Source organism: Rhinoraja longicauda, chromosome 28, assembly GCF_053455715.1.
Source record: "Rhinoraja longicauda isolate Sanriku21f chromosome 28, sRhiLon1.1, whole genome shotgun sequence".
In the NCBI taxonomy this organism is placed as follows: Eukaryota; Metazoa; Chordata; class Chondrichthyes; order Rajiformes; family Arhynchobatidae; genus Rhinoraja; species Rhinoraja longicauda.
In genome coordinates, this window is record NC_135980.1 from 18,823,145 (window position 1) to 18,895,233 (window position 72,089).

The 72,089-nt window shown below is 41.2% G+C and overlaps 1 protein-coding gene across 1 annotated transcript; it reads left to right on the forward strand.

The window, feature by feature from the left end:
* The first annotated feature begins 6,310 nt into the window (after positions 1–6,310).
* On the forward strand, positions 6,311–52,984 carry LOC144607204 (mucin-16-like). The gene is made up of 56 exons (XM_078423884.1): positions 6,311–6,395; positions 7,525–7,679; positions 7,765–7,832; positions 7,961–8,130; positions 9,062–9,216; positions 9,302–9,369; positions 9,498–9,667; positions 10,597–10,751; positions 10,837–10,904; positions 11,033–11,202; positions 12,132–12,286; positions 12,372–12,439; positions 12,568–12,737; positions 13,667–13,821; positions 13,907–13,974; positions 14,103–14,272; positions 16,776–16,933; positions 17,020–17,087; positions 18,863–19,032; positions 19,150–19,176; positions 22,009–22,145; positions 22,232–22,299; positions 23,136–23,305; positions 23,445–23,477; positions 24,415–24,551; positions 24,638–24,705; positions 25,542–25,711; positions 25,851–25,883; positions 26,821–26,957; positions 27,044–27,111; positions 27,948–28,117; positions 28,257–28,289; positions 29,227–29,363; positions 29,450–29,517; positions 30,354–30,523; positions 30,663–30,695; positions 31,992–32,128; positions 32,210–32,277; positions 33,658–33,827; positions 33,973–33,999; positions 35,942–36,078; positions 36,164–36,231; positions 37,134–37,303; positions 37,422–37,448; positions 38,707–38,843; positions 38,926–38,993; positions 41,819–41,988; positions 42,133–42,159; positions 42,559–42,701; positions 42,787–42,854; positions 43,443–43,603; positions 44,146–44,306; positions 44,520–44,587; positions 45,746–45,906; positions 48,341–48,453; positions 51,726–52,984. Exons 1-56 carry the CDS (start codon positions 6,311–6,313, stop codon positions 51,816–51,818), a joined length of 6,279 nt encoding a protein of 2,092 aa, XP_078280010.1. The 3' UTR covers positions 51,819–52,984.
* Positions 52,985–72,089: the final 19,105 nt, after the last annotated feature.

Consider the following 72,089-nt stretch of genomic DNA (forward strand, 5'->3'; position numbering starts at 1 on the left):
AACATTCACTAAATATTGTCAGATATGGACTCCGTATTAGTGATGTTGAGACAGCACGTGTGTGACAATGGAAAGTGGATGAGATGTGACCATCCTATCATCCTCAATGTTTTCATCTCCACTGCTGGACATACATTCCAACAGGCTGCACCCAAAATGCCAATGTACCAATTCTTTGCTTCACTGCAAATGATAATCTTAGACCGTTAGTGTCATGATGGCTACAGCACAGAAATCGGTTCTATGGATCGTGGTGTTTGTGCCAATGGTCATCTACCCCTTTATACTAATCTTATATTATTCACATTTTTTATTCTCCTCGCATCAAAAGTAATTCACGTTATTCACTTCATCATGTACTTGTACACAGTGGATGGCATGATTGTAATCCTGTATAGTCTTTCTGCTAACTGGTTAGCACGCAATAAAAGCTTTTCACTTTACCTCGCTACAAGTGACAATAAACCAAACTCAAACTCATCCTCTTCTACTGCACCAAGGTCCTACCATTGACCTGCTTACTTGGGTCATTTTGCAGCGACCATAGAGCTCTGAACTATACATTATTCATCTTTGTGTAACACTCTTTCCCTTCTTTACACTGAGTGATAACAATAATTCAATAAGAGGCAATTTTTTTATTTGATTGTTTAATAATTTTGCCTAATTTCTTAACAGCAATATCACCAATACAGACTACAACTCCAAATTTGCAAACAAATCCCTTTGATTTTAACGTGACCTTCGTTGCAACTAACTTGACCTCAGCAGCAGATTTACAAGATCCCAATTCAGCATTATTCAATTCTGCAGCAAATATCATTGTTTTGCAGGTCAGTTGACAAATTACTGATTGATATAATTCATTCATTACTCATGGTTTCGTTAGTCTGATACTCTAACCACTGCTTTTTACAGCTGAACCAACTGTTTAGTCGCAGTAATGTCAACGGAACCTTCTCCAGCTGCAGAGTTCTCTCATTCAGGTAAGGAAAACTAAGAAGCATCCTGGTCTGTGTTTGCTTCAACACCACGTGTGACCTCAGTAAAAGTATACATCTTTAAATCTTAAATCATGCAGATTTACTTAATTGCCTCTGCATTTACTCCACAGCTCCTCCGCTGTACAAGGCACCAGAGTGCATGCAAACTGCACCTTCAGAAATGACTCTGATCCTCAGGATGTTAACAGGGTTAGATTGTACCGTGTGTTCAGAGACCTGTCCAATGGCATCACCACTCTAGGACCAATTTTACTGGACAGTAACAGCCTCTACGTGAACGGTATGTATCAATGAAATGAGGATTTACTTCTGATCAAATTTATTGCATTAGAGCGAACAAGTTCAGAAAATGTCATAATCTCTTATCTTCCTGTATTTTATGTACACATTTCACCAGATACATCATTATTCTTTTAATCTTTCAGGTTACAATGAACCATCACCTATAACCAGTGAGTACTGTTTTGAATTTCATATTTCACTAAATTTGCCTTTTGTTGCAGTGGATAACATCAGTGAATATATTTACCAAACATTCACTAAATATTGTCAGATGTGGCCTCCATATTAGTGATGTTAAGACAGCACATGTGTGACAATGGAAAGTGGATGTGATGTCACCATCCCATTACCATCTATGTTTTCATCTCTTTGCTTCATTGGAAATGATAATCATAGACCGTTAGTGTCATGATGATTAAAGCACAGAAATTGGCTCTTTAGATCGTGGAGTCTGTGCTGTTGTCATCTACCCCTTTATACTAATCTTATATTAATCACATTTTTATTCTCCCCTCATCAAAAGTAATTCACGTTATTCCCTTCATCGTGCATTTCTACACTGTGGATGGCATGATTGTAATCATGTGTTGTCTTTCCGCTAACTTGTTAGCACGCAACAAAAGCTTTTCATTTTACTGTGCATTCAGAAAGTATTCAGACCCCATCACTTTTTCCACATTTTGTTACATTACAGCCTTATTTTAAAATGGATTAAATTCATTTTTGTATCATCAATCTACACACAATACCACAGAATGAAGAAACGAAAACAGCTTTTTAGAAATTTTGACAAAATAATTCAAAAGGGATAACTGAAATATCACATTTACATAAACATTTAGATCCTTTGCTATTGCACTCAAAATTGAGCTTAGGTTCATCCTGTTTCCATTGATTATCCTTGGGATGTTTCTAAACCTTGATTGGAGTCCACCAGTGGTAAAATAAATTGATTGGGCATGATTTGGAAAGGCACACACCTGTCTATATAAGGTCCCACAATTGACAGTGCATGTCAGAGCAAAATCCAAGCCATCAAGACAAAGGAATTGTCCGTAGACCTCCGAGACAGGATTGTGTCGAGACACAGATCTGGGGAAGGGTACAAAACAATTTCTGCAGCATTGCAGGTCCCCAAGAGCACAGTGGCCTCCGTCATTCTTAACTGGAAGAAATTTGGAACTACCAGGACTCTTCATAGAGCTGGCCGCTCAGCCAAACTGAGATATCGGGGAGAAGGGCCTTGGTCAGGGAGGTGACCAAGAGCTTGATGGTCACTCTGACAGAGCTTCAGTGTTCATCTGTGAAGATGGGAGAACCTTCCAGAAGGACTATATTGGCAGCATTTCACCAATCAGGCCTTTATGGTAGAGTGGCCAGACAGAAGCCACTCCTCAGTAAAAGGCACATGACACCCCGCTTGGAGTTAGCCAAAAGGCACCTAAAGGACTCTCAGACCGTGAGAAATAAGATATAAGAAAATAACTGCAGATGTTGGTACAAATCGATTTATTCACACAATGCTGGAGTAACTCAGCAGGTCAGGCAGCATCTCGGGAGATGCTGCCTGACCTGCTGAGTTACTCCAGCATTTTGTGAGAAATAAGATTCTCTGGTCTGATGAAACCAAGATTGAACTCTGGCCTGATTGCCAATCGTCACGTCTGGAGAAACCAGGCACCGCTCATCACCTGGCCAATACCATACCAACGGTGAAGCATGGTGGTGGCAGCATCATGCTGTGGAGATGTTTTTCAGCAGCAGGAACTGGGAGACTAGTCAGGATCGAGGCAAAGATGAACGGAGCAAAGTACAGAGAGATCCTTGATGAAAACCTGCTCCAGAGCGTTCTGGACCTCAGACTGGGGCGGAGGTTCACCATTGCGTGTCTCCCTCCACCCCCCCTCCCTCCATCCCCCAGACCCTCCGGTCCTCTATCTCCCCGTACCCCCCCCCCCCCCCCCCCCGTACCCCCATCCCCTTCCCCACCACACTGCCAAGTTGGAGGAATGCACCATACAATTGACCATGAATCCCTGATTTATTTAAAAAGCTGCCCCTTATTTTACAGAGACTACGGGCTGCCATAGAAACCATTTTGAATGGAACGAAAAGCGGGTGTTCTGTATGTTTCCCCAGTAAAATCAATGCATTGCTGGGATTGTAGGAGACTCAGACAAATTGGAACTCATGACAGTTTAGGAAAGTTAATCTTCACTGGGCAAGGTTCGAACTTGTCCAACTTTTGAAATGCATGTTGTACACCGAGAAAGATCCCCTTAATTTGGCTTTGTCTTGATGATTTGTCACCACCTTGAACAAGGTTAAATCTTTTAAGTAAAACAGACACAAAGTGCTGAAGAAACTCAGTGGGTCAAGCAGCATCTCTGGAGAAAATGGATAGGTGACGTTTCGGGTGGGGACTTTTTTTCAGACTGATTGTATTAAGGACAGTGTGAAAACTTTTAACCTCATTTTGCTTTGTATCTCTTTCTGTTGTAGTGGAACCCCCGATAGTACCTGAAACGGTAAAACCAGATGAAGTTCAGAGGAGACCATTCAACGTCACCTTCAATGTGCTCAACCTGCCATTCACACCAAGTCTCCAAAATCTCAGTTCCCCATTATACATGATCGGATCAGCAAACATTATTAACGAGGTAAACATAATATTTATGATTAGGATAGAGAATATTACATTTAATTACACTTTACATACTAAAATGAAAATTTTAATTTCCAACAGTTGAATAATCTGTTTGCCAATAGCGGAGTAAATTCAACATTTTCAAGGTGTCAGTCTGCATCTTTCCGGTAAGGAAATAATTATTTATTTGAAAATTCCAAGATAACATGAATGCAAACCTATATCAATGTTCAAAGAGCATGCATATATTAAATAATACTAAATAGCAAGTCATAGTAAGAAAATTCTCCTCTCCCTTTCATAATATGGTGTTTGCACAAGTCATGGACTAGTTTATCTACAATAACTGATAAATTATTGTAAATATTATTTTGCATCTAATATACCTGTTACATATAAGAGTTTCATTGTTTTGCTTCAATTGTGGTGGGTATGACAAATAAACACTCTTTCATTGTCTCGCTTTTTCACTATCATGGTTTAGTTTACTTAGAATGATAGATGATTTATTGTACATTTTTTTGTATCTAATGTACTTGTAGCAAATAAGTTTCATTGTTCTACTTTGTTTCTCATTTATATGCCAAGTAAACTCTGAGGAGTGGATTTCCTCACATATTGTCACAATCAAGAGCCGATTTGGATCTTGTCAGTTAGTACTGACATTTCTGATTCAAATACATCTTTTAGATTTAAATAACATTAATTTGGGGCTTCCAGACAAACTCACCATGCAGGATGTACTCAGCTTTAGAAAGTCCCAATATGTCAGTTGACTTCATCTCCGACCCTCGCCTGGAGTTTATTTAGACTCCACTCCTAATAAGAGCTCCAAGTATTTTGTTTGAATTTAACCTCCTCAATGTGGTGTCAGGTGTGAAATAGGATTAGAGAAGCAATTCTGTCAATGGGGATTCTATCACGAGCGATCCCCCTGTCAATTGAGATGATAGAGCAACAAATTCGGACGCAAAGGAAAAGATAGGTTTCTTGTTAGCTTACATTCTTAATGTTAATTTAGCTAACGATATTCCATTTTTTAAATATCTCATCAACTTTATTTTGGTTATAAATCATTTTCTGCAATTTCCATTATTTTTAAACATCTTGGGATATCTCAGAAATGTACAGACTACTCATGGAGTTCACAGCCAACATAACCAGAGACAAGACGTTGACAGATGTTAAAACTTGAGGAGTGTTTGCTGGGTGGGGCTTGTTCACTGTGCCTCTTGAGGCCCCACCATTTTGGTTAGGCTGATCGAGTTTTATGTTTTAGAGATACAATGTGGAAACAGGCTCATCAGCTCAACAAGTCCATGACGACCACTTATCACCCATTAAAAACTAGTTCTATTTTATCTCAATATTCTCGTCCACTCCCTATACATTAAGTGCAATTTACAGCAGTCATACTGTATAACCTACAAATATGCACATCTTTAGGAACGTGAGTAGAAATCAGAACGACCAGAAGACGCCCATGCAGTCACTGGGAGAATGTACAAACTCCACACAGAGAGCACCGTGGTTTAAACCTGGATCTCTGGTGCTATGAGGCAGCAGCTCGACCAGCTGCACCACTGTGCCATTCTTTCCCCGGGATTCCTTGGGTCATGAGAACTGGCAAGTAGGTCATTTTTAAGGTAACAGGCAATGATACCAGGCAAGTGGAATGGCCCAGCAGGCTCTGGTGCAACTTGTAACATAATTTTATTGAAGATTAATAATTACATGGAAAACAGAAAGTGTTGAAAATATTTAGCTGAACAGACAACATCTATGATGACAGAAACAAATCCACGACCTGTTCATTTTAGAAATCAACCATTAATTATTTATACGGGAATATATCTTTCTAGCATTAACAGACATTCAATTATTTAGTATTATTAGTTGAAAAGTTTTAAGCTAATTAACACCTGCTTTTTGTCCATTACAGTCCTGCAAGTGATGGCAATACTACAGTGGAGGCAATCTGTGTCTTCATCATCCTTACTTCCGGCCAACGAGTTGATGAAGTTCAGATTTACCATGAATTTCAGAACAACACAGAAGGCATCACCACTTTGGGGTCATATTCATTGGATAGCAACAGCCTGTTTGTGGATGGTACATCTTAATATTAATTAAACATCTATTTAATTGTATTAGAACTGTTATCTGATAATATTTTACTTTGCATGTGTTTTCTCACCCAGAGACATAACTATTCTCTTGATTTTGCAGGTTACCATGAATCATCACCTACAACCAGTGAGTACCATTTCTAATTCTATATTTCACAAAATTTTCTTTTATAGCAGTGGATATCAACAGTAAATATTCTTCACCAAAAATTGAATAAATATTGTCATATGTGCACTCCATATTAGTGATGCAGTCACGGCAATTGTGTGACAATGGAAAGTGGATGAGATGTGGCTATCCCATCAACACTAATAGTTTCACCAACACTGATAGTAACATTACAGTGGCCATTTCTTCAAACCTACTGATTCCCATAGCTATCTTGACTACACTTCTTCCCTCCCTGTTCCCTGTAAAAACTCTATCCCCTACTCCCAATTCATCTGTCTACGCCGCATCTGCACCCAGGATGAGGTGTTCCATACTAGGGTATCAAAGATGTCCTCATTCTTTAGGAAACGGGGTTCCCCTTTTCAACTATAGATGAGGATCTCATTAGGGTCTCCTCCAAATCCCGCAGCTCCGTTTTTGCTCCCCCTCTCCCCATTCGTAACAAGGATAGAGTCCCCCTTGTCTTCACCATCCACCCCATCAGCCGTCGTTTACAACAAATTATCCTCCAACATTTCCGTCACCTCCAACGGGATCCCACTACTGGCCACATCTTCCAAACTGCACCACTTTCTGCTTTCCGCAGAGACCGTTTCCTCTGTAATTCCCTGGTCCACTCATCCCTTCCCACCAAAACCACCCATTCCCCAGGTACTGTCCCCAGCAACTGCAGGAGCTGCAACACCTGTCCCTTTACATTCCCCCTTGACACCAGCCAAGCACACAAACAGTCTTTCCAGGTGAGGCAGAGGTTCACATGCACCAACTATAACCTCATCTATTGTGTCTGCTGTTCCAAATGTCAACTTCTCTACATCGGCGAGACCTTAAACAACCTGATCTCCCTGTGGCTCAGCACTTCAGCTCCCCCTCCCACTCCCAGTCTGACCTTTCTGTCATGGGCCTCCTCCATTGTAATAGTGAGGCCAAGCGCAAATGGGAGGAACAGCATCTCATATTTCGCTCGGTATGAACATTAACTTCTCTAACTTCTGATAGTTCCTCTGTCCCTCTCTTTCCCCTCCCCCTTCCCAGTTCCCCCAATATCTTCCTGTCTTCTACTACATCCTATCTATATCCCGCCCCTCCCCTGACAACACTCTGAGGAAGGGTCTCGACCGGAAACGTCACCCATTCCTTCTCTCCTGAGATGTTGCCTGACCCGTTGAGTTACTCCAGCATTTCGCGTCTACCTTCGATTTGAACCAGCATCTGCAGTTATTTTCCTAATTCAATAAGAGGCAATTTTTTTATTTGATTGTTTAATAATTTTGCCTAATTTCTTAACAGCAATATCACCAATACAGACTACAACTCCAAATTTGCAAACAAATCCCTTTGATTTTAACGTGACCTTCGTTGCAACTAACTTGACCTCAGCAGCAGATTTACAAGATCCCAATTCAGCATTATTCAATTCTGCAGCAAATGTCATTGTTTTGCAGGTCAGTTGACAAATTACTGATTGATATAATTCATTCATTACTCATGGTTTCGTTAGTCTGATACTCTAACCACTGCTTTTTACAGCTGAACCAACTGTTTAGTCGCAGTAATGTCAACGGAACCTTCTCCAGTTGCAGAGTTCTCTCATTCAGGTAAGGAAAACTAAGAAGCATCCTGGTCTGTGTTTGCTTCAACACCACGTGTGACCTCAGTAAAAGTATACATCTTTAAATCTTAAATCATGCAGATTTACTTAATTGCCTCTGCATTTACTCCACAGCTCCTCCGCTGTACAAGGCACCAGAGTGCATGCAAACTGCACCTTCAGAAATGACTCTGATCCTCAGGATGTTAACAGGGTTAGATTGTACCGTGTGTTCAGAGACCTGTCCAATGGCATCACCACTCTAGGACCAATTTTACTGGACAGTAACAGCCTCTACGTGAACGGTATGTATCACTGAAATGAGGATTTACTTCTGATCAAATTTATTGCATTAGAGCGAACAAGTTCAGAAAATGTCATAATCTCTTATCTTCCTGTATTTTATGTACACATTTCACCAGATACATAATTATTCTTTTAATCTTTCAGGATACAATGAACCATCACCTGCAACCAGTGAGTACTTTTTAGAATTTCATTTTTTAATTCAATTGCCTTTTGTTGCAGTGGATAACAACAATGAATATATTTACCAAACATTCACTAAATATTGTCAGATATGGACTCCGTATTAGTGATGTTGAGACAGCACATGTTTGTGACAATGGAAAGTGGATGAGATGTGACCATCCTATCATCCTCAATGTTTTCATCTCCACTGCTGGACATACATTCCAACAGGCTGCACCCAAAATGCCAATGTACCAATTCTTTGCTTCACTGCAAATGATAATCTTAGACCGTTAGTGTCATGATGGCTACAGCACAGAAATCGGTTCTATGGATCGTGGTGTTTGTGCCAATGGTCATCTACCCCTTTATACTAATCTTATATTATTCACATTTTTTATTCTCTTCGCATCAAAAGTAATTCACGTTATTCACTTCATCATGTACTTGTACACAGTGGATGGCATGATTGTAATCCTGTATAGTCTTTCTGCTAACTGGTTAGCACGCAACAAAAGCTTTTCACTTTACCTCGCTACAAGTGACAATAAACCAAACTCAAACTCATCCTCTTCTACTGCACCAAGGTCCTACCATTGACCTGCATACTTGGGTCATTTTGCAGCGACCATAGAGCTCTGAACTATACATTATTCATCTTTGTGTAACACTCTTTCCCTTCTTTACACTGAGTGATAACAATAATTCAATAAGAGGCAATTTTTTTATTTGATTGTTTAATAATTTTGCCTAATTTCTTAACAGCAATATCACCAATACAGACTACAACTCCAAATTTGCAAACAAATCCCTTTGATTTTAACGTGACCTTCGTTGCAACTAACTTGACCTCAGCAGCAGATTTACAAGATCCCAATTCAGCATTATTCAATTCTGCAGCAAATATCATTGTTTTGCAGGTCAGTTGACAAATTACTGATTGATATAATTCATTCATTACTCATGGTTTCGTTAGTCTGATACTCTAACCACTGCTTTTTACAGCTGAACCAACTATTTAGTCGCAGTAATGTCAACGGAACCTTCTCCAGCTGCAGAGTTCTCTCATTCAGGTAAGGAAAACTAAGAAGCATCCTGGTCTGTGTTTGCTTCAACACCACGTGTGACCTCAGTAAAAGTATACATCTTTAAATCTTAAATCATGCAGATTTACTTAATTGCCTCTGCATTTACTCCACAGCTCCTCCGCTGTACAAGGCACCAGAGTGCATGCAAACTGCACCTTCAGAAATGACTCTGATCCTCAGGATGTTAACAGGGTTAGATTGTACCGTGTGTTCAGAGACCTGTCCAATGGCATCACCACTCTAGGACCAATTTTACTGGACAGTAACAGCCTCTACGTGAACGGTATGTATCACTGAAATGAGGATTTACTTCTGATCAAATTTATTGCATTAGAGCGAACAAGTTCAGAAAATGTCATAATCTCTTATCTTCCTGTATTTTATGTACACATTTCACCAGATACATAATTATTCTTTTAATCTTTCAGGATACAATGAACCATCACCTGCAACCAGTGAGTACTTTTTAGAATTTCATATTTTAATTCAATTGCCTTTTGTTGCAGTGGATAACAACAATGAATATATTTACCAAACATTCACTAAATATTGTCAGATATGGACTCCGTATTAGTGATGTTGAGACAGCACGTGTGTGACAATGGAAAGTGGATGAGATGTGACCATCCTATCATCCTCAATGTTTTCATCTCCACTGCTGGACATACATTCCAACAGGCTGCACCCAAAATGCCAATGTACCAATTCTTTGCTTCACTGCAAATGATAATCTTAGACCGTTAGTGTCATGATGGCTACAGCACAGAAATCGGTTCTATGGATCGTGGTGTTTGTGCCAATGGTCATCTACCCCTTTATACTAATCTTATATTATTCACATTTTTTATTCTCCTCGCATCAAAAGTAATTCACGTTATTCACTTCATCATGTACTTGTACACAGTGGATGGCATGATTGTAATCCTGTATAGTCTTTCTGCTAACTGGTTAGCACGCAATAAAAGCTTTTCACTTTACCTCGCTACAAGTGACAATAAACCAAACTCAAACTCATCCTCTTCTACTGCACCAAGGTCCTACCATTGACCTGCATACTTGGGTCATTTTGCAGCGACCATAGAGCTCTGAACTATACATTATTCATCTTTGTGTAACACTCTTTCCCTTCTTTACACTGAGTGATAACAATAATTCAATAAGAGGCAATTTTTTTATTTGATTGTTTAATAATTTTGCCTAATTTCTTAACAGCAATATCACCAATACAGACTACAACTCCAAATTTGCAAACAAATCCCTTTGATTTTAACGTGACCTTCGTTGCAACTAACTTGACCTCAGCAGCAGATTTACAAGATCCCAATTCAGCATTATTCAATTCTGCAGCAAATGTCATTGTTTTGCAGGTCAGTTGACAAATTACTGATTGATATAATTCATTCATTACTCATGGTTTCGTTAGTCTGATACTCTAACCACTGCTTTTTACAGCTGAACCAACTGTTTAGTCGCAGTAATGTCAACGGAACCTTCTCCAGTTGCAGAGTTCTCTCATTCAGGTAAGGAAAACTAAGAAGCATCCTGGTCTGTGTTTGCTTCAACACCACGTGTGACCTCAGTAAAAGTATACATCTTTAAATCTTAAATCATGCAGATTTACTTAATTGCCTCTGCATTTACTCCACAGCTCCTCCGCTGTACAAGGCACCAGAGTGCATGCAAACTGCACCTTCAGAAATGACTCTGATCCTCAGGATGTTAACAGGGTTAGATTGTACCGTGTGTTCAGAGACCTGTCCAATGGCATCACCACTCTAGGACCAATTTTACTGGACAGTAACAGCCTCTACGTGAACGGTATGTATCACTGAAATGAGGATTTACTTCTGATCAAATTTATTGCATTAGAGCGAACAAGTTCAGAAAATGTCATAATCTCTTATCTTCCTGTATTTTATGTACACATTTCACCAGATACATAATTATTCTTTTAATCTTTCAGGATACAATGAACCATCACCTGCAACCAGTGAGTACTTTTTAGAATTTCATATTTTAATTCAATTGCCTTTTGTTGCAGTGGATAACAACAATGAATATATTTACCAAACATTCACTAAATATTGTCAGATATGGACTCCGTATTAGTGATGTTGAGACAGCACGTGTGTGACAATGGAAAGTGGATGAGATGTGACCATCCTATCATCCTCAATGTTTTCATCTCCACTGCTGGACATACATTCCAACAGGCTGCACCCAAAATGCCAATGTACCAATTCTTTGCTTCACTGCAAATGATAATCTTAGACCATTAGTGTCATGATGGCTACAGCACAGAAATCGGTCCTATGGATCGTGGTGTTTGTGCCAATGGTCATCTACCCCTTTATACTAATCTTATATTATTCACATTTTTTATTCTCCTCGCATCAAAAGTAATTCACGTTATTCACTTCATCATGTACTTGTACACAGTGGATGGCATGATTGTAATCCTGTATAGTCTTTCTGCTAACTGGTTAGCACGCAACAAAAGCTTTTCACTTTACCTCGCTACAAGTGACAATAAACCAAACTCAAACTCATCCTCTTCTACTGCACCAAGGTCCTACCATTGACCTGCTTACTTGGGTCATTTTGCAGCGACCATAGAGCTCTGAACTATACATTATTCATCTTTGTGTAACACTCTTTCCCTTCTTTACACTGAGTGATAACAATAATTCAATAAGAGGCAATTTTTTTATTTGATTGTTTAATAATTTTGCCTAATTTCTTAACAGCAATATCACCAATACAGACTACAACTCCAAATTTGCAAACAAATCCCTTTGATTTTAACGTGACCTTCGTTGCAACTAACTTGACCTCAGCAGCAGATTTACAAGATCCCAATTCAGCATTATTCAATTCTGCAGCAAATATCATTGTTTTGCAGGTCAGTTGACAAATTACTGATTGATATAATTCATTCATTACTCATGGTTTCGTTAGTCTGATACTCTAACCACTGCTTTTTACAGCTGAACCAACTGTTTAGTCGCAGTAATGTCAACGGAACCTTCTCCAGCTGCAGAGTTCTCTCATTCAGGTAAGGAAAACTAAGAAGCATCCTGGTCTGTGTTTGCTTCAACACCACGTGTGACCTCAGTAAAAGTATACATCTTTAAATCTTAAATCATGCAGATTTACTTAATTGCCTCTGCATTTACTCCACAGCTCCTCCGCTGTACAAGGCACCAGAGTGCATGCAAACTGCACCTTCAGAAATGACTCTGATCCTCAGGATGTTAACAGGGTTAGATTGTACCGTGTGTTCAGAGACCTGTCCAATGGCATCACCACTCTAGGACCAATTTTACTGGACAGTAACAGCCTCTACGTGAACGGTATGTATCACTGAAATGAGGATTTACTTCTGATCAAATTTATTGCATTAGAGCGAACAAGTTCAGAAAATGTCATAATCTCTTATCTTCCTGTATTTTATGTACACATTTCACCAGATACATAATTATTCTTTTAATCTTTCAGGATACAATGAACCATCACCTGCAACCAGTGAGTACTTTTTAGAATTTCATATTTTAATTCAATTGCCTTTTGTTGCAGTGGATAACAACAATGAATATATTTACCAAACATTCACTAAATATTGTCAGATATGGACTCCGTATTAGTGATGTTGAGACAGCACGTGTGTGACAATGGAAAGTGGATGAGATGTGACCATCCTATCATCCTCAATGTTTTCATCTCCACTGCTGGACATACATTCCAACAGGCTGCACCCAAAATGCCAATGTACCAATTCTTTGCTTCACTGCAAATGATAATCTTAGACCGTTAGTGTCATGATGGCTACAGCACAGAAATCGGTTCTATGGATCGTGGTGTTTGTGCCAATGGTCATCTACCCCTTTATACTAATCTTATATTATTCACATTTTTTATTCTCCTCGCATCAAAAGTAATTCACGTTATTCACTTCATCATGTACTTGTACACAGTGGATGGCATGATTGTAATCCTGTATAGTCTTTCTGCTAACTGGTTAGCACGCAATAAAAGCTTTTCACTTTACCTCGCTACAAGTGACAATAAACCAAACTCAAACTCATCCTCTTCTACTGCACCAAGGTCCTACCATTGACCTGCTTACTTGGGTCATTTTGCAGCGACCATAGAGCTCTGAACTATACATTATTCATCTTTGTGTAACACTCTTTCCCTTCTTTACACTGAGTGATAACAATAATTCAATAAGAGGCAATTTTTTTATTTGATTGTTTAATAATTTTGCCTAATTTCTTAACAGCAATATCACCAATACAGACTACAACTCCAAATTTGCAAACAAATCCCTTTGATTTTAACGTGACCTTCGTTGCAACTAACTTGACCTCAGCAGCAGATTTACAAGATCCCAATTCAGCATTATTCAATTCTGCAGCAAATATCATTGTTTTGCAGGTCAGTTGACAAATTACTGATTGATATAATTCATTCATTACTCATGGTTTCGTTAGTCTGATACTCTAACCACTGCTTTTTACAGCTGAACCAACTGTTTAGTCGCAGTAATGTCAACGGAACCTTCTCCAGCTGCAGAGTTCTCTCATTCAGGTAAGGAAAACTAAGAAGCATCCTGGTCTGTGTTTGCTTCAACACCACGTGTGACCTCAGTAAAAGTATACATCTTTAAATCTTAAATCATGCAGATTTACTTAATTGCCTCTGCATTTACTCCACAGCTCCTCCGCTGTACAAGGCACCAGAGTGCATGCAAACTGCACCTTCAGAAATGACTCTGATCCTCAGGATGTTAACAGGGTTAGATTGTACCGTGTGTTCAGAGACCTGTCCAATGGCATCACCACTCTAGGACCAATTTTACTGGACAGTAACAGCCTCTACGTGAACGGTATGTATCAATGAAATGAGGATTTACTTCTGATCAAATTTATTGCATTAGAGCGAACAAGTTCAGAAAATGTCATAATCTCTTATCTTCCTGTATTTTATGTACACATTTCACCAGATACATCATTATTCTTTTAATCTTTCAGGTTACAATGAACCATCACCTATAACCAGTGAGTACTGTTTTGAATTTCATATTTCACTAAATTTGCCTTTTGTTGCAGTGGATAACATCAGTGAATATATTTACCAAACATTCACTAAATATTGTCAGATGTGGCCTCCATATTAGTGATGTTAAGACAGCACATGTGTGACAATGGAAAGTGGATGTGATGTCACCATCCCATTACCATCTATGTTTTCATCTCTTTGCTTCATTGGAAATGATAATCATAGACCGTTAGTGTCATGATGATTAAAGCACAGAAATTGGCTCTTTAGATCGTGGAGTCTGTGCTGTTGTCATCTACCCCTTTATACTAATCTTATATTAATCACATTTTTATTCTCCCCTCATCAAAAGTAATTCACGTTATTCCCTTCATCGTGCATTTCTACACTGTGGATGGCATGATTGTAATCATGTGTTGTCTTTCCGCTAACTTGTTAGCACGCAACAAAAGCTTTTCATTTTACTGTGCATTCAGAAAGTATTCAGACCCCATCACTTTTTCCACATTTTGTTACATTACAGCCTTATTTTAAAATGGATTAAATTCATTTTTGTATCATCAATCTACACACAATACCACAGAATGAAGAAACGAAAACAGCTTTTTAGAAATTTTCACAAAATAATTCAAAAGGGATAACTGAAATATCACATTTACATAAACATTTAGATCCTTTGCTATTGCACTCAAAATTGAGCTTAGGTTCATCCTGTTTCCATTGATTATCCTTGGGATGTTTCTAAACCTTGATTGGAGTCCACCAGTGGTAAAATAAATTGATTGGGCATGATTTGGAAAGGCACACACCTGTCTATATAAGGTCCCACAATTGACAGTGCATGTCAGAGCAAAATCCAAGCCATCAAGACAAAGGAATTGTCCGTAGACCTCCGAGACAGGATTGTGTCGAGACACAGATCTGGGGAAGGGTACAAAACAATTTCTGCAGCATTGCAGGTCCCCAAGAGCACAGTGGCCTCCGTCATTCTTAACTGGAAGAAATTTGGAACTACCAGGACTCTTCATAGAGCTGGCCGCTCAGCCAAACTGAGATATCGGGGAGAAGGGCCTTGGTCAGGGAGGTGACCAAGAGCTTGATGGTCACTCTGACAGAGCTTCAGTGTTCATCTGTGAAGATGGGAGAACCTTCCAGAAGGACTATATTGGCAGCATTTCACCAATCAGGCCTTTATGGTAGAGTGGCCAGACAGAAGCCACTCCTCAGTAAAAGGCACATGACACCCCGCTTGGAGTTAGCCAAAAGGCACCTAAAGGACTCTCAGACCGTGAGAAATAAGATATAAGAAAATAACTGCAGATGTTGGTACAAATCGATTTATTCACACAATGCTGGAGTAACTCAGCAGGTCAGGCAGCATCTCGGGAGATGCTGCCTGACCTGCTGAGTTACTCCAGCATTTTGTGAGAAATAAGATTCTCTGGTCTGATGAAACCAAGATTGAACTCTGGCCTGATTGCCAATCGTCACGTCTGGAGAAACCAGGCACCGCTCATCACCTGGCCAATACCATACCAACGGTGAAGCATGGTGGTGGCAGCATCATGCTGTGGAGATGTTTTTCAGCAGCAGGAACTGGGAGACTAGTCAGGATCGAGGCAAAGATGAACGGAGCAAAGTACAGAGAGATCCTTGATGAAAACCTGCTCCAGAGCGTTCTGGACCTCAGACTGGGGCGGAGGTTCACCATTGCGTGTCTCCCTCCACCCCCCCTCCCTCCATCCCCCAGACCCTCCGGTCCTCTATCTCCCCGTACCCCCCCCCCCCCCCCCCCGTACCCCCATCCCCTTCCCCACCACACTGCCAAGTTGGAGGAATGCACCATACAATTGACCATGAATCCCTGATTTATTTAAAAAGCTGCCCCTTATTTTACAGAGACTACGGGCTGCCATAGAAACCATTTTGAATGGAACGAAAAGCGGGTGTTCTGTATGTTTCCCCAGTAAAATCAATGCATTGCTGGGATTGTAGGAGACTCAGACAAATTGGAACTCATGACAGTTTAGGAAAGTTAATCTTCACTGGGCAAGGTTCGAACTTGTCCAACTTTTGAAATGCATGTTGTACACCGAGAAAGATCCCCTTAATTTGGCTTTGTCTTGATGATTTGTCACCACCTTGAACAAGGTTAAATCTTTTAAGTAAAACAGACACAAAGTGCTGAAGAAACTCAGTGGGTCAAGCAGCATCTCTGGAGAAAATGGATAGGTGACGTTTCGGGTGGGGACTTTTTTTCAGACTGATTGTATTAAGGACAGTGTGAAAACTTTTAACCTCATTTTGCTTTGTATCTCTTTCTGTTGTAGTGGAACCCCCGATAGTACCTGAAACGGTAAAACCAGATGAAGTTCAGAGGAGACCATTCAACGTCACCTTCAATGTGCTCAACCTGCCATTCACACCAAGTCTCCAAAATCTCAGTTCCCCATTATACATGATCGAATCAGCAAACATTATTAACGAGGTAAACATAATATTTATGATTAGGATAGAGAATATTACATTTAATTACACTTTACATACTAAAATGAAAATTTTAATTTCCAACAGTTGAATAATCTGTTTGCCAATAGCGGAGTAAATTCAACATTTTCAAGGTGTCAGTCTGCATCTTTCCGGTAAGGAAATAATTATTTATTTGAAAATTCCAAGATAACATGAATGCAAACCTATATCAATGTTCAAAGAGCATGCATATATTAAATAATACTAAATAGCAAGTCATAGTAAGAAAATTCTCCTCTCCCTTTCATAATATGGTGTTTGCACAAGTCATGGACTAGTTTATCTACAATAACTGATAAATTATTGTAAATATTATTTTGCATCTAATATACCTGTTACATATAAGAGTTTCATTGTTTTGCTTCAATTGTGGTGGGTATGACAAATAAACACTCTTTCATTGTCTCGCTTTTTCACTATCATGGTTTAGTTTACTTAGAATGATAGATGATTTATTGTACATTTTTTTGTATCTAATGTACTTGTAGCAAATAAGTTTCATTGTTCTACTTTGTTTCTCATTTATATGCCAAGTAAACTCTGAGGAGTGGATTTCCTCACATATTGTCACAATCAAGAGCCGATTTGGATCTTGTCAGTTAGTACTGACATTTCTGATTCAAATACATCTTTTAGATTTAAATAACATTAATTTGGGGCTTCCAGACAAACTCACCATGCAGGATGTACTCAGCTTTAGAAAGTCCCAATATGTCAGTTGACTTCATCTCCGACCCTCGCCTGGAGTTTATTTAGACTCCACTCCTAATAAGAGCTCCAAGTATTTTGTTTGAATTTAACCTCCTCAATGTGGTGTCAGGTGTGAAATAGGATTAGAGAAGCAATTCTGTCAATGGGGATTCTATCACGAGCGATCCCCCTGTCAATTGAGATGATAGAGCAACAAATTCGGACGCAAAGGAAAAGATAGGTTTCTTGTTAGCTTACATTCTTAATGTTAATTTAGCTAACGATATTCCATTTTTTAAATATCTCATCAACTTTATTTTGGTTATAAATCATTTTCTGCAATTTCCATTATTTTTAAACATCTTGGGATATCTCAGAAATGTACAGACTACTCATGGAGTTCACAGCCAACATAACCAGAGACAAGACGTTGACAGATGTTAAAACTTGAGGAGTGTTTGCTGGGTGGGGCTTGTTCACTGTGCCTCTTGAGGCCCCACCATTTTGGTTAGGCTGATCGAGTTTTATGTTTTAGAGATACAATGTGGAAACAGGCTCATCAGCTCAACAAGTCCATGACGACCACTTATCACCCATTAAAAACTAGTTCTATTTTATCTCAATATTCTCGTCCACTCCCTATACATTAAGTGCAATTTACAGCAGTCATACTGTATAACCTACAAATATGCACATCTTTAGGAACGTGAGTAGAAATCAGAACGACCAGAAGACGCCCATGCAGTCACTGGGAGAATGTACAAACTCCACACAGAGAGCACCGTGGTTTAAACCTGGATCTCTGGTGCTATGAGGCAGCAGCTCGACCAGCTGCACCACTGTGCCATTCTTTCCCCGGGATTCCTTGGGTCATGAGAACTGGCAAGTAGGTCATTTGGAAGGTAACAGGCAATGATACCAGGCAAGTGGAATGGCCCAGCAGGCTCTGGTGCAACTTGTAACATAATTATATTGAACATTAATGATTACATGGAAAACAGAAAGTGTTGAAAATATTTAGCTGAACAGACAACATCTATGATGACAGAAACAAATCCACGACCTGTTCATTTTAGAAATCAACCATTAATTATTTATACGGGAATATATCTTTCTAGCATTAACAGACATTCAATTATTTAGTATTATTAGTTGAAACGTTTTAAGCTAATTAACACCTGCTTCTTGTCCATTACAGTCCTGCAAGTGATGGCAGTACTACAGTGGAGGCAATCTGTGCCTTCAAAATCCTTACTTCCGGCCAACGAGTTGATGAAGTTCAGATTTACCATGAATTTCAGAACAACACAGAAGGCATCACCACTTTGGGGTCATATTCATTGGATAGCAACAGCCTGTTTGTGGATGGTACATCTTAATATTAATTAAACATCTATTTAATTGTATTAGAACTGTTATCTGATAATATTTTACTTTGCATGTGTTTTCTCACCCAGAGACATAACTATTCTCTTGATTTTGCAGGTTACCATGAATCATCACCTACAACCAGTGAGTACCATTTCTAATTCTATATTTCACAAAATGTTCTTTTATAGCAGTGGATATCAACAGTAAATATTCTTCAAAAATTGAATAAATATTGTCATATGTGCCCTCCATATTAATGATGCAGTCACGGCAACTGTATGACAATGGAAAGTGGATGAGATGTGACTATCCCATCAACACTAATAGTTTCACCAACACTGATAGTAACATTACAGTGGCCATTTCTACAAACCTACTGATTCCCATAGCTATCTTGACTACACTTCTTCCCACCCTGTTCCCTGTAAAAACTCTATCCCCTACTCCCAATTCATCTGTCTACGCCGCATCTGCACCCAGGATGAGGTGTTCCATACTAGGGTATCAGAGATGTCCTCATTCTTTAGGAAACGGGGGTTCCCCTTTTCCACTCTAGATGAGGCTCTCACTAGGGTCTCCTCTATATCCCGCAGCTCCGTTCTTGCTCCCCCTCTCCCCATTGGTAACAAGGATAGAATCCTCCTTGTCTTCACCTTCCACCCTATCAGCCGTCATATACAATAAATTATTCTCCAACATTTCCGTCACCTCCAACGGGATCCCACTACTGGCCACATCTTCCAATCTCCACCCCTTTCTGCTTTCCACAGAGACCATTCCCTCTGTAATTCCCTGGTCCACTCGTCCCTTCCCACCTAAACCACCCACTCCCCAGGTACTTCCCCAGCAACCGCAGGAGATGCAACACCTGTCCCTTTACATCCCCCCTCGACTCCATCCAAGGACCCTAACAGTCTTTCCAGGTGAGGCAGAGGTTCACCTGCACCTCCTCCAACCTCATCTATTGTGTCTGCTGTCCCAGATGTCAACTTCTCTACATCGGCGAGACCACACGCAGGCTCGGCAATCGTTTCGCTCAACACCTTCGCTCAGTCCACCTTAAATAATCTGAGCTCCCGGTGGCTCAGAACTTCAGCTCCCCCTCCCACTCCCAGTCTGACCTTTCTGTCATGGGCCTCCATTTGTAATAGTGAGGCCCAGCGCAAATGGGAGGAACAGCATCTCATATTTCACTCGGGCAGTGTACACCCCAGCGGTATAAACATTGACTTCTAACTTCCGATAGTTCCTCTATCCCTCTCTTTCCACTCCCCCTTCCCAGCACTCCATTCCCACCTCAACCCCCCTCCATTCACACCTCAACCCCCCTCCATTCCCACCTCAACCCCCCTCCATTCCCACCTCAACCCCCCGTTAAAACTCCCCCAACCCTTTCCTGCATTAACTAAAATTGTGTTTGGGATTTTTTTCAGAACCCCGCTCACGCACTCCATTTCCCCCTCAATCCCCCTTAAAACCCACCAAACCTGTGCTGCATTAACTTAAATTGTTTTCAGGTTTTTGTAAGAGCCCCACTCCATCCACAAGCCACCTCAGCCCCCATATCCCCCCCTCCCCCACCCTCCGTTCACCCAATTCATCCCCACTGAGCCCCCTTTAAAACTTCCCCAAACCTCCACTGCATTGGTCTAAAACCCTTCCCTTACTCAGCCACTCCATTCCCACCTCAACCCCCCCTCACTCACGCACTCCCTTCCCACCTCAACCCCCCCTCACTCAGGCACTCCATTCCCACCTCAACCCCCCCCCCCTTAAAACTTCCCCAAACCTCTCCTGCATTAACTGAAATTGTGTTTAGAATTTTTTTCAGAGCCCCGCTCACGCACTCCATTCCCCCCTCAATCCCCCTTAACTCCCCCAAACCTGTGCTGCATTAATTTAAATTGGCTTCAGGCTTTTTAAAGAGCTGCACTCACCCACTCCATCCACACCCCCTCAACCCCACTTATCTTCCCCCCCACAACCACCTCAACCCCCTTATCCTCCCCTCAGCCCCCTTATCCCCTCTCCTCCATCCCCCATTCGCCCAATTCATCCTCCCTGAACCCCCTTTAAAACTCCCCCAAACCTCGACTGCATTGGTCTAACACCCTCCCCTTACTCGGCCACCCCAACCCCTCACTCATGCACTCCATTCCCACCTCAACCCCTCCCCCCTTCCCCCTCCCCCCCCCCCCTTGCTTAAAACTCCCCCAAACCTTTCCTGCGTTAACTGAAATTGTGTTTTGGATTTTCCTTCAGAGCCCCACTCAGGCACTCCATTCCTCCCTTAATCCCCCTTAAAACTCCCCCAAACCTGTGCTGCATTAACTTAAATTGGTTTCAGGTTTTGTTTTAAGAGCCCCGCTCACCCAATCCATCCACACCCCCTCAACTCCTTATCATCCCCCCCACAACCCACCCCCTTATCCTCTTCTCACCCACTCCATCCCCCAGCCCCATTATACCCCCCTCTCTTCCACCCTCCATTCACCCAATTCATCCCCCCTGAATCCCTTTTGAAACTCCCCTAAACCTCTACTGCATTGGTCTAACACTCAGCCACTCCACCCCCCCGCATTCCCGGGTGGGGGCAGGGGAAGGGCAAGTGGGGGTGGCTAGGGGGGATGGAGTGGGTTAGTAGGGGGAGGAAGGGGGATAAGGGGGGATTGAGTGGGGGGGTTGAGGGTGCTACAATACAAGAGAGGCTTTGGGTCCAGGCCTCACTCAATCATACCCTCTCCCCTTCCCTGCCCCCCCCCCCCTACGAGGAATGGGCCCAACGGCTCCACTTGGACTAGTCCTATATAAATCCTCATTTTTATTTTGAGCGATATGCAATGTATTGAGGAAGGTGTCAGCCCAAGTGATTCCGTGATGGGTGATGCCACTTAATTCTGGAAGAAACATATAATTCAGCAACATGAATTCTTTAAACTTAGTGTGAAAGTCTCTTCTCATTTTTCTTTATAGCAATGCCACCACCTCAGACCTCAAATCCCTTTGATTTTAATGTGACCTTTGTTATGACTAACTTGGCATCAACAGCAAGTTTACAAGATCCCAATTCACCGTTGTACGAATCTGCAGCAAGTATTATTGTTTTCCAGGTCAGTTGGCAAATTAATGATTGATATATTTAATTAATTACTTGTGATTTATTTTCTCTAAAATTCCAACTGTTGCTTTCCTACAGCTGGACAATTTGTTTCGCAAAAGCAATATCAAAAAATCATTTTCAAGCTGTAGAGTTCTTTCTTTCAGGTAAGGAATAATGGATAATCACCCTGATTAGTATTTATTTCGAAATGGTGTGACTTTAGTGAAAATACATGGCTCTGTGGCAAGATCATAAGTGGGCTTCTTTTTGTATAAATATAATTCTGAATAGAAAATCATAGATTTTCAGAGAATTCCCTTATATCCACAATGGTGATTCTAAATTATTCTTCTGCTGGACGTATAGCCATGCAGAAAAGAAGGACATGCAACGGCGTGATCTAAGGCATGAATTATAAATCTGGACACCATTTTGAGATGGTGCACTACCTCTGGATGGTGCAACGCCTCTGAAGATCCCATAGCAATTGTAGTCTAAAGAGCAGAATAGGCTACGAGCATTTCAATGCAGTGGTCAGACTTCAGCTCAGATACATCTTCTAAGTAATATACTATATCTTTGTCATCGCCTTCTCTTCAGACCTTCTAATGAGAAATCAAAATATTGTTTCATAACTCACTTGTTCTGGTGTACCAATTTTAATATAGCCCTGCAAATACTAGGTATTCCAGCGTGCTCTCTAACTGCACCACCAGAAATTATTTTGATCCTCCAGAGGTTAACAAACATGTTGTTCTATACTTGTCAAACACTTCATGAATAGTCCTTTGATTGACTTTGTTCCCCAATGACTCAACTTTGGTGTTCAAATCAAGTCACTGTTGTGGATTGAGCAAGACCAGTAAACCTTACAGGAATAGTTTGAGAAATTTCAGCCCCAACATCTCGTACTATTGTAAAGGAATGTATGGCAAGATGCTGAGAAGGATTTCAGAATAACAATTCCTAATGCACAATTGTCTCTTCATCTATTTCACAGTCTCGCAAATATACAGGACACCAGAGTGCATGCAAACTGCACTTTCAGAAATGACTCTGATCCTCAGGAAGTTAACCGGGTTACTGTGTACTCTGTGTTCAGAAAAAACACAAAGGACATCACCTCCTTTGGAGTGTATACACTCGACAGGAACAGCCTCTTTGTGAATGGTATTTATCAAATAATGGAATATTTTGCTGTTTTAAAACAAACGTGATCATGGATGAAATGTGATAAACTCATTCAATTTTAGTCTACTATTTTATGATACCTTTCCATCTCATGCATGATACTTTCTTGATCTTTCAGATTTCCACATAGAAACATCAATACCATCAACCAGTGAGTACATTTCTATTTCTAAAAATGTCTCTATTTCCAGCTATTGCAGTGAGTAAAAATGAAGGGAATATTCTTTATTGAAGCATAACAATGGAAAGGGGATAAGATGAGACCATCCCATCACTCACTGGTTTCAGCACCGTTGCCTGCCATAGCATTACACACCACCAGAATCCATCCAACATTCCCCATCAGTACTTCTTCCAAAATGGTGAAATATTGTGGTCACCCACGTCACTTGCATTTGTTGCAAGTTGCACTGTGTGAATCTTCCACTGCAAACTACAGAGTGAACTGAATGGATAATGCCATGACTATTTCCTACGATGTATTTGTATTCTAGAGTTACCAAATCATACAGCATGGAAGCAGCCCCTTCAGCCCAATATATCCATGCCAACCTCGAACCCGATTTGCCCATATACCTCTAAACATTTCCTGTCCATGTGCCTGTCTAAATGTCTTTCAAATGTTATTATTATATTTGCCTCAACCACTTTCTCTGCCAACTAGTTCCATATGTATACCCTTTGTTTTTAAAAAAATCCCCTCGGGATCCTAGAAAATTTTCCTCCTCTCACTTTAATGCTATGCTGTCTAGTTCTTGATTCCACAATCCTATCCATGCCGCTCATGATTGTATACACCTATATTAGATCACCCTTATTTGCCCACTGTAATTGAGCAGCTGGCTATGAGGTATACTCCATGAATAGGGCTGAGACTTGGAACAGTGATACAGTTGTGGGCTGTTTAAATGCTTGTCCAATATCAACTGACAGATTATCAGGTGAGCAATGTGCACTGTATTGAGGAATGTGTCAGCCCAAGTGATTCCGTGATGGGTGATGCCACTTAATTCTGGAAGAAACATATAATGCAGCAACATGAATTCTTTAAACTTAGTGTGAAAGTCTCTTCTCATTTTTCTTTATAGCAATGCCACCACCTCAGACCTCAAATTCCTTTGATTTTAATGTGACCTTTGTTATGACTAACTTGGCATCAACAGCAAGTTTACAAGATCCCAATTCACCGTTGTACGAATCTGCAGCAAGTATTATTGTTTTCCAGGTCAGTTGGCAAATTAATGATTGATATATTTAATTAATTACTTGTGATTTCTTTTCTCTAAAATTCCAACTGTTGCTTTCCTACAGCTGGACAATTTGTTTCGCAAAAGCAATATCAAAAAATCATTTTCAAGCTGTAGAGTTCTTTCTTTCAGGTAAGGAATAATGGATAATCACCCTGATTAGTATTTATTTCGAAATGGTGTGACTTTAGTGAAAATACATGGCTCTGTGGCAAGATCATAAGTGGGCTTCTTTTTGTATAAATATAATTCTGAATAGAAAATCATAGATTTTCAGAGAATTCCCTTATATCCACAATGGTGATTCTAAATTATTCTTCTGCTGGACGTATAGCCATGCAGAAAAGAAGGACATGCAACGGCGTGATCTAAGGCATGAATTATAAATCTGGACACCATTTTGAGATGGTGCACTACCTCTGGATGGTGCAACGCCTCTGAAGATCCCATAGCAATTGTAGTCTAAAGAGCAGAATAGGCTACGAGCATTTCAATGCAGTGGTCAGACTTCAGCTCAGATACATCTTCTAAGTAATATACTATATCTTTGTCATCGCCTTCTCTTCAGACCTTCTAATGAGAAATCAAAATATTGTTTCATAACTCACTTGTTCTGGTGTACCAATTTTAATATAGCCCTGCAAATACTAGGTATTCCAGCGTGCTCTCTAACTGCACCACCAGAAATTATTTTGATCCTCCAGAGGTTAACAAACATGTTGTTCTATACTTGTCAAACACTTCATGAATAGTCCTTTGATTGACTTTGTTCCCCAATGACTCAACTTTGGTGTTCAAATCAAGTCACTGTTGTGGATTGAGCAAGACCAGTAAACCTTACAGGAATAGTTTGAGAAATTTCAGCCCCAACATCTCGTACTATTGTAAAGGAATGTATGGCAAGATGCTGAGAAGGATTTCAGAATAACAATTCCTAATGCACAATTGTCTCTTCATCTATTTCACAGTCTCGCAAATATACAGGACACCAGAGTGCATGCAAACTGCACTTTCAGAAATGACTCTGATCCTCAGGAAGTTAACCGGGTTACTGTGTACTCTGTGTTCAGAAAAAACACAAAGGACATCACCTCCTTTGGAGTGTATACACTCGACAGGAACAGCCTCTTTGTGAATGGTATTTATCAAATAATGGAATATTTTGCTGTTTTAAAACAAACATGATCATGGATGAAATGTGATAAACTCATTCAATTTTAGTCTACTATTTTATGATACCTTTCCATCTCATGCATGATACTTTCTTGATCTTTCAGATTTCCACATAGAAACATCAATACCATCAACCAGTGAGTACATTTCTATTTCTAAAAATGTCTCTATTTCCAGCTATTGCAGTGAGTAAAAATGAAGGGAATATTCTTTATTGAAGCATAACAATGGAAAGGGGATAAGATGAGACCATCCCATCACTCACTGGTTTCAGCACCGTTGCCTGCCATAGCATTACACACCACCAGAATCCATCCAACATTCCCCATCAGTACTTCTTCCAAAATGGTGAAATATTGTGGTCACCCACGTCACTTGCATTTGTTGCAAGTTGCACTGTGTGAATCTTCCACTGCAAACTACAGAGTGAACTGAATGGATAATGCCATGACTATTTCCTACGATGTATTTGTATTCTAGAGTTACCAAATCATACAGCATGGAAGCAGCCCCTTCAGCCCAATATATCCATGCCAACCTCGAACCCGATTTGCCCATATACCTCTAAACATTTCCTGTCCATGTGCCTGTCTAAATGTCTTTCAAATGTTATTATTATATTTGCCTCAACCACTTTATCTGCCAACTAGTTCCATATGTATACCCTTTGTTTTTAAAAAAATCCCCTCGGGATCCTAGAAAATTTTCCTCCTCTCACTTTAATGCTATGCTGTCTAGTTCTTGATTCCACAATCCTATCCATGCCGCTCATGATTGTATACACCTATATTAGATCACCCTTATTTGCCCACTGTAATTGAGCAGCTGGCTATGAGGTATACTCCATGAATAGGGCTGAGACTTGGAACAGTGATACAGTTGTGGGCTGTTTAAATGCTTGTCCAATATCAACTGACAGATTATCAGGTGAGCAATGTGCACTGTATTGAGGAATGTGTCAGCCCAAGTGATTCCGTGATGGGTGATGCCACTTAATTCTGGAAGAAACATATAATTCAGCAACATGAATTCTTTAAACTTAGTGTGAAAGTCTCTTCTCATTTTTCTTTATAGCAATGCCACCACCTCAGACCTCAAATTCCTTTGATTTTAATGTGACCTTTGTTATGACTAACTTGGCATCAACAGCAAGTTTACAAGATCCCAATTCACCGTTGTACGAATCTGCAGCAAGTATTATTGTTTTCCAGGTCAGTTGGCAAATTAATGATTGATATATTTAATTAATTACTTGTGATTTCTTTTCTCTAAAATTCCAACTGTTGCTTTCCTACAGCTGGACAATTTGTTTCGCAAAAGCAATATCAAAAAATCATTTTCAAGCTGTAGAGTTCTTTCTTTCAGGTAAGGAATAATGGATAATCACCCTGATTAGTATTTATTTCGAAATGGTGTGACTTTAGTGAAAATACATGGCTCTGTGGCAAGATCATAAGTGGGCTTCTTTTTGTATAAATATAATTCTGAATAGAAAATCATAGATTTTCAGAGAATTCCCTTATATCCACAATGGTGATTCTAAATTATTCTTCTGCTGGACGTATAGCCATGCAGAAAAGAAGGACATGCAACGGCGTGATCTAAGGCATGAATTATAAATCTGGACACCATTTTGAGATGGTGCACTACCTCTGGATGGTGCAACGCCTCTGAAGATCCCATAGCAATTGTAGTCTAAAGAGCAGAATAGGCTACGAGCATTTCAATGCAGTGGTCAGACTTCAGCACAGATACATCTTCTAAGTAATATACTATATCTTTGTCATCGCCTTCTCTTCAGACCTTCTAATGAGAAATCAAAATATTGTTTCATAACTCACTTGTTCTGGTGTACCAATTTTAATATAGCCCTGCAAATACTAGGTATTCCAGCGTGCTCTCTAACTGCACCACCAGAAATTATTTTGATCCTCCAGAGGTTAACAAACATGTTGTTCTATACTTGTCAAACACTTCATGAATAGTCCTTTGATTGACTTTGTTCCCCAATGACTCAACTTTGGTGTTCAAATCAAGTCACTGTTGTGGATTGAGCAAGACCAGTAAACCTTACAGGAATAGTTTGAGAAATTTCAGCCCCAACATCTCGTACTATTGTAAAGGAATGTATGGCAAGATGCTGAGAAGGATTTCAGAATAACAATTCCTAATGCACAATTGTCTCTTCATCTATTTCACAGTCTCGCAAATATACAGGACACCAGAGTGCATGCAAACTGCACTTTCAGAAATGACTCTGATCCTCAGGAAGTTAACCGGGTTACTGTGTACTCTGTGTTCAGAAAAAACACAAAGGACATCACCTCCTTTGGAGTGTATACACTCGACAGGAACAGCCTCTTTGTGAATGGTATTTATCAAATAATGGAATATTTTGCTGTTTTAAAACAAACGTGATCATGGATGAAATGTGATAAACTCATTCAATTTTAGTCTACTATTTTATGATACCTTTCCATCTCATGCATGATACTTTCTTGATCTTTCAGATTTCCACATAGAAACATCAATACCATCAACCAGTGAGTACATTTCTATTTCTAAAAATGTCTCTATTTCCAGCTATTGCAGTGAGTAAAAATGAAGGGAATATTCTTTATTGAAGCATAACAATGGAAAGGGGATAAGATGAGACCATCCCATCACTCACTGGTTTCAGCACCGTTGCCTGCCATAGCATTACACACCACCAGAATCCATCCAACATTCCCCATCAGTACTTCTTCCAAAATGGTGAAATATTGTGGTCACCCACGTCACTTGCATTTGTTGCAAGTTGCACTGTGTGAATCTTCCACTGCAAACTACAGAGTGAACTGAATGGATAATGCCATGACTATTTCCTACGATGTATTTGTATTCTAGAGTTACCAAATCATACAGCATGGAAGCAGCCCCTTCAGCCCAATATATCCATGCCAACCTCGAACCCGATTTGCCCATATACCTCTAAACATTTCCTGTCCATGTGCCTGTCTAAATGTCTTTCAAATGTTATTATTATATTTGCCTCAACCACTTTCTCTGCCAACTAGTTCCATATGTATACCCTTTGTTTTTAAAAAAATCCCCTCGGGATCCTAGAAAATTTTCCTCCTCTCACTTTAATGCTATGCTGTCTAGTTCTTGATTCCACAATCCTATCCATGCCGCTCATGATTGTATACACCTATATTAGATCACCCTTATTTGCCCACTGTAATTGAGCAGCTGGCTATGAGGTATACTCCATGAATAGGGCTGAGACTTGGAACAGTGATACAGTTGTGGGCTGTTTAAATGCTTGTCCAATATCAACTGACAGATTATCAGGTGAGCAATGTGCACTGTATTGAGGAATGTGTCAGCCCAAGTGATTCCGTGATGGGTGATGCCACTTAATTCTGGAAGAAACATATAATTCAGCAACATGAATTCTTTAAACTTAGTGTGAAAGTCTCTTCTCATTTTTCTTTATAGCAATGCCACCACCTCAGACCTCAAATCCCTTTGATTTTAATGTGACCTTTGTTATGACTAACTTGGCATCAACAGCAAGTTTACAAGATCCCAATTCACCGTTGTACGAATCTGCAGCAAGTATTATTGTTTTCCAGGTCAGTTGGCAAATTAATGATTGATATATTTAATTAATTACTTGTGATTTCTTTTCTCTAAAATTCCAACTGTTGCTTTCCTACAGCTGGACAATTTGTTTCGCAAAAGCAATATCAAAAAATCATTTTCAAGCTGTAGAGTTCTTTCTTTCAGGTAAGGAATAATGGATAATCACCCTGATTAGTATTTATTTCGAAATGGTGTGACTTTAGTGAAAATACATGGCTCTGTGGCAAGATCATAAGTGGGCTTCTTTTTGTATAAATATAATTCTGAATAGAAAATCATAGATTTTCAGAGAATTCCCTTATATCCACAATGGTGATTCTAAATTATTCTTCTGCTGGACGTATAGCCATGCAGAAAAGAAGGACATGCAACGGCGTGATCTAAGGCATGAATTATAAATCTGGACACCATTTTGAGATGGTGCACTACCTCTGGATGGTGCAACGCCTCTGAAGATCCCATAGCAATTGTAGTCTAAAGAGCAGAATAGGCTACGAGCATTTCAATGCAGTGGTCAGACTTCAGCTCAGATACATCTTCTAAGTAATATACTATATCTTTGTCATCGCCTTCTCTTCAGACCTTCTAATGAGAAATCAAAATATTGTTTCATAACTCACTTGTTCTGGTGTACCAATTTTAATATAGCCCTGCAAATACTAGGTATTCCAGCGTGCTCTCTAACTGCACCACCAGAAATTATTTTGATCCTCCAGAGGTTAACAAACATGTTGTTCTATACTTGTCAAACACTTCATGAATAGTCCTTTGATTGACTTTGTTCCCCAATGACTCAACTTTGGTGTTCAAATCAAGTCACTGTTGTGGATTGAGCAAGACCAGTAAACCTTACAGGAATAGTTTGAGAAATTTCAGCCCCAACATCTCGTACTATTGTAAAGGAATGTATGGCAAGATGCTGAGAAGGATTTCAGAATAACAATTCCTAATGCACAATTGTCTCTTCATCTATTTCACAGTCTCGCAAATATACAGGACACCAGAGTGCATGCAAACTGCACTTTCAGAAATGACTCTGATCCTCAGGAAGTTAACCGGGTTACTGTGTACTCTGTGTTCAGAAAAAACACAAAGGACATCACCTCCTTTGGAGTGTATACACTCGACAGGAACAGCCTCTTTGTGAATGGTATTTATCAAATAATGGAATATTTTGCTGTTTTAAAACAAACGTGATCATGGATGAAATGTGATAAACTCATTCAATTTTAGTCTACTATTTTATGATACCTTTCCATCTCATGCATGATACTTTCTTGATCTTTCAGATTTCCACATAGAAACATCAATACCATCAACCAGTGAGTACATTTCTATTTCTAAAAATGTCTCTATTTCCAGCTATTGCAGTGAGTAAAAATGAAGGGAATATTCTTTATTGAAGCATAACAATGGAAAGGGGATAAGATGAGACCATCCCATCACTCACTGGTTTCAGCACCGTTGCCTGCCATAGCATTACACACCACCAGAATCCATCCAACATTCCCCATCAGTACTTCTTCCAAAATGGTGAAATATTGTGGTCACCCACGTCACTTGCATTTGTTGCAAGTTGCACTGTGTGAATCTTCCACTGCAAACTACAGAGTGAACTGAATGGATAATGCCATGACTATTTCCTACGATGTATTTGTATTCTAGAGTTACCAAATCATACATCATTGATGTTTTGTAGCATTGTGTCTGAGAATTCGGGATTTGCCTTAGCTAATGGGATTAAGTTGATTATTACTGGTTGAACAGTGTAAATGTGAATGTTAGGAGGCAGCAGAAAATATGTTCCTGTGTTGAACTTGGATGAATGGCTGTGCAGTGAATTACACAAGAAATGGCATTATTATTTCCCGGTCCAATTCAACTGAGCACCTAAAATGTCAGTTAAAAATGATGCGTCATCATTATCTTCATCAGCGAGTGTTATCTCTTCCAGTCCATTTCACATTAGGCATGTTAATGGATGCATGACAGACATATGCCTAAATAGAACAGAAATGGCACATACCTCAGATTAGAGCCACAACCCAAATTTAGAAGCCTTACAGCACCAGAGACCTGGGTTTGAGCCTGACTACAGGTGCTGTCTGTACGGAGTTTGTACTACATTCTCCCTGTGACCGCATGGGTTTCTTCCCACACTCCAAAAACTACAGGTTTGTAGGTTAATTGGCTTTGGTAAAATTGTAAATTGTCCCTAGTGTGTAGGATAGAGTTAGTGTTTGGGTGATCGCTGGTTGGAGTGGAATCAGTGGGCCGAAGGCTCTGTTTTCGTGCAGTATCTTTAAAGTCTAAAGTAAAGACTCCAATGTGGTGTCCAGCATAGGCCCTTCTGCAGCATGATGCAGCCAATTCCATGTCATTTAGTTAGGGCAGCTCCAGTCCCAGTAGCAAGTGCAAACGACAAACCAGTTGGATGCCAACATTATTTATGCTTTTTTGCATCACATCTGGTCCTGTTATGGTCTAACTACAGCCGATTTTCAGCTTCCTTTCAACATTCCTGTTTAATCGAACTTCAGTCTACAGAATTCAAATGATTCAGCAACAGGGATTTTTTCATCTCAGCTTAATTATTTTTTTCATATTTTCTTTAACAGCAATGGCACCAATTCAGACCAAAAATCCCTTTGATTTTAACGTGACCTTCACTGTAACCAACTTGGCCTTAACAGAACGTTTACAAGATCCCAATTCACAATTGTACAAATCTGCAGCAAGTATTGTTGCTTTCCAGGTCAGTTGGCAAATTAATGATTGATATAAATAATTAATTGTGTTTTTTTAATCTAAAACTCCAACTGTTGCTTTCCTCCAGCTGGACAGACTGTTTGACAGAAGCAATGTCAAAAAATCATTCTCAGGCTGCAAAGTTCTCTTCCTCAGGTAAGGAATATAGATAAACATCCTGGTTTGCATTTATCTCAAAACTGTATGACATGGCCCAGCTAAAGCAGTAACATTAATCTTGATAAATCAGATAGAAAAAATAATGTGGAGATATAACAAAGGAACCTGGTTTTTTAAATTATTCTTAAACCCCGACATTAGTGTACAAGGAGTTCCATAATGTTCCCATTGGTGTTTCCAAATCCGCCTTGTGCCAGGGCATAAACATGCAGAAGAGCATGGGCATGCATGGCACCTCTCAGGCATCTAAACACCACTTTGAGATTGTGGATCACATCAGTGTGCCCATATGCATTGTGCCTACTCAAGTTGAAGTTTACCCTAAGGACCTTCTACTGCATTACCTAGAGGAGAATTGCCTGAAGAGGCTCTGGTCATCAAGTTCAGTGATGAGACACATCTCAGATAGATTTCAAAGTAATATGCTACTCCATCATCATACCTCTCTCTTCAGACCACCGGCAAATTACAATGAACCAAATAATACTTCAAGACAATTTATCTTCTCAGAAATTCTGCAACAATCTGCAATGGCGACACAGTAGCGTAGTGGTAGAGTTACTGCCTTACAACGCCAGAGACCCGGGTCCGATCCTGACTATGGGTGCTGTCTGTACGGAGTTTGACCGCATGGGTTTTTCCTGGGTGCTCCGGTTTCCTCCCACACTCCAAAGACGTGCAGGTTTGTAGGTTAATTGGCCTCGGTAAAGATGGTAAATTATCCCTAGTGTGCAGGATAGTGCTAGTGTACAGGGATTGCTGGTTGGCGCGGACCTATCATCAAAGGGCCTGTTTCCGTGCTGTATCTCTAAACTAAACAGTTCAAATACTCTACACAATTTAGTTCCAAATAATGGTCCAAACTAGTTCATGACATTGATATACAAATTACCGATAATTGTATGATTCATCTCAGCCCTAAAGGAGCACTTATGGAAATAACAGATCCTTCAGAGGCTAAAAGTAACAAAACTAGTTTTGGTGTGGTTGTTAAACACTTCATAAACAGTCCTTCATACAGCTTTGTGTAGGAAAGAACTGCAGATACTGGTTTAAATCAAAGGTAGACACAAAACGCTCACCCTTCCCATTCCTTCTCTCCAGAGATGCTGCCTGTCCCACTGAGTTACTCCAACATTTTGTGTCTACCTTCATACAGCTTTGTTCTCCATTGACACAATGACTCAGGTTCAAATTAATTTACAGATGCAGGTTGAGCAAACACATATTAGCAGTAACACTGCAGGATTTCAGCCCTGACATCTTCTGTTATAGCGAAGTAACATATGGAAAGATCGGAGGATTTCAAAATAACAGTTCTTGATATAATTGAATGTTTCTCCATATACTTCACAGCCGAGAAAATATACAGGACACCAGAGTGCATGCAAACTGCACTTTCAGAAATGACTCTGATCCTCAGAAAGTTAACAAGGTTAATGTGTACCGTGTGTTCAGCGTCAAGACGAGAGGCATCTCCGCCTTAGGAGAATATTTACTGGACAGTAATAGCCTCTTCGTAAATGGTATGTATGAGTGAAAGGAATATTCTGTTTGCTTTGATCAATTATATCTATCTGATCATTGATAAAATGTCATGAAAACAATCAATTTTGATGCTCATAAAAGAGAATTTACATGTTATATATAATGATGTTTTCAATTTTTCAGATTACCATGAATCCACTTCTACATCCAGTGAGTACAGTTACTGTTTCTATGTTTACCTATCATTACCTTTTGTTTGAGGAGATGACAACAGTGAATATTCTTTCTTAAATAATCACTAAATATTGTCAGTTGCAGCCTTGGTAGTAATGATGCAGTGTGCACAATTGTGAATGTGTGCTATGACGATCTCATCCTCAACAATGATTTTGGCACCACTGCGAGACATGCCATTTGCACGCCATCAGAGTCCATCCAATCCTGCATATCATTACTTACACTAGCAAAGTGCAGTACTGCAGTCACCCATTCCACTCATGTTTGCAGCAGCTTGCACTGTTTATGTGCTAAATTTTACTGCTTTGGGCAAAAACAAACATGTTTATTTGTGCATACAAACACTTAACAATGGAATGTTTTGGTCATAGGCCTGTTGTGGTTGAACAATTGGCTATAATTGCAAACTCTGAGAATATGAGTGAGAGTTGGGACAGTGATTCAGTTGTGTACTGTTATGACGACATGGTGATATATTGATCAGCATGTGAGCCCATTAATGCGGTGAGTAAGAGAGGTGTATTCGGAGCTTGCGGTCACTCCAAAGGATTTTGCATTTTTTGCAGTGTTGTATCCATGTTGTGTCTGGAGCTTGGCTTGTATGAAGTGGGCCAACACTCTGTCAGTATTATAAGAAAATAACTGCAGATGCTGGTACAAATCGATTTATTCACAAAATGCTGGAGTAACTCAGCAGGTCAGGCAGCATCTCGGGAGAGAAGGAATGGGTGACGTTTCGGGTCGAGAAGGGTCTGAAGAAGGGTCTCGACCCGAAACGTCACCCATTCCTTCTCTCCCGAGATGCTGCCTGACCTGCTGAGTTACTCCAGCATTTTGTGAATAAAACTCTGTCAGTATTGACTCAACAGTATAATTATGAAATTAGGAGGCAACACAGAATTTGCACAGCTCCTGCACTTAGCTGAATAGCACCAGTACACTTAAAAAACAAACAATAATTAGTGCAATAATAACATTGATAGTCAATGTAGTTCAGATCTTATTGGAAGTTGTAGTGTTTAATAGTCTGATGGTTGTAGGAAAGAAGCTGTTCCTCGACCTGGAGGTTACAGTTTTCAGGCTCCTGGACCTTCTTCCCGATAGCAGGGATGAAATGAGTGTGTGGCCAGGGTGGTGTGGGTCTCTGATGATGCTGGCTGCATTTTTGAGGCAGTGACTCCTTTAAATCCCTTTGATGGTGGGAAGGTCAGCCTTCCAACCAGGTCCCATTGAAGGTCAGTGGGAAGGCCAACACTGTCAGTATTGACTCAACCGTAAAATTAAGAAAATTAGAAGGCAACACAGAATTTGCACAGCTCCTGCCCTTGGCTGAAAAGCACCAAAGTTACACACCAACGAGCGTCACCTGTTTCACAGTTCTATCCAATAGACTCCCTGGTGCATTATGATTAACCCTAACCATAGCCTAATACATTGGTCATTATTATCCTCTTTAACAACTGTGGAAATTGTTGGAAGATAAATGATTGAAAGGTTCAAAAAATGTGTGTGTGCTATGCCATCCGGTCCACTTTATGACAGACGTTCATGAATTGATCTGGAACTTGCTTGACCAGGAGTGCTAGATACCAGAAATTACAGCCATACCCCAAATTTGAAAACAAATTCAAAAAGGCTCAAAAATAATGTCAAGCTCAATGAAAAGGAGAGGTTGCTAGGAAATGGAATGGAAGTTCCATTCCAAGCGTAATGGAAGTTCTCTGATGAAAGATGCTCTAGTTCCAATAAAGTATGTAACAGACAAAACTATTGGATGCCAATATAATTGATTGCTCCTTTCCACCACACCTGCTCCCAAAATGTGAGAGGAATTTCTATATTCCAGGTACAAGATACAAATTATTCAGCAACAAGAGCTTTTTTAACAATATCCTTCTGTTATTTTTCTTAATAGCAGTGGCACCAATTCAGACAATGAAACCCTTTGATTTTAATGTGACCTTCACTGTCACTAACTTGGCCGCAACATCAAGTTTACAAGATTCCAATTCACCATTGTACAAATCTGCAGCAAGTATTGTTGCTTTCCAGGTCAGTTGGCAAATTAAGATTGATGTAATTCATTAATTACTTGTGGTTTATTTAATCTTAAACTCCATATGTGGCTTTCCTACAGATGAACACACTGTTTACTACTAGTAATCTCAATAAAACGTTCTCCAGCTGCAGAGTTCTCTCATTCAGGTAAGGAATATTGATAATTATCCTGCTCAGTATTTACTTCAATGTTGCATGTGACTTTTGTAAAGTACATGACACTGCAAAGCATTCACATTTCTGTTTGATAATCTGCAATGGTGCTTCCAAATCGTCAATGTGCCAATTGCAAGATTGTGCACAAGCACATGAACATGCATTGGTGCATCCTGAGGCATAATTGCATATCTTCACATCAATCTGAGGCTTTGGGTTACATCTGCAATGTCCTCAGGCATTGTTATTGACCCGAAGAGAAGTTGGCCATAAGTACATCAAGGTTCTGTTACTGCATTGCCTAGGAGAAAATATACTTGATTAGGTTTCAGGCCATCAAGTGTGGTGGTGGAAACTCACCTGAGAGAGATACCTTTCCATCATCAAAGCTCTCCCTTCAGACCTCCAGCACATTACCATAAACAAATATTTCAGTACAAATTAATTTCTCATGGACACTAGTTTGGCTATATTGGACTCTGCACAAAATAATCCATCCAAACTAAACTAAAAATCCTGTTTTATGATTTTAATACTCACAACTAATTTATTGCAAGATTGCCCTGAATGTATTAAGGGCACCAGAGTGGTCTCTAATAATGCTTTTGGAAATAATTCTGATGCTCCGAACATTATTAGTAACTAAACACGTTGCTTTGTGAATGTCAAACACTTCACCAACAGTTCTTCTTACAACTTTGTTTGCTATTGATATAATTGCAGAGGTTCAAATCAGTTCACTGATGCAAGTTGACCAGACACATAATAGCAGTAACACTGCAGGATTTCAGCCCCGACATCTTCCGTTATCGCAAAGTAACATATGGAAAGATCTGAGGTCTTTAAAATAACAATTCCTGATATAATTGATTGTCTCTCCATCTATTTCACAGCCCAGAAAATATACAGGATACCAGAGTGCATGCAAACTGCACTTTCAGAAATGACTCTGATCCTCAGAAAGTTAACCACGTTAATGTGTACCGCCTGTTCAGAGACAAGACGGGAGGCATCTCCACCTTAGGGGCTTATTTACTGGACAGTAACAGCCTCTTTGTGAATGGTATTTATTATTTACAGGATATTCTGTTTTGTTCATTTTAATTATATCAAATTGAGAATTTCATTCAAAGTAAATATACTTTAGTCTTTACAATGATGACATTCTCTATTTTTTTTAGGTTACAACGAATCCACAACCCCAACCAGTGAGTATAGTTTCTGTTTCTATACAGTATTTCACAAATACCTCCTTGTTGTGTAGTACGTAACAACTGTGAATATTCTTTCTTAAAACCTCGCAAAATCTTATCAACTGCAACCTCCTCTAGTGATGACAGAAGTGAGATATTGAGAAGAGTATTGAAGAGATACTGCACGATAACAAGCCATCAATCCCGAGTCCACCTAAACCATTAACAAGAAGATGAGATGTGACCAACCCATTGTCACCAATGGCTTTGGCACCACTGCTAGCCAAACGTTTTTATCAGGATCCCCTCCAATGCTGGCCATCATTATTTTGGATTGAAAAATGTACTAGTGCAGGAAAACGTGCCTAGGCTCCTTTCATGCAATGTATTTGAGTGCTGTGCCTGCTGAGGTTGAAGAACTGACTTTGTGCAAAATCCTGAGAACCGGGGTGAGACTTGGAACATGATTCAGTTGTGCGTTATTATAATGATTGTTCTAATGTTGAGTGGTGGAAGTTCTCAGGTGATGTATTCAGTTGTGTTGGACCCAGTGGTGTAGTGAGTGGGAGAAAACATTTGAAGACCTTTTGAGTGTCTGTGATGGCTTAAGAGGTCATTTAAGTTTTTGCAGTAGTGTCTAGGTCTTTGGGTCAGTACAGATTGGATGATGAAATTATGAAAATTAGAAGCTAGCTGGAAATGTATACAACTCCCGCTGAATGGCTGCTACAGGAATCACATAGAAAATTAGTGTCCCAATCATGTCCAACTGAGTAGCTAATGTATGAGATTTAAAACTGCCGCATCATTATTATTCTCTTTGAAACATAAAATATTGTTGGAATTTAAATTGTATAAAATTCAGTATTCTGAGTCATGCTGTCCACTTTATGTCGGATACCATTCATGGGCTGACTTTACCTTTATGAGTGGCTAGAACAAAAGTGGCAGGTACCTGAAACTAGAGACAAGAGCTTAATTTGCTGCAAATATATATGAGACAACAAAACAGTGACAAGCTGAATGAAATAATATACATTGTACAATGAGAATCTTGTACAATATGATGTAGCAATTCAAGGTTCTCTGAGAGGAGCAGTTCTGGTCCCAATTGCAAATGTAATGGGTGTCAACAAAGTTGAAGATTCTTTCCCCAAACCACTGCACTTTCTACATTCCAGGTTAATCTAACTTAATTCTATAGAATACAAATGAATCAGCAACATGAATTATTTAAGCTTAGTTTGATAGTTTTTCTCATTTTTCTTCACAGCAGCGCCTCGAGCTCAGCCCACACAACCCTTTAATTTTAATGTGACTTTTGTTATAACTGACTTGGCCTCAACTGCAACTTTACAAAATTCCAATTCAGCGTTGCACAAATCTGCAGCAAGTGTTATTTCTTTGCAGGTTAGTTGGCAAATTAATGATTTATATAATCAAATATTTGTGGTTTATTTTATCTAACACTTCAACTGTTCCTTTCCTTCAGCTGAACAAACTGTTTCGCAGCAGCAAAATCAAAAAATCATTCTTCAGCTGCAAAGTTCTCTCTTTCAGGTAAGGGATATTGAACTATGAATAGAAATTACTATATGTATCACACGGCGTGATTTTAGTCAAAATACATAGCACTGCAAATGCAATCACACTTATGTAGGAAAAAAACTGCAGATGCTGGTATAAATCGAAGATAGACACAAAATGCTGGAGTAACTCAGCGGTCAGGTAGTATCTCTGGAGAGAAGGAATGGGTGACATTTCGGGTCGAGACCCTTCTTCAGACTGATGTCAGGGGAGGGGGGGACAAAGATAGGATGTAGTCGGAGACAGGAAGACTAGTGGGAGAACTGGGAAGGAGGAGGGGATAGAGAGGGAAAGCAGGGACTATCTGAAGTTATTGAAGTTAATGTTCATACCGCTGGGGTGTAAACTACCCAAGCAAAATATGTGGTGCTGTTCCTCCAATTTGCGCTGGGCCTCACTCTGACAATGGAAGAGGCCCAGGACAGAAAGGTCAGATTGGGAATTGGGAGTTGAAGTGCTGAGCCACCGGGAGATCAGGTTGGTTAAGACTGACTGAGCGGAGGTGTTGAGCGAAACAATCGCTGAGCCTGTGCTTGGCCTTGCCGATGTACAGAAGTTGACATCTGGAACAGCGGATACAATAAATGAGGTTGGAGGAGGTGCAGGTGAACTTCTTATGATAACTCTGATGATAAAATCAGTATGGCAAGATGACATTGGGACATGTTTTTGTGAGAGATCATTCTCAAACCAAGATGGTGGTTCCAAATCTTCCATATATGAAATGCATCATCATGCAGAAAAACGTGAACATGCTGGCATATCTGGTCATCAGTTTGAGACCTTGATTACCATCTGTAAGCACCTTGAATTGTTCCACAAGTACCTAGCAACAGCTAACAATGCTGTGCAATAATTTGCACTGAACTTCATAATGATATCTTTACCATGGATGTCCAGTCACTCTTCACCTCCATCCCCCACCAGGTGGGTCTTAAAGCCATCTGTTTCTTCCTCGAACGCAGAACCAGCCAATTTCCATCTACCAAAATTCTCCTCTGCCTAGCAGAACTGGTCCTTACCCTCACCTACTACTCCTTCGACTCCACCCACTTCCTCCAAATCCAAGGCGTAGCTATGGGCACTCGCATGGGCCCTAGCTATGCCTACATCTTTGTAGGGTACGTCGAACAATTCCTGTTCCAGGTGTACACTGGCCCTATCCCCGAACTCTACTTCCGCTACATTGACGACTGAATTGGTGCTACCTCCTGCATCCATGCAGAACACACTGATTTCATCAACTTCACCACTAATTTTCAGCCTGCTCTCAAATTTACTTGGACCATCTCCGACATCTCCCTACCATTTCTGGGTCTCACCGTCTCCATCACAGGAGACAGACTATTGAACGACATCTACTACAAACCTACTGACTCCCATAGCTATCTTGACCGCTCCTTCCACCCTGTTTCCTGTAAAGACTCTATCCCCTACTCCCAATTCCTCCGTCTACACTGCATCTGTGCCCTGGATGAGGTGTTTCATATCAGGGCATCAGAGATGTCCTCATTCATTAGGAAACAAGGAAACGGGGGTTCTCTTCTTCCATTATAGATGAGACTCTCACGAGGGTCTCCTCAATATCCCGCAGCTCTGCTCTTGCTCCCCCTCCCTCTATTCATAACAAGGACAGAGTCCCCTTGTCCTCAAACTTCCACCCCATCAGCCGTCGCACACAACAAATTATCCTCCAACATTTTCACCACCTCCAACGGGGTCCCACTACTGGCCACATCTTCCCATCTCCACCCCTTTCTGCTTTCCGCAGAGACCGTTCCCTCCGAAACTCGCTGGTCCACTCGTCCCTTCCCACCCAAACCACCCCCTCCCCAGGTACTTTCCCCTGCAACCGCAGGAGATGCAACACCTGTCCCTTTACCTCCCCCCTCGACTCTATCCAAGGACCCAAACAGTCTTTCCAGATGAGGCAGAGGTTCATCTGCACCTCCTCCAACCTCATCTACTATATCCGCTGTTCCAGGTGTCAACTTCTCTACATCGACGAGACCAAGCGCAGGCTCGGCGATCATTTCGCTGAACACCTCCGCTCAGTCCGTCTTAACCTACCTAATGTCCTGGTGGCTCAGCACTTCAACTCCCCCTCCCATTCTCAATCTAACCTTTCTGTCCTGGGCCTCCTCCATTGTCAGAGTGAGGCCCAGTGCAAATTGGAGGAACAGCACCTCATATTTTGCTTGGGTAGTTTACACCCCAGCGGTATGAACATTGACTTCTCTAACTTCAGATAGTCCCTGCTTCCCCTCTCTATCCCCTCCCCATCCCAGTTCTCCCACCAGTCTTCCTGTCTCCGACTACATTCTATCTTTGTCCCGCCCCATCCCCTGACATCAGTCTGAAGAAGGGTCTCGAATACCTCAACAGTTTGAAAATCATGGAGTTTGATGATTTGCTTAATCTACTATCTATCTATTGTAATGCAGCCTGACCTTAACCCTAACACTAACCCTAATGCAAATATCAAGGATACTAGGTAGCTCTAAATCAGCTTTCAAAAATGGGTTTGATACTGTGGAGGTTACCAATATCTAAACATATTGGTTTCTACTTGTCAAACACTTTACCAGCAGCCCTATGTATGACTTTGTTCTCTATTGATACAATAAAACTGGTTCAAATCAGTTTGAGGATGCAGATTGAGCACACAAGTAGCAGCAGTAACAGTTTGAGGAACTTCAGCCCCAGCATCTTATTGCGAAAGAACACATGAGAAGTTGATGAGAAGGATTTCAAAATATTTTTTCATTAATTTAATTGTTCATTCATCTACTTCACAGTTCAGCAAATATACAGGATACCAGGGTTCATGCAAACTGCACATTCAGAAATGACTCTAATCCTCAGGAAGTTAACAGGATTACTGCATATGGTGTGTTCAAAGGAAGGACGAATGGCATCACATCTTTAGGAACATATTCACTGGACAGTAAAAGTCTCTACGTGAATGGTATTTATGTTTAAAGAAATATTCTGCTCTTTTACATTTATTTTGTCAACAATAGAGTAAGAAAAATAGAGGCAATGAATTTAATTTCATGGTAGCTTTCCATCTGATTTTCATTAAAAATTTCACAATTTCTAATTTTTACAGGTTACACTGAAGGATCTCTTCCAGACAGTGAGTATAGTTGCTGCAGATTTTTTTCAATTATGCAACATGTAGTATACTTTTAAATGTAACTCTTTCATTTTTGTCTGTAACTTTATGTTCATGAGAATAAGTGCTCATGGGGGCTCATGTAGAAAGTTATAATGCATAGCAATTAAATGACCTGAATTTTAAAGGTAATAAAAGTCCATTTTTTAAACTCTAATTCAGGAAGATTGCCTTTTTATCACATGCACCAAGGGGACAAATTGAATAACTGGTGTCCAATAATTGCAAGATAAAAATTTAAGTTTATTTCAGAGGTTAACGGGAAAAATTCAAATTTAGAGTTGTACAATTGGAGAAATTAGAAAACATGTAATTTCAATCCATTGCATTCCTGTACAATGATTTATTCTTTCCCTGCAGCTGAAAATCCCATTGAGGCAGTAACAGTACAACCGAATGAAGGATCAAGGCGCTTGAATTTTAATGTTACATTTACTATAACAAATTTGAAATTCAATCAAAATGCACCAAATACCAATACTCCAAACAACATTATCAATTTGGTAAGTGTAAAATGAATTTTGAATGATATAAATCAGCGTAGTGCTGTGCTTCTTTGTCTAAAATATTTCCTATTGGATTTGGTAGCTCCAAGACTTGTACCGCAAGAGCAAGCTAGCAGAAGCATTCTCAAACTGTAACAGCATAGATTTCAGGTAAGATATTTGTGCAAACTCTTCATTACAGTGACTAATGTGTTTGAAAGGAAAGCAGAAAATGCCAATAAAGTTAAAAGGTCATTCAGTATCCGTGGAAGGAACTGTGTATGTAGTTCATGGGCCTCATATTCAGAGGAAAGGTTTAAGATAGTATCAGGAAAATATTTTAAGATCAAAACATTCTTGCTTCCAACCACATAGAAATTATTTTTCAAATTGATAGGTAACAAGAGGAAAATATCAGTAAAAACTGCTGTTGACACACTATTTTCCCAATCATTGAATTACATAGCATTTTAATTTCTGCTCTGATTTACTTCCCCTGTTCCCTGATGGGAGGCCATTTGTTACTTTATATCGTCGAGAATAAAATATCAAATATCCTTAGATCAGTCCAAAACACTAATGCCACAATTCACATTGCCATTTCAGCATTATAGCGTAATTATAAAAAAGGTTGTCTATTATTTTAGAAAGTATATATTCAAGAACATATCAGAAATATTAATATTGCAGTGAAAATACATCACCATCACATTTTGCAATGATTTTCACTAACTGTATCCTGCTTTTTTTTTTCCACAGTCCTGGAGTCACAGAGGCTTCCAGAATTGAAGTAATTTGTTCTTTCAAAAATGAACCAACTATTGATAAAGTTGCTGTCTACAATGAATTCAGGGATAACACTGCGAAAATCACTGAACTGGGACAATATTTATTGAACGAAAATAGCCTCTATGTAAATGGTATGCATTAGTCAAATTAAGTAATAGAATAAATTTAAGAGAGAGTCATTACTTAAGTGAAAAAAATAGATCGGGCACAAATAGCTTTAATGATATAAATGATTCAAGCTCCAATTCCCACGATATGACCAAAAAAACAAAGAGCTATGGCTATTTGCAGTTTCGTTCTAAGTATACACAAAAAAAAATGTCAGGGTAATTGCGATCCAGATTATGGCAGCTTGGAGAAGAAAGAGTTTATAGTAAACTCTTCCAAAGAAAAGAAAAAAGGATTGTTCTTAATTTCAGCAAAAAAAAACAAATATAAATCTAGTAGTAATCTTGAAGTTTGTGTGCTTACGTTGAACATAGAACATTGTTAAGCAGAGGAACAGGCCCTTCAGCTCACAATGTCTGTGTCAAACATGATTCCAAGATAATCTCCTCTGCCTGCACATAATCTATATCTCTCCATTCCATGCATTTCTGTAAGTAGTTGATATTTATTTATAGTCTCTCTGTAGCCACTAACACAGTTTTAACATTTTATATCTTAATTTTAGGTTATCAAGAAGTGAAGCCAACTGTGCCTGGACTTGTAGGGAGGGAAGGAGACTTGTCATTTGAACTTAATTTCACAATAATAAACAGAAATTTTACAGAAGCACTTAATGATCCAAATTCCCCTGCATATAAAAGCCTAATTGCCAATATTACTACAATGGTAAGGACCAACTTTTTGCTTGAAATTGTTGACCACATGATCAGATGTATGAATTACATTTGAATCAGATGTGAAAATTACTGTCACTCATTTTACATGATGTACTATTGTTGCAAAAAAATCTGTATTATGAATCTGTTCCAACATTTTCTATAAAATGTGATTTATGTTTAGAAACTTGTGTAATCAATACTGAACTGTCCTATTTTGCAGCTCACAGCATTGTACCAAAACAGCTCACTTAAGGACAATTACCGCTTCTGTACAGTTACAGGACTGAGGTAAGAGGATTTCTTCTGCATTTTAAATATTTTTGAAATTAAATAAAAATATTACCTATTATTGACCCAGCTCAATAACAGCGTCCAAAACTATTTTGCGAATTAAATATATCAATACAATTTTTTAACTGTGTCTGGAGCTAAATTTAACCATATAATATAACTGCTCTATTTCCACAAATCACTGGAATCTGCTTCAGTTCAAGTAAGCGTTGCTTGGCTTTTGATAACCATTAAGCCATAGTCATGGACATACAGCTTAGAAACATGCCCCTCAGCCCAACTTGTCCATGCAGACCAAGATCCCCCATCCATTCAATTTGCCTGTGCCTGGTCCATAACCCTACAAAGCTTTCGCAATGATGTATCTAAACAAATGTCTTTTAAAAGTTGTTATTATAGTTGCCTTAACTACTTTCTCTGGCCAAAAAATTGTCCTTCAGGTTTCAATCAAATCTTTTGTACTCACCTTAAACCTATTCCCTCTAGTTCCTGATTTCCCCCCATACTGTGAAAAAGACTGTCCATTCATCCCATCTATTCCCCTCATGATGGCATATACTGTACCTCTATAAGACCACTCTTGCACTCCAAGGAATAAAGTCCTAGTCTGCCCAACCACTCCAGGAACTCGAGTCTGGGCAACATCCTCATAAATCTTCTCTGAACTCTTTCCAGCTTAGTACATCCTTCCTTTTGTGCAATGAGCAGGAATGCACTCAATGTCCGGCTATGCATTATCCTTTAAGTTAAAGCAAAAATTATCCTTCCAAACTCCAAGACTTCTGATTCAAAGATGTTCAGACAGTTTTCTTACTGATCATACCTATCTATTCTGTCACATGGTGTGTAACATATCGAAGTCCATCTCAAGGTAGAGATTCAAACTTTTGAATTTAGTTAATTCAAACTTAACGGTAATTTCTCTAGCGTTCATAACAGAAAAAAAGCGACATGCCCACAATTATTTTATTATTCATGTACAAATATTTTGAAATACCCTTAATAAACTAGTTAGATTAAAACCTAATTTGTTATGTTGCTATTTCTAACAGATGCTGAATTACGGTTACTTTTTTGTTAGCACATTATAGGTGTGCTCATATAAATTAGGTTAATAATTTTTTATAACAATTTATATATTCTTTTTCCCAATAGAATTGGATCAATTAAATGCACTTGCATGTGTTTCTTTGACCCAACTGCTACCAATGAGTTAGTGACTCCAGACAAAGTGAAAACAGAATTTGCCACTGGAACAAATGGAACAAACCTCCTTGGAAATACCTTCCTGCTGCAAAAGGACAGCTTGTCAGTGGGTAAAGTATCAACCTTGATTTAAAATATTTCTCATATTTCCATATTGATGATTGTGTTATATTTTTCATATTCTGAGCTCATTAATTTAGTTCAGACATGTTTGTGGATTGTGTAATATTAAATCAATATTCCATTATATTACTTCATCTCAAGATGGGATTATCAATTCTCTAACATAATTTATATTGGTCAATAGGACCAATACATGGATACATTGATTATGTGTTTAGATCAAGTATCCTTTCTATGATAAAGATGTTCTTCTCATAAGCAGTCCCTTATCGACAACAGATTATAACAGGCAGACAGCAGTATAATCTGCAGTTCCTTCCTGCACATATAATTAGGGTCAGTTGGCTGTTTCTTGGAATATAAACTAAAAGGTCTGAAGTATAACAATGAGCACAATTATTTAGAATTATAATTTTAAATGTTCACTACATAGCAGTGTAACAGCACATGTTGAATTTGAGTTATCCCACAAAATTAGAAGCAAATCAGTTGATTTACTATGAGGAAACTGGGGCCTATTGCTGTTCGTGGTTTATACCAACAATTGGGATGAGAATGTACAAGGCATGTTTGATAAATTTGCAGATTACACAAAAGTACATGGTATTGTAGATAGTTATCAAAAATTACAGTAGGACCTTGATCAGTTGAGCAAGTGAGCTTAGGAATGGTTAATGCAGAAAAGTGCAAGGTGTTGCACTTTGAGAAGTCAAACCAGGGCAGAACCTTTGCAGGACTCTAGGGAGTGTTGTAGAGCAGAGGGATCTAGGGGTGCAAGTACCTCATTCCTTTAGGGGTGTCACAGGTAGATATGCTGGTCAAGAAGGCTTTCAGCACATTTGCCTTCGTCAGTCAGGACATTCAGTATATAAGTTGGGATGTTATGTTACAGTTGTACTAGACTTTGATGAGGCCACATTTGGAGTACTGTGTTCAGTTTTGGTCACCTTGCTATAAGAAAGATGTTGGTAAATGAGAACCAGGGACATAGTTTTAAAGTGAGAGGGGGAAGATTTAATAGGAGCCTGAGGGGCAACATTTTCACACAATGGGTGGAAGAAGTATACAGAACCAGCTGCCAGATGAAATAGTTGAGGTACTATCACATTTAAGGACACATTTGGACAGGTATATGGACATAAAAGGTTTAAAGGGATATGGGGAAAACACAAGCAGGTGGGACGTGTTGATGGGGCATTTCAGTCAATATGGGCAAGTTGGGCTGAAGAGCCTGGTTCTGTGCTGTATTACTCTATGTATCTCTGACTCTGCTTTTTTTACTGATTCATTTGTCTACACGTTGGATACAAGAAAAAAACTAATGCCTTTATTATGATAGAAAAGAAAGCATTTTAGCGGTTTGCACCCAATTTCTGCTAAAGTCTCACGACATTGTGCTGCTGCGATTGACCTTAATGCTGAACTCATTAGCAATGTGCATATTGCATTCTGTGACCTCCAGAACCAGGGGTCACAGCTTAAGGATAAGGGGGAAGTCTTTTAGGACCGAGATGAGAAAACATTTCTTCACACAGAGAGTGGTGAGTCTGTGGAATTCTCTGCCACAGAAGGTAGTTGAGGCCAGTTCATTGGCTATATTTAAGAGGGAGTTAGATGTGGCCCTTTTTGCTAAAGGGATCAGGGGGTATGGAGAGAAGGCAGGTACAGGCTACTGAGCTGGATGATCAGCCATGATCATATTGAATGGCGGTGCAGGCTCGAAGGGCCGAATGGCCTACTCCTGCACCTATTTTCTATGTTTCTATGTTTCTATGCGTGGTTCTGGCCTACCAACAGAAAGTAACATCAAATAGAATGTAAGGGATTAAATATGTATTCAAAAAAGTAAATGGTATTTTCATTTTCATGGATAATGAGTTCAATATCCTGCTTTTTGCAGACAGGCAACAATTACAAAGAACATGACTCAGATATTGTGATATGTTACCCCGGTCGAATGATTTGAAACAGGCCAATCACAGCACGAGCCTGAGCAGACCACTCCAGAGCATGGGAGGTCCAGTAAACTTGGACATTTAATTCTGACAATCATATCCCCTCTTGCCCTGCCCTGCCCTGTTTTTCCTCCTTACCCATTCCCAGCCTTATGAAGTCTGCCATGGGTAGGGTATGGATGAGATTGCCACCCATGACCACCCTGATATCTGATTTCACTACCACCGCTGCTATTGCATGCCCAATATCAATTACTCCGTGTAAAATAAAGTACCCCTCGGATAAGACCATAAGATACCCTTTCTCACTAAACCTATGCCCTCTTGTTCCTGATACCCCTATTGGAAAAAAGGCTGGCTATCTTCCTTATCTATCCCTCTCATCTGATATTTAATTTCAATTTCATTGATGATGAAGATTTTAAAACATTAACTATTAATTAATTTATGTATTTTCTTCATGCAGAGGCTGAAGCGCCTGTCTCTCCTGCCAAAACAGAAATACCATTTTGGGGAATCATAATTATCGTGGTGGGCATACTGGTCATTCTATTTCTCATTTCTCTCTGCTGCTTGTTGGTAAGTGCATTTTTTAAAAAGTATTAAGCAGTGTCATTGTAGAGACGAAATCTAGAAGTGCACAGCATATAAAAGAATATAACACAACATGTGACGAAGGCCAGCCTCCTGGGATGATGGTTCAATAATCAAACAGTTCCAAAGTTAATTTATCTCGGAGATTCGCATATTTATGATGTTTGCATACAACATGGAAGGAGGCCCATTTGGCCTATCAAGCCCATGTTACCTCTCACACAAATCCCACAAATGTCTCCACATATTGCACTGCAAGCTTTCAGGATCGCTGCAACCAAGTTCACCACACAAATGTAAATGAAAACAAAATACATTCTATGAGACGCTCTTTCCAAGCAAAGTCCACATAAAAAAACAAAGAAGTAACTGCTGGTTATACTCCATCAGATGAGGAAAGAAACTGAGAAAGCCCATCATCGCATGGGCCTGAGAAGACCACTCCATAAATTGTGCCATGCAGAGAAAACAGTATATTTTAGTCCATATCTTTCCTTCACGACTGAAAGCAAAGGTAATAAGTAAGTCAAAGGAAACAGCACCAACAGCCTCAGTAGGTTGCCACCACCTGCCTTTGCAGAAAAGCTAACGAAAAGGGTGAAGGTGGCACGGCGGCACGGTGGCGCAGCGGTAGAGTTGCTGCCTTACAGCGAATGCAGTGCCGGAAACTCGGGTTCGATCCTGACTATGGGCGCCGTTTGTACGTTCTCTCCGTGACCTGCGTGGGTTTTCTCCAAGATCTTCGGTTTCCTCCCACACTCCAAAGACATACAGGTTTGTAGGTTAATTGGCTGGGCAAAAGTTTAAAAAATTGTCCCTAGTGGGTGTAGGATAGTGTTAATGTGCGGGGATCGCTGGGCGGCGCTGACCCGGTGGGCCGAAGGGCCTGTTTCTGCGCTGTATATCTAAATCTAAAGATCTAAATTTATGAAGGCAATATTCAGGTTAGAAGCCTATTCCAGGTTGAAATTTTTATTTTAAATTAATGCACCCCATTCAGGGTCAATCCGTCTCTGGTGCAAGCATGGAACATAATCTTTTTGATTTCAGACCTGAAGCTGATGCATATAGCTGGGTTCCTTCAGACTTGGGTATGGAAACAGGCTTTAAAATATTGAGCCTTGGGATAATAATTCATAAGAAGCCAACTCAGCCTGAGCCTGAGGATTTAAAAGATCATTTGATGGCCAAACCAACACATATCGTCTGATGCCATCAGGCTCGGGAGCAGCCACGCCCCAGCTTGGATAAGGGACAAGCTACAACCTCCCAAGTGAAATATGGAACAGTGTTACATAGTTTTGTGGCAACAGCATAGAAGCACAGAAATGGAAAATTACCAGCAGTTACACTCAATACAATTTAATATTAATATAATTAGTGGAAGGATTAGAGGAGTGAAGAGGAAGGTTGTTTACACGGAGGGGAGGCAAGAACTCATTGCTTGAAAGGATGCGAGTGGCAGAAATTAAACAGTACTTGGCTGTGTACTTGAGGATCCATCTACCCACACAGGGCTGGAAAGTGGGATCTGTTTATTTATTTTCATCCAGTACAGGAATAATGAATTGAATAGCCTCTTCTGTGTCCTAGGTTTACTACTTTTATCTGAGTAGCAATTCCACTGTTCAAAGTTATCTCCACTAATCAGTACTGTTATACCAAAGATGTTTCCAATCCCAAATATCATCTCCAAAGTGAATGTCTAATGGACAATAGGTGCTGGAGTAGGCCATTCGGCCCTTCGAGCCTGCACTGCCATTCAATGTGATCATGGCTGATCATTCACAATCAGTACCCCGTTCCTGCCCTCTCTCCATACCCCCTGACTCTGCTGTCATTAAGAGCTCTATCTAACTCTCTCTTGAAAGCATCTGATTGAAAAAGGTTTTCCTCATCTCCATTCTAAATGGCCTACCCCTTATTCTTAAACTGTGGCCCCTGGTTCTGGACTCCCCCAACATTGGGAACATGTGTCCAATCCCTTAATCTTATGTTTCAATAAGATCCACTCTCATCCTTCTAAGAGATGATTTGGGATACATTATTTGTGTAAAAGTTCCCTCACTGTATCTGTCAGTAACATGCATGATGAAATTGACTGGAATAATGGATTAATCGGGTAGTTTTTCTCATGAAGGAATTAAATTAATGATTTAGTCATTCAACCATTCATCTGCTAATAACCTATCTAATGAAAGGGTGTTGTTGAAGTCTTAGAGTCATACAGCATGGAGTCAGGCCCATTGACCCAACTCATTCTTACTAACCAAGGTGCCCCCTCCAAGCTAGACCCATTTGACCAAGTTTGGCCTCCATCCCTCAAAATTTTTCCTATCCACGTACGTACCCAAATGCCTTTTAAATATTGTTATAGTACCTGCCTCAACTACTTCCTCTGGCAGCTCATTCCATATACCCATCACCCTCTGTCTGAAAATGTTGTCCCTTAGATCCCTATTAAATCTTTCCCCTCTCGCCTTAATCCAATGTCCTCTTGTTCTTGATTCTTCTACTCTTGGATAAAGACTGTGCATTCACCCAATATATTTCCCTCATAATTTTATACATGTCACCCTTGTGATGATAAGGGCTGGACCTGAACACAGGCAGGCACTTGTATGTATAGAAATTAGTTTATCATACCTGACCTCCATCTCCTCGTACCTACAGTATTTGCAGATATCATTGTTATTGTAACCAGGAATATTATTCGAGGGAACCTGGATAGGACTTTCTGGCCATGTGAAATCAAACCTAAATTTAGGTTTGGCTTTTCAGGTTTGGCTGATGCGTCTGGCCAATGCCACACACCTACTTTCAGTGTACCTACGCATGATCATTACTTCCATTAAGAGGGGTATTCTGTTGGTGGTAGTGGGAAAGGGTCTGGTGCAGGTGTTGGGAGTCCTTATGCACCAACTGCAGCCCAGCAAAGCATGGTCTGGATTTCTTTTAAAATTCACTTTGACAAAGATATTTCCCAGTAAACGCACAATGTGAACCTCATAGTTCATCAGTCTCCCGCTCAAGCAATAACTTCAGGATTCTTGAATAACCTGTGAATCATGTCAAAGAAATGAGTCAACTGCATGCGTTCAATTTGTGCAGTGCCAGTAGAATAGAAACTGGTTTCTAGTTCCAATTCATCCCAGGAACGTTTCACCGAGGATGTTTTTAAATATTGGATTGTATTAAGGAGTATAGCATAATAATCTCTACTTAAAGTATGTCAATCTCACATTTTAATCTTTCAGACACTGTTATATTTGAAAAAGAAGAAAGGTGGATCCTATGACATAATGCAAAACCGTGCTGGATTATACATTTCACATTTGAGATTCCGATAAGAAACATTAAAGATAAATAACAACCACATCAATAACAGTGGATTTTAAGCAGAAGAAAGCACACCAGTGTGATTACATCGTTATATTTAATTAAATTAAAACTTGAAAATCGTGAATGTAAAATGAATGCAATGCAGTAGAATGCATTCTCTAAGTTATTGTATGTAGATGCGAAGAAGGGCTCATCTGTAAAATCAAATGATTGAGATGTTATAGTAGCATGCATGGTTGTTGTTGTAGTGTAAAGTGGCAGGCTTTCCTGCATGATTTGGACTTACAGTGTACTTGGAAAGGTGCATAGCTCAGAATACAATGAGCATACAATGAAGGCAACCTTCCTGGAAAGGACATATTTTGTCGAAAGGTTCCTCACACCTCTGAAAAATCAAGCATGGACATTATGACTGTAACTGTGACGAGCCCCTTGAAACCTGGTCAAGAAGGGGAATAGTTCTCAAGGCAGGGTAATACCCTTCTAAGTGCCAAAAGTACAGACTGCAAGTGGGGCTCAAAGCAAAGATGCATGCATTTTGCCACAGTGGAAATTAAAGCATTTAACTAACCATTATTTTTAAATTTCTCTGAAGCTATGATGATTACCTTTCAAATATGCTGCAACATATCGATATATTTTATAATTCAAAGATTTGTCTGAAATTGGCAAATCATTTTGTGCTGCTGATTGACTGTTTTAGCGACCTGAATAACCGAGAAGTATCAATTTTACAGAACACTAATTGTTCTGTTCTCTTTCTCCATAAGATCTATTCAAACAAAAGATTTGAATTTAAAATGGCCTACTTTCTGTGAGGATAAAACTCTTCTTTCTGTATTTTATAGAAGGGATAAATACATTCCACTTTGTGACAGAATGCTCAGGCAAAGATTAAGTCAAATGAAACGCAGTGATAAATTATAAACAGATTAAAGTTTGTAAGCTTTGAGTGTTTCTCCGAGTGCATCATTTGCACTAACTTTTCATTTACAGTCAGACATCTTAGGATTGAAATTTAACTTTGTTTTAACTCCATTTCTGAAAAAAAATCAATGGATCCAAATTTCCAAAGCACTGTACAACATGTATTCTCCAGTTTATTGCATAAAAGCGGGTATAAATTTCTCCATATTGTCTCAAATTATAATGACCTATAATCTATTTTAACAAATCTTTTGGAAATGCACTTTGATATTAATGTTATTGTTGTGTTTATGATAGAAATATTATATATTTGAAAAAGTAAGCTATTTTGAAATAACTTAGATATAAGAGTATTTATCAAAATATTATTTTTCTGGACCAATTTTCCTTGTCATATAATTGCAAGAATAAAGTAAACTTTAAACATAGCTTTGTGTTTTTTTAACAGCAACATGACATGCTAAAAATGTCATATAAATAAAAAATGTACATTTTCTTCAAGTTGAGAATTTAGTTTTAAATGCTGGAAATATCCCCTTCTGAGCTTTTTCAGCATTTAAAACAAAATAAGGGTGGCACAGTGGCACAGCCTCATAGCACTAGAGACCCAGGTTCAATCCTAACCTCGGGAGGTTGTCTGTGTGGAGTTTGCATGTTCTCCCTGTGACCATGTGGGGTTTCCTCCAGGTCCTCTCACATTCCAAAGACAATATATTGATGTGCTAGGAGCATTAAAGTTAATTCAACAAGTCTGCTAACACAGATGCCGTGACAGTCAAAACAATCACCTAGAATCCGTGAAGGTTGGCATCAGGCTTTAGCATCCTTTCTGACACCACCTGCAGGTTCTCTAGCGTTGCCACCAACGCACCAAATTACAGTCTACTTATGTGGGCTTCCTCAGTGAAGTCATCATCCAAGTCTTTGATTTACCTGGGTCCAAGCTCCCTTGCCTTGACTGCAGATCCGTCATGCTCAAGACAATCAAGTCTCTCAGATAATTTCTAAGGTAATTAATATGTCAATGTGTGAGATGATCGAACAGACAAGACCAAATCAAATGGTGATATTTCATCATCTTCACTCTTTTTGCACACCAAGGCTGAGCTAAGTGTAATTCTTGGTAACGCAAGACAATAGATTCAGGATTAGGCCATTCGGCCCTTCGAGCCAGCACCACCATTCAATGTGATCATGGCTGATCATTCTCAATCAGTACCCCGTTCCTGCCTTCTCCCAATACCCCCTAACTCCACTATCCTTAAGAGCTCTAACGAGCTCTCTCTTGAATGCATTCAGAGAATTGGTCTCCACCGCCTTCTGAGGCAGAGAATTCCACAGATACCTCACATTTATCCACATTAAACTGCATCTGCCATGCATCCGCCCACTCACACAACCTGTCCAAGTCACCCTGCAACCTCATAGCATCTTCCTCACAGTTCACACTACCACCCAGCTTTGTATCATCTGCAAATTTGCTAATGGTACTTTTAATCCCTTCATCCAAATCATTAATGTATATTGTAAATAGCTGCGGTCCCTGCACCGAGCCTTGCGGTACCCCACTAGTCACTGCCTGCCATTCTGAAAGGAACCCATTTATCCCCACTCTTTCGTGGATGCTGGAATCTGGTGCAAAATAACAAACTGCTCGAGGAAATCTGCAGGTCAGGCAACGTCTGTGGTGGTCGAAGTTTCAAAAGGTTGTGACGTTATAAGTGATAGTAGAATTAGGCCATTCGGTCTATCAAGTCTACTCTGCCATTCAATCATGGCTGATCTATCTCTCCTAATCCCATTCTCCTGCTTTCTCCACCTGAAACCTGTACTAATCAAGAATCTATCTCTGCCTTTAAAATATCCGCTGACTTGGCCTCCACAGCCTTCTGTAGCAAAGAATTCCACAGATTCACCACCATCGGTCTAAAGAAATTTCTCCTCATATCCTTCCTAAAAGAACGTCCTTTAATTCTGAAGCTATGACCTCTAGTCCTAGACTCTCCCACTAGTGCAAACATCCTCTCCAAATCCACTCTATCGAAGACTTTCACTATTGTGTATGTTTCAATGAGGTCCCTAATTGTTCTAAACTCCAACAAGTATAGGCCCAGTGCTGACAAACGGTCACCTACTCATTCCTGAGATCATTCCTATAAACCTCCTCTGGACCCTCTCCAGAGCCAGTGCATCCTTCCGCAGATATAATGCCTAAAATTGCTCACTATATTCCAAATGCGGCCTTACCAGCACTTTATAGTGCCTCAGCATTACATCCCTGTTTTTGTATACAAGCCCTCTTGAAATAAATGCAAGCATTGAGTTTGTTTTCTTTATTACTGATTCGACTTGCAGATTACCTTTTTGGGAATCCTGCACCAGCACTTCGTCCATTTGCACCTCCGATGTCTGGAATAACTCCCCATTTAAAAAATAGTCTACACCTTTATTCCTGCTGCCAAAATGCATGACTTCACACTTTGCTACACCATATTCCATCTACTACTTCTCTGCCCACTCTCACAACCTGTCCAAGTCCTTCTGCAGAGTCCCTGCTTTCTCTACACTACCTGCCCTTCCGCCTATTTTCGTATCATCCGCAAACTTGGCCACAAAGCTTTCAATCCCCTTGTCCAAATCATCCATATACAACATGAAGAGTAGCAGCCCCAGCACTGACCCCTGTGGGTTTCGGGTTGAGATCTTACCACAACACTGAGGGTAAAGTGTAGATAGTTAATATAAAGAAGAGGTGGGTGAGGGTGAGCTGGGGGTGTGTGGACAATAGATGGAAACAGTTGAGGAATGCTTGCAATTTTTCTCTGCAAGGAGATAGACGTAAAGATGGTAATATGCTGAGGAGAGAAATCAAAGGTTGTTCACATTAATCACCCCTGTAAATAATGGAAAGAATTTGGAGTCTGCAAGTGAACCATTTGCTACTGATTATTAAGCTTTTAGCCTGCTCTTATAGCCATAGTCTGTAGTTGAAATGCTGAAAATCTGAAATCTGAGTAATTCAGCTCGTCAGAGGGGAGATAAAAACAAAGATTATGCTTCAGATGAATGATCTGACATCATGAGAAAAGTGAAAGAACAAGTCTGTTTTCAATTGCAGAGAAGGGCGAGGTGGAGAGTGTATTGATAATGTCTACAGTAGGGTGGAGTTCAGGAATGTGCACGTGCAGTTCAATAACTGGTCTAATTAACTCGCAGTGACGCCCAGGATGTTCACAACTTGCTGAGGTGATTAGCTTACTGTCCGGCACTGTGTGATTCAAACATAACTAGCCATACCTCCCTGTTATTAGGGGTGCAGTGCTGCCAGAGCTCACCGGAGCGCCGCTCCGACACCTCTGTAAAAAAAGCCTAAATAAACAGCGGGTAATTTTAACTCGCGGGGAATTTAACAGCGGACACTCCGGCACCAGTGACAGCTCCGGCACCTAAAAAGTTAGCACTGCAACACTGCCTGTTATTAATTCTTCCAGTAAACAGTTGCGTTCCTTTGAATGGAATCCCTGGAAGTACATCTTAAAGCAATTAAGTCAGTGCCAATTCTCCTTTGAACGTAAATTAAATTCAACAGAAGTAGTGTTCAAAATAAAACACAAAGAGCTGGATTAACCCAGTGGGTCAGGCAGCATCTATAGAGAAAATACCGGAAATATCGGACCAGACTTTTCCTGAGCACTGGACTACACCTTTGCTTCTAGAAAACACCTTCAAAGACCGGGTGAGCTTGTTCTAATTTGTTATTCAGTCATCTTGTAGGTCTACAGCACTGGCAGAGAGAATTCGGACTAAAATTAATTTAAGACCAATGACTTATACTTTCTTAATTATCGTACTTACCAACCCAAATAACCGTGCATGGTGTGTAACAAGACAGCAAAGAATGGTCAACAGGCAATAGAATCTGAGGGATGTGACTCGTGGTTTCACAGAAACTGTATGGGCATGAATGAACACATTTATAACGTGCTTATTGAGCATCCATCATACTCATGGGTGAAGAAGGGTCTCGACCTGAAACGTCACCCATTCCTTCTCTCCCGAGATGCTGCCTGACCTGCTGAGTTACTCCAGCATTTTGTGAATAAATACCTTCGATTTGTACCAGCATCTGCAGCTATTTTCTTATACTCATGGGTGTGCCGCTGTGGACTCTCCAATTTTGATTCTTCACTTTTTAGCCATGCAAGCATTAATTTGGCATACAGCTTCGAAAATCTCAACATATCTGCAGACTCTGATGTCATACCTGGTCTTAACTCAGCTTCACCTAGCCCTAGGACTTCTAGTCCGATAGTAGACCGTGATCAGCACGTCTGAAAAAAAAGCAAAAATGGCGGTAATAGAAACTCCGGGGCCAAGTCAAAACCTAAGAGAATGAAGCTTGGTCACAGTAAACAAGAAACTTTTAAAATTCTAAATCTCAATTGCCAGAGCATTAGAGCAAAGAAAGCAGGATTCCAGGCTCTTAGAGAAAACCCAGACATAATAATCGGTACAGAATCTTGGTTGAACAAATACATTGCCGCAGGTGAATTTTTCTAACATTCTACCAGGTGTTTAGAAAAGACAGGGAAGGTGAATCTCATGGGGGGGGTGTATTCATCGCTATTAGGAACTTGTATATTGCTACTGAAGAAAAAGATCTTGATGCAAAATGCGAGGTGCTGTGGGTCAGCATTCACATAAAGGGGCTAAAGCTTACATACATTGGGGCATTTTACCACCCTCCATCGTCAGGACAGGAACATTTAAGAAAATTTGAAGCTTCTTTATCCAAGATTCCGAAGTCTGCTTCTGTATGGTTACTGGGGGATTTTAATTTCCCTGATATAGACTGGTCCAGCAATTCTCTTCATACTGGGGGAAGAAATACCACATGTAGCAAGATTATGTTGGATTTGGCCAATGATTTCAACCTCACTCAAATGGTTGGTATCACAAAATGCTGGAGTAACTCACTGGGTCAGGCAGCATCTCTGGAGAGAAGGAATGGGTGACGTTTCTGGTCGAGACCCTTCTTCAGTAAGGCTCCAGTCTTTCAAAAGATTTTTCAGAAATCTGTGGATAGTGGAGAACTCCCAAGAGATTGGCTGAATGCTAACATTGTCCCCATCTATAAAAAAAGAGATAGGATATATTCTGCAAATTATTGCCCAGTTTCATTGACCTCCATACCATGCAAGATTCTCGAACATATAATCCACCAACATATTATGGATTACATTGATTTCCGCAAGGTACTAACAAACCACCAACATGGCTTTAGACAGGGTCGATCATGTGAAACCCAACTGGCGGGACTCATCGATAATCTAGCCAGGTCACTTGATAACAAGGGTCAGACTGACCTGGTTATATTAGACTTCAGTAAGGCTTTTGATAAGTTTCCCCACAAGCAGCTCCGGTACAAGCTCAACCATGAAGGAATAGACGGCAACCTCTTAAATTGATTGAGATCATTTTGACAAGATGCCAGCGAGTTCTCTTGGAGGGAGAGACGTCTATTGAAACTCCTGTGACATCAGGTGTGCCACAGGGGACTGTCATGGGTTAATTGCTCTTCCTACTGTATATCAATGACATTCCAAATGCAGTTTTGTCCAGAGTTCGACTCTTCGCAGATGATGCCATAATTTATAGAGAGATTAAAACACCAGAAAACAGCTTGTCTTTACAGAAGGATCTGGATGCTCTCTGTGAGTGGGGAAAAACCTGGCAGATGTCATTCAATACAACCAAATGTCACACCATGTATGTTTCACACAAGACTAAACCACTTTTATTGGAATACAACATGGGTAGCCAGACATTGCTTGCTGTCAACCATCACCCATATCTAGGAGTCGAATTAAGCAAAGATTTAAGTTGGGCGACGCATATTAGTCAAGTGTCTAACAAAGCAAATAGAACTCTCGGCCTTCTTAAAAGAAATTTTCACGCATGTAGTACATCCGTCAAAGAGAACGTCTACAAGTCCTTGGTCAGGCCCAAATTGGAGTATTGTGGAGCCATATGGGATATTTTCAACAACAACAACAAGATCACCCTGGAGAAAGTACAACGCCGAGCAGCCCGCTTTGTATGTAATGACTACAAGCGCAAATCAAGCGTGAATAACATGTTGACTTCTCTCGGATGGGATTCCCTAGGGCTCCATAGAATCAGGCTACGACATTGCAATTTACAAGGAGATTCACAAAATCACGCCATCAAATCTTCTGTCATCCCAGAGCACCAACTGCCATGATAAAAGGCAAAATACCAGTCCCTATATCATCAACTCGCTAAATTTCAATAAACATTGCTACCAATAATCCCTTTACCCAAGGACAATAAGGGAATGGAATATGTTACCACCACACGTGCTGCTCCCGATGTTAAGTCATTTAATAAGGTGATTGAGCAACTAGATCTCCACAACTTGGTCAAAAAGGCCCACTTCAAAATATAATCATTACTCTACTCACTGCGACCTGCGTGAGATAACCACTTATGAGGTGTTTGCACAGTAATCAACCAGAACCAGGACCAGAGAACATGGATAAGTGACGTTGCGGATTGGTACCCTTCTTCAGGCTGATTGTGGGGGAATGGGGCGACAGGGGGGAGAAAGCTGGAAGATAGGAGTGGCAAGATAAAGCCTGACGAGTGATAGGTGGAGACGGGTGTTGGGGTTTGATAAACAGATGGTTGAACAAAAGTTAGAGATGAAAAGGCAAAAGGTGTGAGATAAGGATTGAAGTGCAAATTGTGAGGGCAGAGAGAGGAAAAGAGGTAGAAGGGGTGGGAGGGGAGGGGAAAAAGGGGATGCATCCTGGTGAGGCCCAGAAAGGGGGAGTGTGAGAAGGAGAAGGGAGATGGGGAGGGTTTGTAGGTTAGTAGAAATAGAGTCTACTTGGGCTGCTGTGGCACGTGCATAACTCTGAGAATGAGAACCACATGCAGGCACCAAGTTAAAACCATCTTTCATGCAGTTGACATCAGGTCAAGAACTGAAAATCATTGATTTCTGGAGTGAAATACAACCATTTCCAGAACTTGGGAGAAATTCAACTAGGCCACACAAAAATCCCTTGTTGCTCTGGAAATGAGGTTACAATTGTTCATTGGTCTGCAGAACTCCTTCTGCTATTTAAAAAGAGCACATTGAAACAAACCCAGAACTGAAAACCCAGCACAATGTCTTGTAAACTATCAGTCCTCCTTGAGACTTAAGGCAATAGAGAATTGTGCATAACATGGCCGTGACTGAAACAACCACATTTTCTAATAAAAATAGGTGGCTACTTGGCCGATCAAGTCACTACACATTTTAACTGCACTTGATTGCAATCACAGCCAGCACTTTCTTGTATTCTGTTCTGTGACATTAATATGTCTTCCAACTCGTGCCAATTCTGTTCACAACTTGATTTAAAGGTCTACTTTCTACTGAAACTTTCTGTTAAGAAAACCGAACCATTAAATTAACATTCCACAGCAACTCAAATTTGAATGTTGTCCAACCTTGCTACCGGTTGGCATAGTAGTATTTCAGTAGTTTCTAAAGAACTGGAACAGGAACTGAACAATGAGCAGATCAATGCCAATTGTGACTTGTGGGAGTAACAAAAGGCCACTACCAGCAATTAGCATCTCCCAAATCCATCAGACTGAGTGGCAAGTACTGGCACGGTTGTGGTTCTGCGCCATTGCATAATTCAACATTAAGTCCAATAGAATATCCAGAATTCCTCAAGGAAAACTGTCTCTCAAATCCTACGCCAGCCAGATGTGACAGAGGATCAGAACCCACATCTCAGTTTCAGCATATGGCTGGGATGGGTGTGTTTTCTTCCAACAGGTGAGGCTTGAATCTGCTGGAGATTGGTCATGGAGTGGGTAGTTCTGGAGTATAAATCCTCAACCCTATAAATAGGCTGTTGTCTTGTCCAATGGCCTTTCTGATATCCAGGGAGCTCAGCCATTTCCTGATATCCTATCAGGTACAGAACATGGGGTCCTGCAGAGGAGGCTGATATGAATCATCCACTCAGCATTTCTGGCAGAAAAAAAAGATCTGTGAATAATTCAGCTTTGATTTATGGACAAATGTTAGGTTCTGCCAACATGAGGCTGTTGCAGGAATGCAGAGCTTTGATCCAATCACTTGGTTATAGCATTGATTTGCTCTTTCTATAGTAAGGTGCTGTCATATCATCATATCATCATATCATATATATACAGCCGGAAACAGGCCTTTTTTTTTCGGCCCACCAAGTCCGTGCCGCCCAGCGATCCCCGCACATTAACACTATCCTACACCCACTAGGGACAATTTTTACATTTACCCAGCCAATTAACCTACATACCTGTACGTCTTTGGAGTGTGGGAGGAAACCGAAGATTTCGGAGAAAACCCACGCAGGTCACGGGGAGAACGTACAAACTCCTTACAGTGCAGCACCCGTAGTCAGGATCGAACCTGAGTCTCCGGCGCTGCATTCGCTGTAAAGCAGCAACTCTACCGCTGCGCTACCGTGCCGTGCTCTCTGTACTGTATTTTCATCATACTGTCACAATAACACAAGAAAATAGGAACAGGAATAGACTACCAGGCCCTAAAAACTTGCCCCACCATTCAACAGCATCATGGCTGATTTACATTCAATTCCTCGACGTTTCACAAATTTATCTATCTCCACCTTAAATACTTCTGATGACCTAGCTTCCTCAAACCTTTGGAATAGAGAATTCCAGAGATTCACCACCTTCTGAAAAAAAAAATTCTACAGCTAGCAACCATGTCCTCATTAATGTAGCTGCTGTAGAGATGGTCAAAATGTTCCTAAGCAATCAATCTAACCTGGTCCCTCCATACTGAAGCGATGATCAAGTAAGCACATCGGCCTATATATTTTTTTTTTCTTGGGCATGTTTGTGAGGATTATTTTGAACTTCTACATTCTGCTATTTTTCTCCTTGCTTTACCTGTTGTAACATAGAAACATAGAAAATAGATGCAGGAGGAGGCCATTCGGCCCTTTGAGCCAGCACCGCCATTCATTGTGATCGTGGCTGATCGTCCACAATCAGTAACCTGTGCTCAACTTCTCCTCATATCCCTTGATTCCACTAGCCCGCAGAGCTCTATCTAAAGGGCCTGTCCCACTTAGGCGATTTTAAGGCGACTGCCGGCGACTAGGCTGTTGCCGAACCTTCGCTGGGGTGTCGTGGACATGATCGTGAGGAGTCTTCAATGAATCGTAGCGGATCTCTACGTGTTGCTGAAAAATTTTCCAGATTGAAATTTCTCGGCAACAGCTGGCTTATCGCCAGGTATCGTAGCTTATTGCAGGCGCTGTCGCATGCTGTCCCCAGGTTTGCTAAGTTGTCACAGATGCATTTAGAAGCACGTAATATTAAATTAAGTAAAGTCATTTGAAGATACCATAAAATACTTGTGTTTAACCAGTATTTACTGTCAGGACATTTGACAGGTAGATTGGAGGCGACAGTTTGACGGTCAGGTAAGCGTGGGAATTTCACGATGTTTATGGCCATCAGCGATTACTTTTAAAGTAGGCTCCCAACCCACATATGCAACCCAGAAACCAGATATGCATCTCCCGTACATTTTCAAAGAATGCCCACACTCCTGACAAAAATCCATTTAACCACGTTTAAAATTAAATTTCTTAATACTGCTATTAGTAAACTGGAAGTCAATCCAGTTTATACCTTGTTACCGTGAAGCTTGGTTTTCAAGTAACCCGGGCAAGATGTTGGTGGGGGCGTGGCTGCGTTCTGCAGCTGCGGCTCACCGGCAGTCTCTCTGTCTTTTGTTATCGTTTAAATGTATGTTTTGATTTATTTTTAGCTCTGTATATGTGGGGGGTGGTGGGGGAAACCTTTTTTCTAATCTCCTCCTCAACGGAGATGCGACCTTTACCGTGTCGTATCTCCGTTCGCGCTACGGCCTAACACCGTGGAGTCGGCGGCCTCCAGCTGGGATCGACCTTGAAGACTCCGGTCGCAGGGCCTGGACTTACTATTTCGGAGGCTTTGGCCGTGGGCCCTGCAGACCGCAACATCGGGAGCTCGCAGGTCCCTGGCTGGCGACCGGCTATCGGGAGCTCCAGCCGTAGCAGCTTCGACCGCCCCGGAGCTTGAGGTTTGATCGACCCGCTCGCAGGCCCTTCATCGCCCTGCGTGGCCTGGCCGCGGCACTTTCCATCGCCCGGTGGGGGCTCAGGACCTTCATCGGCCTGCTCGGCTCGGCCCTGGGACTTTCCATCGCCCGGTGGGGGCTTCAAAAGTTGGGAGCCTCGATCGCCTCGTGGCCCCACGGGAGAAGAATGAGGAGGAGATAAGACTTTTCTTTGCCTTCCATCACAGTGAGGGTGTGCCTGGAGCAATCACTGTGATGGCTGTTTGTGTTAAAATTGTAATTGTGTGTCTTGTGTTTTTATTGTCTACTGCCGGACCCTGACGTGAGAGGACGCTGGCGCTATTTGTTCGCCGCTTCTCCGTCAGGATAGTTCGTCTGTTTGTTTTTATGTCTTGACTGTTTTTGTAAAGCGTATTTGAGCACTTGGAAAATCGCTATATAAAATAAATGTTTATTATTATTATTATTATTTTATTTCAAAACTATCAAGTAATTACAGACTTGTCAGTGATTTCAGCGAAAATTAGGACGCCGGAGAAGCATTGATAAGCGTGGGAATAAGCGTGCGATGTTTCCGAAGACGGTGTAATCTCTTGGCCAGGGGCATTGTCATGATCATTGTCGTAGGGTAAAAGAAAATTTTGGCGATCTGCTACGTCTTTGACAGTTGCCGCCAGTCACCTAAAAAATCGCCTAAGTGGGCCAGGCCCTTAATAACTCTCTCTTGAATTCATCCAGTGATCTGGCCTCCACTACCCTCTGTGGCAGAGAATTCCACAAATTTAGAACTCTCTGGGTGAAAAAGTTCCTTCTCACCTCAGTTTTAAATGGCCTCCCCTTTATTTTAAGACTGTGGCCACTGGTTCTGGACTCCCAATCATTGGGAACATTTTTTCTGCATCTAGCTTGTCCAGTCCTTTTATAATTTTATGTGTCTCTATAAGTTCCCCTCTCATCCTTTTAAACTCCATGTACTTGTGTATATGACTGTGTAGCACACAAAGATTATGACTGTATCTCCGAACAGGTGATAATAATTAACCAATGGGATACCAAAACGTTAGTTTCTTTTTGCATAGAAGTTGTTCGACCGGCTGAGTACTTTTAGCATTTCTATTTTGGCTTCAGAGACCAGTGCCTTCAGTTTTATTTGTTTTTCCAATTGTTTAGATACAGTGTGGAAACAAGCCCTTCGGCCCACCGAGTACATGACAACATCCATAACCCGTTCCTTCTAGTTCTATGTCAGACCACTTCAGCATCATTTCTGTGTTTTTTTCTTATTTTTTAAACGGTGCCAAAATAGTAGCAACTGTGCAGTTGTGGTTTTGCAAAAGATTTTGTTGTTCTTTGCACACATAACAATAAATATCCATTAACCCATTGAATCGTTGAGCATCTACTCCCTATGCACTACAGGCAATTTACAGATTTCAATTAACCTGCAAAACCACAGGTCCTTGGGATCAGGGTGGAAACTGGAGCACCCAGAGAAAACTCATGCGGTTGCAAGGAGAAGGTGCACACTCAACACCCAAGATTGAGCCCGGATCTCTAGCGCTCTGAGTCAGCAGCTCTACCACTTCACCATGGTGCCACCCTTATTTTGTCTGATGAATCGCCTTTGGACTGTCTCCAATGTAACTATTCTTTTAGGTCAGGGGACTAAAATTGTTTTCCAGGTGTGGCTTCACCAACACCCTACACAAATCCAATAAAAGCTTCCTATTTTTAAACTCCAAGCCCTGCGCAAGTGTGCCATTTGCTTCCATAACTACTTGTTCAACCTGAAGTTTTGTGATTCATACACTAAAATACTTAGATCCCTCTGAACTTCATTCATTTAGTTTAGTTTAGTTTAGTTTAGTTTAGTTTAGTTTAGTTTAGTTTAGTTTAGTTTAGTTTAGTTTAGTTTAGTTTAGAGAGACAGCAGGGAAACAGGCCCTTCGGCCCACTGACAACCGATCCCCACACACTTACACTATCCAATACACACTAGGGACAATTTACAATTATACCAAGTCAATTCACCTACAAACCTGCACATCTTTAGAGTGTAGGAGTAAACTGGAGAATGTGAAGAAAACCCACAGGGTCATGGGGAGACGTACAAACTCCATACAGACAGCACCAGTAGTCAGGATCGAACCCTGGTCTTTGGTGCTGTGGGCAGCAACTCTACCGCTGCGCTACTAATAAGAACCTGAGGCGCAGAGGATGGTGAGTGCATGGAACCTGCTGCCAAGGGTGGTGGTTGAAGCAGATATGTTAGTGGCATTTAAAAGACTTTTGGATAGACATGTGGTACCTGGGTCTTTAGCACTGTAAGGCAGTAACTCAACCGCTACGCCACCATGCTGCCCAGTCTGCAGTCCGTTTCCACTTAGATTAATAATCTGCTTCTTGTTGCTCCTACTGAAGTGCATGAGCTCACACTTCTGCACATTTAACTCCATTCACGAGATTTTTGCCAATTATGCAATTTATCTTTATCCCATCACAAAGTCACAAAAACTTAGATACTTCATAATTTGCACCCTCCCTCAAGTCATTAATCCAAATAATTGAGGATCCAGAACTAATCCCTCTGGGTTTCCTCTAGCTACATCCATCCAACCTGAAAAATAAACATTTATTCCAAAAAAAAGACAAAAAGTGATGGAGCAACTCAGTGGGTCAGGCAGCATTCTGGAGAACATGGATAGGTGACCAGAGATGTAGCCTGACCCACTGAGTTACTCCAGCACTTTGTATCATTTTGTAAACCAATATCTGCAGTTCCCTGTGTCCACATTTGTTTCAACTCTCTGTTTACTATGGGATAGCCTTTTTTCAACTGCTAACACATTTCGGCCAATATCATACGCTCTTAATTAATGCATCAGGCACTCATGTAGCACCTTGTTTTCAGAAGATACAATAGTGCCTATTAGATAGGCTCATGGATATACAAGGAATGGAGCGATATGGAACATCATGGCCAGCAAAGATATTCTGGGCTGAAGAGATAATGCCTTTGCTGTACCGTTCTATGTTCTTGTCAAAATCCTTTTGAAAATCTAAATACATTACATTCCCTTGTTTTAGGTAAGGGGACCAAAATGGTGTAGTTTTCCAAGTGAGATCTCACCAACATGCTACAAAATTACAATAAAACGTATGTCCTTTCATGACCTGCCATGCCTTGTCCTGCCCCTCCACTCTTCTCGCTTTCTTTCCCCTACTCTTGCAATCAGTTTGAAGACAAGCCCCGACTGGAAATGTCACCTATCCATATTCTCCAGGGATGCTGTCTGACCTGCTGAGTTACTCCAACTTTTTGTGTTTTTCCATGGTACATCAGCATCTGCAGTTCCTTGTTTCTACATTATAATAAAACTTAATTAATTCTAAACTCCAACCCCTTTGCAGTAAAGGTCAGTATGCCGTTTTCACTTTTGACAAATGATCTGCTGGAGGAGCTCAGAGTCGAGCATCGTCTGTGGATGAAAAGAAATGCTGAGAGGTTTGTGTCAAAATCCTGCATCAGTCCTGATACTCATGCTGCTTATTCTTAGCAGATTGTTTGTTTGTCCAAATTCCAGCATCTGCAGTCGCTTCACCTGCGTCTTAATTACTTATTAGGACTGCTAACTTTTAGTCATTCAGATACAATGTCATCTAAATCCCTTTCTACGTCATTCATTAGCACTCATTTTCCATTCTAATAATAAATAAATAAATAAATAGATCATGCCATGTATTTGATTATATAAACTGCGCAGAATAAGACAAAATATAAGTTACTTGTTCCAGAATATTCACAATCTACACAAGATGTTCAATTTTTCAGTACATATTGGGGCCAGGTATAGGCAAGAGATCCATTTTTAACTTGTTTTTTTAAATATTTCAAATAGTAATTATTACTGAGAATGTATTCATCAACTTAATGCCAAGTACAGGGAGTGGCTTTCACCAGAAGTATTGTGGAACAATAATATGTCAGACTAATGATTTAATTAACCTACTCAAAATGTAAGGTAAACTCATAAATGTAAGGAGTGGCAAACACAAAAGACTGACACAAACAAACACCCAAGAATGCTCAGAGCAATGTAAATACCAAAGCTGAACACTGGAAAAAGCTTAAAAACAAAAAACAAAATGTTTTGAAGCATTTTCCAGTTTTTTGCAATTCATATTAAATAGTACGTTTAAATAGTTCATGGTTATGTTTTGAATACTGGTGAAAATCAGGAAGATTCACAAATATTCCAACTATTTGACAGATAGTAAGCCTGGGATCTCTGCTACATTGGTTTTCAGGTGAATTCTGTGTTTCTCATTCAAACCTCCACGATATGATAAAGTTAACAAAGATCCTGCACTCTACAGAGCTGTCACTGTCTAGACATATGCAGGAGGACCCAGTGAAGGTAAGATTGCCAACATTGCCTACCAAGCATAATAGGCAAGTTACGAGTGAGCCTTTTGTGGTTAGGTTTTGTTGCAGGTAACAATAGCAGTTCTTACTGCAAGCTGTGGCATCAAGGATGAGTGTAAATAGATCTTGTGATGGTATTAAGCAAGCACAATGACAGTGGTCATTGAAATGAAAACTGTTAAGATACCTGTAGCTATTTCCTTCAGCAGCAGATATTGGGTCTCCACTGAAAGTGAAGTAGCTAGACAGACAAGAGATCCAAACACAGCAGCTCAGAAACTGGGGAAATTCATGTCCATGGTGGAGCACAGCTGGAATGATGGTGCCAAAGCCTCACAAAGTATGTGTTTATTAATTCTTGCACAGGAGTCCCAAACATCTGTACAGATACAAAAGTGAAAGCTGGTAGTTTACTGGTAACAATTTTGTTCAAATTGCAGATCATTATTTGCAATAGTTTATGCCACATGCAATGGAGAAGTGGTCCAATGCACTGTCCTCACAAGATTCACTTGATCCTTGCTGCCTATACCTGGATCTATGCTTTTTTCACACCAGTACCTCAATATCCTTTGCAGACTAGGGTATCCTACCGCATGATATTTCCGTCACCTTCAACGTGATCCGACCACCAGTTTATATCTTCCCATCCCCTCATGTTTCCGCCTTTTGAAAAAAACACTCTCTCCATATCTGTGGTTCACTCATCCCATTACTATTTTAGTTTGTTTGTTTTTTAGCACTAATTATTGTTTGTTTGTTTGATGTTTTTATAAACATAGCACAAAAAGTAAGGAAATTTGTGTTTGGTAGATTATTTCTTTGTTGTAACAATGCTTCTTGGCAATAAATCTTAAACCGTTGGAAAGCCTGTTTATTTCCCTTTTAAATGGTGCCACATTTGTAAGGAACATGCATTTGTGGGATGAGCAGCAGAGCTGAGTATATGGGTTGCGCCCATGAAAAATTTGCCAAATCTCTGCCAATGCCAAACAGCTTATTCTGCCATTGACTCTTGTTCGGTGTTGTTTGGTGGATTGGATGCTTGAAGTCTGAAGAAACAAGACATATTGGCAATTTAACAATTTATTCATTTAATAAACAGGAGCCACAGTAGCGTGTGGAAGAACCATACGCAGCCATAACAGCCTGGCACCTCCTCCTCATGCTGGTCACCAGCCTGGTCACACACTGTTGTGGGATGGCATCCCATTCTTGTCAGCACCTGGGGGTACCAGAAGCTCAAAACAAGAGTCAATAGCAACAGCAGAATAAGCTGTTTGGCATTGGCAGAGAAGATTTGGCAAATTTGGGGGGGCTCGAGTACGGGATCACGGTCCAAACCGGGGACCGGTGGTCCAAGGAGGAATTAGCGGAGAGTCTGTTTGATCTCTTCAAGAAGGACGAGATTGCCTCTTGGATGAGGTTGGATGGGGTAAATGTCAATTCATCCTAAAGGAAAAGCAGGATGTGGCCACAGCTTTGGAGAATTGGCTTATAGTGGGGGGGACCTTTGTACCGGTGGAACCATGGGTGTCCACCGTGCGACCGGTTCTCCTGCGCAACGTTCCCACTTTCATCCGGGATGCGCTCCTTGGCCCACACCTGACAGAGATTGGGGAGGTGCGGTCCAGGCTGACTAGGCATAAGCAGTCCTGGCGCAGCAGCACTCGTCTCCAAAGGAGCTATACTTTTAAGAGGCAGGTGTACATGGAAGTAGGATTGGGGATGGGCGCGGAGGAAAGCTTTGTCGTCAAGAATGCGGGGCTCCAATACCGCGTGTATTGGAGTTGGGGGGAAGCACGGTGTCATGCGTGTAAAGAGTTCGGGCACTTCCGCAGGGATTGTCCCAATGGCCGGGGTGCTGCGAGAAATACCAACGCTGCAGCCCAGGAAAACACTGCTGGCCCACCCAGGGCTGCCGGTTCCACCTCGGTGACCCGGGGAGACACTGCTGGCCCACCCGGGGCTGCCGGTTCCACCTTGGCGGCCCAGGGCAGCACTGCCCCCCGGCCCCCATGTCCTGTACCTGCAGCGGAGCTTGGCGGAGAGGTGCAGGGGGAGGGCGAGGAGGAGGGGGGGAATGGCAGGTGCCAAGGGGGAAGAAGTCCACGAGGAAAATGAACAATGTTAAAGCGAGACAATCGCAAACGGATGGGCCCACGCCCATACCTGAGCCCACCCAAAGGGTGCCTGATGGGGCCGGAGAGGTCCAGGGAGCACCTGGCGGGGCTCAGCAAGGAGCTGAGGAGGTACGGGAGGGGGCGGGGGAGATCCTGTCAGGATCTGCGGTGGCTGATCAAAGGGATGAAAGAGAGGAAGCTGGCAGTGTGGAGGTGGAGGACTCCTCCTTTATGGAGGTCACCGTACCACCGCACAACGTGGGGTTAAAGAGGAGGCATGAGTCTGGTGAGGAAGAGGATGGCCCTGGGCATAAGGCCAGGGGGCTGCCTACCTCGAGACCCTCCACTCCGGTCGAGGATGGTGATCCACGACTAGTGTCCTCTGGGCCGGAGGTTGCCCCTTCGTCCCAGGGGCCTTCTGAGGGTGATATCTCACAAGATGTTGGGGTTGGCTGCCCTGGGAATGTGTCCCCTGGGATGGAGGACGAGCAGGGACAACCCGAAGGGGGGGGTCTCGGCTGTAGGGGTGGTTTCCCAGCCTATGCTCCACATTAGAGCTACGAGAGTGACTGAGGGGTGTGCTGCCCCACAGGCTGAGGAAGTAGGGGAGAGTCCAGAAACACTGGCTCCTTCAGTGGGCCCCAGTGAGGTTACTCCCCTGGTGGTGGAGGATGGAGACTCTCTGGGTGATGCTGGGGGAGTGGGTTCCCTGGATGCGGAGGGGGACGGGGCTGTTGCGGGTCGTGTCTCTCAGTTGGATTCCGGGGGTGAAGGCGGACCGCGGGCCCTGGGGGCGCCCTGTTTTTGTTCTTCCCCAGGCCCAGTTGTAGAGGGCGGGGAGAGTGAGGAGGAGCCTGGCCATACACTGGCCGGCTCACCGCTGTGGCAGGCGTCAGGACTCTCCCTCGACATTGATCCCGGGGGTGGGATCATGCCGGAGGGGGGGGGGGAGGGTGTTGGAGCCAGCTTACACAGTGAAGAGAACGAGCTGGCAGCCAGCGGCAGTCTGCCAAATCTGGGCCATGACCTTGAGTGCAAGGAGGGGGAAGGTGTTGCTTCAGGTGTCAGCGGGTTGGCAGAATGCCAGGACTCCAGTGCTGTGTCTCGAGCGGCCGGCATCTTTGAGATTCGAGAGTTTTTGAATGAACATCATCGCAGTCGGAGCAAAGTCCGGCTAGCTGCCGAATGGTGGCCAGACCTGGGGGGAACTATCCGGACACTTAGTGTTATCCTTCACAGTAAGGATAATGCTCTAGGTGCTTGTGATAAGCGCCAATTCGGGGAGTTTTTGAAGCTCCTGAAAGAGAGGGGCTTCACTCCCACAAGGATCGTGAGGAATAAGCCTAGTGTGCCTTCAAGTTCACTGTAGTTAGCCTAAATATAAACGGCGGAAGGGGGGACCTTCGTAGATTTCACCATCTATCGGTCCTCAGAGAGGGGAAGTATGCAGTGAGCTTTCTACAAGAGACGCACACTGTTGTTAGTGACGAGCCCACCTGGGTCCTGGAGTGGGAGGGGGGGGTCTACATGAGCCACCTCAGTACAAAGTCAAGTGGGGTGGCTTTCCTGTTGGCCCCGACTTTCCAGCCAGAGATTGTGAAGGTGCAGGAAGTTGTGCCAGGCCGTTTGCTCTATCTGGCCGTGAGCCTGGATGGCGTGCCATTACATTTCATTAACGTGTACGCCCCCAGCACCGGCACGATGCAGGCGCGGTTACTTCAGGAGGTGACTACTCTGCTGAGCACCATTGATTGCGGAGAGTGTGTCTTCCTTGGGGGGGATTTCAATTGTACCCTTGAGGCGCGAGATTGCTCTGGTATTCAGTGTGCCCCTGCAGTGGCGAAGAAGTTGAGAGGTGTGATTGAATCTTTCGAGCTGGTTGATGCCTGGCGGAATCTCCACCATGATTCCAACGCGTTTTCGCGGAGGTCTGAGGGGGGTGGTTCCCGTATCGACCGTGTGTACATCTCCAGAGCGTATGTCTCCCGGGTCTCGGCGGCCTCTATGCGGACGGTGCCGTGTTTGGACCACTGCCTGGTGCGAGTGGATTTTATTCCAACGCGCACACGGGCTGGGTTCGCGTACTGGCACTTTAATAACCAGCTGCTGGAGGATCGCCGATTCCGGGAGTCTTTCAGGCGGTTCTGGGTGAAGTGGAGAGAGAGGCAGAGGGGCTTCCCTTCCCTTAAGCAGTGGTGGGATGTGGGGAAAGCTTACATCCGTCTTTTCTGTCAGGACTACACGGGAGGGTCGACCAGAAGGCGGGACGCGGCGGTTGAGCGACTCGAGAAGGAGTTACTCGACGCAGAGTCTCGCTTGGGTCGGGTCGGTGAGGACTCCTGTGAGTGGGGAGAGTTTCAGGAGAGGAAGGAAGCGCTGAGGGACCTGCAGCTTGAGCGGTCCCGAGGTGCTTACGTGAGGTCGCGAGTCCAGATGCTGCACGATCTGGACCGGGCTTCACCTTTCTTTCTCTCTCTGGAGAAAGGGCGAGGAGCCCGCAAACAGCTCGTCGAGCTGCTCGCGGACGATGGCTCCTCGGTCACTGACCCAGAGGGGATTAGTGCGTTAGTTCGGTCCTTTTATGGAACGCTGTTCTCCGCGGATGGTGTCAGCGGGGAGGCTCAGCGGGTCCTGA

What these genes read in the sequence shown, in the direction of transcription:
- LOC144607204 (XM_078423884.1), top strand. Translation starts at nt 6,311, where the DNA reads ATGCAGTCACGGCAATTGTGTGACAATGGAAAGTGGATGAGATGTGGC. An exon ending in TAGTTTCACCAACACTGATA is followed by an intron (nt 6,396 to 7,524) that starts GTAACATTACAG and finishes ATTTCTTAACAG; the next exon opens with CAATATCACCAATACAGACT. An exon ending in TGAAGGATCTCTTCCAGACA is followed by an intron (nt 42,160 to 42,558) that starts GTGAGTATAGTT and finishes CTTTCCCTGCAG; the next exon opens with CTGAAAATCCCATTGAGGCA.